The following is a 72,089-nucleotide window of genomic DNA, read 5'->3' as shown; positions in this document are numbered from 1 at the left end:
TCTGCCAGGCTACATGCTCAGATAAGGGTCTGGAGGCCTGGTATGCATTGGGAGGGGGGACCCCATGCCGTTTTACACAAAGTTGTCACTTAAATGATATATTACTCAAACATGCCATGGGTATATGTGAAATGACACCTCAAAATACATTCTGCTGCTTCTCCTGAGTACAGGGATACCACATGTGAGACCTTTTGGCAGTCTAGACCCCGAAAACCAATCACTGCCTTCAGGCTTTCTAAGGTCGTAAATTGTTTGTTTCACTCCTCACTACCTATCACAGTTTCAGAGGCCAGGCCATGAAATGTCAAGATAGCACAACCCCCCCGCCCAAAAAAAAATGACCCCCTTTTCTGAAAGTAGACACCCTAAGCTATTTGCTGAGAGGCATTTTGAGTATTTGCAGATCTCACTTTTTGTTACAAAGTTTTGAAAATTGAAAAAAGTAAAAGAAAATGTTTCCTTTTCTTAATTTTACAAAACAAATGAGAGCTGCAGAATACTCATCATGCCTCTTAGCAAATACCTTGGGGTGTCTACTTTCCGAAAAGGCGTAATTTAGGGGGGTTTTGTGCTATCTTGGCATTTCATGGCCTCCGAAACTGTGATAGGTAGTGAGGAGTGAAATCAACAATTTACGCCCTTAAAAAGCCTGAAGGCAGTGATTGTTTTTTTGGGATCCTGTATGCGGCTAGATTGCCAAAAAGTCTCACACATGTGGTATCCCCGTACTCAGAAGAAGCAGCAGAATGTATTCTGGGGTATCAGTTCACATATAGCCATGGCCTGTTTGAGCAATATATCACTTAGGTGACAACTTTGTGTAAAAAAAAAAAATAATAATAATCATTTTACCGAAACTTGTGGCAAAATATAAAATATTCCACGGACTCACCATGCCTCTCAGCAAATACCTTGGGGTGTCTACTTTCCAAAAAAAGGGTAATTTTGGGGGTGTTTGCACTGTCCTGGCATTTTATGCCCAATAATAGAAGCTTATGCCACACATCACCCCAGTGACGGTACAAGGTCATCCAGTGCCCAGGGCGAACATTTTAAATTGCGCCCCCCCAGGCCACGCATGACTAATCATCTTACCTACACCTGTTAGCCACACTTGATCATTATACCTACATATAGAGTGCAGAAGTCAGGATTGGATAAATTATAAAGTGCAAGGGTTGGGAGCAAAAAAAAGTGTGAGTGCAGGAGTCAGGAATGGGGCTGCAGAGAAGTGTCCTCTTCTTGCTCCGCCCCCTGTAGAGAAGCTCTTCCTGGGACAGCCCCGATGGAGCAGGTCATACTGAAAAACTATAGGCCAGGAGAAAGCATTCTTCTCCCTATTGTAAGGGGATGTGAGACCCATTGTAAAGAGGAGGTAGCCAATGGGTGAGGGTGCATTCTTAGCCCCATTTTTGGACTGGCAGTAGCAACAACAGAGGTTGCAGCATACATGGAGTGAAAGCCTGACTATTCTGTGAGTCTTCTTACTGGCAACCCAGCGCCCCCTCCCATACTCCGCCCAGGGTAGCCCCCCCTTCTGCCCCCCCCCCCCTCCCCCCCTGTACCGGCCCTGCATCACCCACTCTTCTAACCACTTGAAAACAAAGCTTTTCTGACACGTTTTGTTTACATGAAAAAAATGTTGTTGTTTTTTTTTTACTAGAAAATTACTTAGGACCCGCAAACATTAGATATATTTTTTAAAGCAGAGGCCTTACAAAACAAAATGGTGGGTGTTGCATTTTTTTTTTTTTTTTCGTCACACGGTATTTGCGCAGAGATTTTCCAAATGTAATTTTTTTGGAAAAAAAACACTTTTTTTTAATGCAATGCACAAATACGCTATTTATTGCCCAATTGTTTGGTAAAATATAAAAGATGATCTTATGCTGAGTACATAGATACCAAAAATGACATGCTTTAAAATTGCACATGCCCGTGCAGCGGCAACAAACTATGTACATTTTTAAAAGCCTTTAAAAGCCTTTACAGGTTACCCCTTTAGATTTACAGAGGAGGTCTACTGCAAGAATTACTGCCCTCGTTCTGACATTCGTGGCGATACCTCACATGCATGGGGCACTTGCTGTTTACATATAACACCAGACCGATACTTGCGTTCGCATTTGCAGGGACAGGGGTGCTTGAATTTTTTTTTATTATTATTTATTTTGCTTTTTTATTTTATTTTGACATCTTCCCTTTTTAATTTTTTATTTTTTTTATCCTTTTTATTGTAATCACAGGGAATTTAAATATCCCCTATGATAGCAATAAGTAGTGACAGGTACCCTTTTTAAAAAACATATTGTGGTCTATTAGACTCTAGATCTCTCCTCTGCCCTTAAAGCATCTGACCACACCAAAATTGGTGTGATAAGATGCTTTCCCAATATCCGAATAGCGCTGTTTATATTTGGCGAAACCAAAGTCATGAAATGCTCGTAACTTTCAATATCTTAGGCCATAGAGGTGATTGGAACCATTCGGGTCTCCAATCAGCTCTATTGTCAGCTGACAGAACCACTGGCTGCAGAGCCAGAGAGAACCGTGGAAGGCGGCGGGAGGGGGGGTCCCCTCCCGCTGGTTGGAAAAGCAGTCTAGCAACTATTTATCTGAAGCTGACCACTGTCTGTAAAAAAACAATACCAGAAAGTGTGTGGTATGCCCCCATTAAACCTCCCAAAATCCACAGACCTCTAATGATGGGCATACATGCAATGTTTTTTTTTTTCATTCAGCCCATGGACTCAACGACAAAAAAAAAAAAGAACAAAGTAGATCGTCCAATGCGGATGAAGAAATCTCTACCAAGAAAAGCGTTAAAAAATATATCCGCCCTCTGTGTCCACCCCATCCCCTATGCTCTTTTTTGGTGGTGGTGAAATCACATCCTATAGCACTACGTATATGCTGAGAGAAAATGGAGTTGCTGTCAGAATAAACAAATCAGTGCTGCAGCTGATGGGCATACTGTACCTGCAAACAAACAATGGTTAACAATAAAACACAGTAACAATAAAACATCATGATAGAATAGTATACAGTGCAGTAAAACAGTAGAATCATGGTATCTGCAAAGAAAACTATGGTTAACAATGAAAAACACAGCAACAATAAAACATGACGTTAGCATACAGTACAGTAGAATGGTGGTATCTGCAAAGAAAACTATGGTTAACAATGAAAAACAGTAACAATAAAACATGACAGTATAACAGTATATTCTAAAGTACAATAAAAGTAGAAAGAGTACAAAAGTAGAGTAAGAATAGAAAATATTTGGCTTATTTTTTAATTTTAATTTTTTTTTTTTTTTACTTTTTTTGTAACTTTTTTTGTAACTGTAAGAAAAGCTGTTTTAGGCTAGGGTCTCTCAAAATGTGAAAGCCAACATCTTTTGAGACCCTGTGTGAAAATGTGCCCTAAACTGTGCCGTGCTGTACCCTATACTAATACTCTACTAGTGTGTGGTAGCGACGGAAACAGTCCCCAATGCAGAGACCAGGTTGGCCAGGAAAAGAGGGACAAAAATAGCGGGTGTTACGCCTATATCTGCGTTTTCTGAAGATACAACATCTTCTTTGGGGTGCTCTTTGGGTAGGGTTACCAGGGAAGAGATCCAGAAAATGCCTCTCATGCAGCCAGCGCACTGCACCTGGATTGGGAATTTGGGCCACAGAACCTTCTGGATACAGAAGGGCCGTGATGATCTCTTTCTGGAATTTTAGGAAGGATCCACTTCTTCGTGGCGCTTTGTATAGCACATAAGCGTTCAGCAGAGCCAATTGGACTAAGTATACAGACACTTTTATTGTACCAGCATCTGGCCTCACAGGCAATTAAGTACGGCACCATCATCTGCTCATTGAAATCCACCCCTCCCAGGTTAAGGTTGTATTCGAGCACACAGAGGGACCTCTCAACAACACCAGTCGTCATTGCAATTTGGGCTGTCATATCTGGTGAATGGAGGACAGAGCGAAAACATTCCGTGTGTCCCTTCACTTCACAGAAAGCAATTTATTACACTTCAAGCAGGTTCTCTCCCCCCGTCTAAGTCGGGAATATACAAGCTGTTGGGGGAAGCCCCAGCAGTTAGATCACACAGTGCCATATGCGCCAATTCCAAAATCAAAAAGGTGACTAGAAAGAGGCACGCTTGTGTAATAAGTGTCCACATATAAATGGTACCCCTTTTCGAATAAGGGTGACACCAAGTCCCAAACAATCTTGCCACTGCTCCCCATGTAGTCTGGGCAGTTGGGGGGCCCACATTGCCATCTTTTCCCTCGTAAATCCAGGAAACTACATGTATAGATGTATAGCCTGTTGCCCTGTCACAGAGCTTATACATCTTGACCCCATATCTGGCACGCTTGCTAGGGGAAAAACTGTTTGAAAGCAAGACGGCCAGAAAATGTAATCAGGGACTCATCAATTCAGACAGCTTGTTGGGGTGCATACAAGGCTGCAAACTTCTGGTTGAAGTTAATTACGAGGGGCTGAATTTTGTGGAGCTGGTCACATCCGGGATCCCCCCAAGAATGACAGAGTTCACTGTCACTGAAGTGCATGAACCGCAATATTTGCTCGTATCTAGTCCTGGCCATGGCAGCAGAGAACACGGGCATATGGTGAATTGGGTCAGTGGACCATATGACCACAAATCACTCTTTTTAGTAATGCCCATGAGGAGGGATAGGCCCAGAAAGGTTTTAAATTTGAAAACAGTGATATGTTTCCATGTAAATTCTCTGGCAAGGGTCAAATTTGGATTTCCGGCGATAATTTGATTGGCATATAAATTGCTTTGGTCCATAGATCTGTACAGATCTTCTGTGAAAAACAGCTCATGATAAACCAAGGGGAGTAAAATCGCCTGTTTCCACCAAAATACCGGGTTGGCCAGTGAACGGGTGAAGTTTGCTCTGCAGAAGTGGTGGGCTCCCAATCAGGAAGGACACTATGGGCTCTAGGGGCCTGTCTTCGAATTATTGGACACTACTTGTGCTAGCCACTGCACCAGCTTGAACTGCACTTATGGGGCTTGCCACATCACCAAGTGTTACTGCAGTGCTGGTTTCACTATGACCAGGATCTACTAGGCCACTGGTGCTTGCCAGTTCATCAGAAGGTTGAGTAGCATTAGTACCAACACTCTGCTGCATATGAGAACCCTGCGGTTGCTGTACCTCAGCAATAGAAGAATGGGGTCGGGTATGCCTTACCTTAGCAGGTCTTACTCTGCTAACGATGCAGGTTAGTGTGCTGTGTATTTGAAGTAACAGTAATCAACTGATTCTGCACTTCTTGGGGGAGCTAAACGCAGGTGCTGGCAGGTGTTGGGACTGATCCTGCTAACGCTGCTTTTTGGGAACACTAAACTAAACTATTGGGGATGCTAGTATAGGTCTGATTAGATCAAAGATACTAATCTGTTCAGACATAATACTAGTAATGGAGATGTTTAGTTTGTGTGTGTGTGTGTGTGTGTGTGTGTGTGAGACTCTTCTCTTAAATTCTCTCCTTTCCCCACTGTGTTAAAATATGCACATAGTTTAGGCAATACATTTTTTTTAAACCTTTTATAGCATATAATGGAATATCCATCAGGGCCTGGGTTCTTCCCTAGGGCAATTGCCCACTCCACCTCTTTATATGTGATCGGGGCTTCTATGTCCTCTAGCTCCACCTTGGAAAGCCTTGGGAGATCAGGCTCCCACAAGTATTCCCTCATAGCCATATCTTCCTTTACACTTTCCCTACCGTCCTCCTTCTGTCTAACATTATAAAGCTGACTATAGTATGAGTGGAATGCCTGGGCGATTTCCCCATTCTTATTTTTAATTTTGGAGATATAAGATGCAATTTTTTTCTCTTACAGCTTTTGCTAGCCATTTCCCGGGTTTATTTCCTCATTGGTATTTTTCTTTCGTAACTATATGAAATGTGCTCTTTGTCACCTGCTCCATAAGCACCATCAGTTCCCCTCTTTTCCCAATTAGTTCTCGCTGCTCTGGGATACCCTTGAGTCTAGTCTTTTGTTCAAAGATGTATATTTCCCTAAGTAATTGGCACTTCCTCTTTCTTTTCCCTCTTCCTTTGTGTCCCAATGCCTATCAATATCTCCCTTATATAAGCATTATCTGTTTCCCTCAGAGAAGTCTGTGAAATCTCTGGTGTATCATTAATAGCAAAAAAAACTCTCAAGTTCCTTTTCCATCTTCACAATTCTCTTAGGATCCTGAATGAGCAAAACATTCAGTTTCCAAGCCCTTTCTCTAGGTATTGCTATTTTTAAATCTAACTGGGCCACCACTGGGGCATGGTCAGAGAGAGTAATAGGCTTAATGGTCACATCCTTAAGAGTGGTTAGCAGTTGATGCTCTATTAGAATGTAATAAATTCTTGAGTAGGAGCCATACACTAAGGAGTAGCAAGTATAATCTCTAACTTTTGGGTGTCTGACCCTCCAAGCATCCACCAACTGATATTCCCCCAATAGCTTTCCAATGTCGTTCTGCCATTGTACCGTGAGAGGAGAGAACCCTGTCGATGAATCCACACGTGGGTCCAATCCCATATTAAAGTCTCCCTCCTATTGGATAGAGAGAATTTATTTGATGGGAATGCAGTTTTGGAGACTATTACATAGGAATTGAGGTACTCCAAAGTACTAGGTATAGGGTACCTATAGCCAGCCTATTGGAAGGATAGAGTTTACCTGATAGACAGGCAGATTTGGAGACCATTAGATAGGAATATTATTGAGATCTCCATACTGGAAGATTGTTCTAGCGATTACAGTTATTTATTCATAGCCTATCAACAATCAGTGTGAAGAAATGGCACAGGCAAAGATAATTGTAGCAATGTATCCAGCAACCTCTGAAGATATAGCACCTCTTAGTTCTAGCTTTGCGCTTTGCAGTGAAAATGCCCCCCTTTTCTTTGGTTGCAGAGTGGGGTCGCTGCACAGGTTTTTTCTTTTTCTCTCTGATTAGGAAGCACAAGTGTAAAGCTGGCCATACATTATACAATTTTCATTTTCAATTCCTTTAGATTTACCTTCAACTATGTAGTGCAAGGGCCTGCCTGATTGTATATGTAGCACTGCCCCCTTGAGGACTGCTGGATAACACACTCCCGGGTCCCCCTGGGTTACCGTTAGCAACATTGGCATCCACAAAATAACACTTTACTTCTTTGGCTCAGTCAATGATCAGTCCAGGGGTATGCAGTTGTTTTTGGTGTTTTATTTTAAATAGGGATGGGAGAAGGGAATAGTGGGATACTCTAAATTGAACTATTCACAATTGATGAGGACTGCTATCCGGAGATGCAGCCAGGCTGCAGATTCACATTGCCACTAGATGAATTTAGGTCAAGTCTCTGTTCAGATTACTTATTTGCAATGTTCCCTCTAATTTTTTACTGTGCTGAGCAAATAAAAAAATTTCTGAGCGCAAACCTTTAGACTGAGCAATTTAATCAAAAATCATATATTGTCACAAAAAGTGCATGCTGCCATTAACTAATGGGCTATAGTTTGATAGAATATTAGTAAATCGTTTTAACTGTTCAACCAATTTTACAGTATATTATACTGTAAACTTGGTTGTGAACAGTTAATACGATTTACTAATATTCTATCAAACTATAGCCCATTAGTTAATGGCAACATGCTTTTTTTGTGACAATATATGATTTTTGATGAAATTGCTCAGTCTAAAGGTAATAGTAATAATAAATGTTCAATAGGGTATTTTTAAGCTGTGGTTACATTTTGGCACCAAGTTTGAAAAGTTTACACAGTAAAGTGAATACATTCCAAGCACAGTCCTGGTTTCCTGACAGATATAATGCATACTGTTCACAATTGTGGGGCTACAGTAACACATCCATCCATTATAGAGATGTGTTTGTTCTCAGTGCTGGCAAATTGGTCCTGACAGCATGAGCTACTGTGCACAGTGCAGCTCAGGAGAGAACTGGGCAGGGTAGAAGAGGGACATTTGAGGGACATGCAGGTGTTCAAGGTTAGTACAGGGGTTCCTTTAGTAGTTCAGGGTGGTGGGAGCCATTACCAAGGCAGACGCACCACCTTATGGTATGGGTATGGCACTAATAAAAGGTTTCCTTTTGAAAGCCAAATGCACATTTTCACAGTGTTACACCAGCACACAGTATGTTGCAGTTGTAATGAGATTCATTTTGAGTGGTAGCCAACAAAGCAACGCACCTCCAATGCACATATCTTGCAGTGCATCACAGCGCACATTAATACACCACCATGCAATGTGTCACAATGCATTTCCAAAAATGATGCATGCCCATTTTGTGAGACATTTAGCTGCTTTGCCACTGCCAGCCTATTGATCCCAAACTCCCTCAAAATGCCAGGTCATTGCGGACGGCCTTTCAGCAGTATAGAAGTGTTCTCCTGGCTGAGTGGATCTTCTGGTGTTTGACCAGCCGTGACTTGGCCCCCGCGAGCCCCCCCGTGCACTTACCTCACGGACGGTCATGGACCCGGTCACTTCAGTCCCCGGCTTCCCGCGTCTCCGTCCTCCCGAATCCCGGCGCCTCCTCCTCGGCCAATGGCATGAAGTTGGCCTTTCGGCCAATCAGGAGGCGGGAGGACCCGCTCCCTGATTGGTCAGGAGGAGGATCCGTGTGACAATGGCGAATTTTCATTCGCTATTGTCACACAATGGGCGTGCTCTCGGGGCGCACGCTCTGTTCCCCGGCCGCCACGTCCGTGCAGTCTAAATAGGTGCGCGGTCTAAATAGATGCTTGCGCGGGACCGTAATTTTCACTGCGCGTCCGCGCATGCGCGCACTTTAGGGGGAACATTGCTTATTTGGATAGATTATCTTCAGGATACCTGTCTAGTATCCCCTTTCACTCCACAGACTGACACCCATCCTCTGACTATCCTACACTGGGGTGGCCCCCCTCAGGTCAGGCCCCTAGACACGATCCCCTGTACTCACAATGCTGTTTGTTGAGGGTCTCCAGTGTCTCTACCCCTCTAGTCAATTGTACTGGACCTCTGGGTTCAGTTCCTTTCCTCTGGTCCCCAGGCCGACCGCCGGTGACTGTGTGGCACTGCTACAGAGGAGGAGGCAGCCACAACCCTCCCTCAGGGACCCTGCTCACCAGCCAAGGACCCTGCAGCACATGTGCTCCTGTCTTTTATACAGTATCCCATGATTCACCGAGACAGCCAGTCTGTACCAATCTCTGGGACTGTATCAAGGCCTTTGTATTCATTGGTCAGGTTTCCTCCCACTGTCCAACATGCCTCCCTATTGGACCAGTGTGGAAACATTATCTAGACTCAATGAATCACACACTGAGCACACTGAGCAGACCTAACTAACAGATCCTGCTCTCTGGTAGGCAGAAAGCAATATAGATTTCCCTGCTGTTTGATAGGCAGACAGAGCCAAAACTATACTCACACTCTAGCACCTACCTAGGAGGGTGCTACATATACAAATTGAAAGTGTTTAGGTTTTGACCTTGAATTATAGGATTTTGGTAAAAAGGAAAATTGTAAAATGTATGGCCAGCTTAAGTTTGCAAAGCAGAGCTCTTTTTTACCTGTGATAATTACTGACCATCAACACTTGTTCAATCTAACTCTCCCTTGAGGTAAAAAACACAGTTGTTTATATACAATTTATTACAAAATCCTTAATAAAGATTAAGGTGGTTGTAAAGTCAGGAGTTTTTTTTAAATCTTAATGCATTCTATGTATTAGACTAAAAGCCTTCTGTGTTCAGCAGCCCCCCTGAGCCCCTTTAATACTTACCTGAGCTCATCTCTATCAAGCGATGTCCACGAGTGCCTCAGCTATCCAGGACTCTCTCTCCAGATTGGCTGAGACACAGCAGCAGGCGCCATTGGCTCCTGCTGCTGTAAATCAAACTCAGTTAGCCAATCAGGAGATAGAGGGGAGCGGGGGGGCAGCTCTGTGTTTGAATTAAATAGACACACGGAGCAGCAGCTCAGCCTGGGTGCACCATAGCAATCTGCTTACTGTGGAGGCACTCAACAGGAGGGAGGGTCCAGGAGCTCCAGCCAGGGACCCAAGGAGAGGAGGATCTGGGATTTTCTGTGCAAGACCACTTCACTGAGGAGGTAAGTATAACATGTTTGTTATTTTAATAGAGAAAAAAAATGAGACTTTACAATCACTTTAAGTTTTAAACCAGTGGTGTTTGGTGTGTAGGGAAACGTACCCTTGTTAGTTCTAAAAAATTTACCAGCAAAGCAAATTACCACTTCTTGACACACTCAAGCTTGGTGTGAACAGCCAGATTTGCTGCTGACTTGCACAAATTGGTTCAATTATTCCTGGTCCTTATATCTTTCACTATATTTATGATAGATAGATGAAACCTTCCATTGTTGGGTGGTAGCAAACCTGAAGGTCTATACAAAACATTCTCTGGTTAAAGGGGCTGTTGGGAAAATGCCAGATCATGTCACCCCATTTACCCCAAGAGATGAAATCTTATTGAACAAAGAAGAAATTTCATTGTTTTCTTTTGTTTTTTTTTTTTTTGTCTTGCTAAATACCTAGAATAATGCAGTAAACGTTGATCAAAGCTACTGGAAAATTTTCACCTGGAAGTGGTTAAGTGAACCGAGAATGTGATCATGTATATTTTGTAATTTTGAGATGTAGTGATAACACCAACTGACCACAGACACATACATGATGTGTATTTATACTCTCCAGACCATTACACCTGAGTAAACTGAGTGCTTTAAAATTTCCCCTAAATCTGACTGATTGTCAGAAACAAATAATGGTTTGGTGGTTGCGGAAAATAATATAGAGACAATATTGGGGCTACTGCATTATCTGTAAAACTGTTGTTCAGAAGGTTCTTAAAGTGGAAATAAAGTCCTCAAATATCCACCTGTCCTCCATCTATGCAATGCCAGTAAGCTCCCTCAAAAGCCCCTGGTTGTACTGCTGCACTACAAGTACTCAACCCCCCCCCCCCCCCTCCTGCTCCACTGTCAATAGTGAGGCAGACAAGCAGGTGAAACAGCCTTTGTACCAGAAAGTATCAGAACATATATATATATATATATATATATATATATATACACTATCTCACAAAAGTGAGTACACCCCTCACATTTTTGTAAATATTTTATTATAACTTTTCATGTGACAACACTGAAGAAATGACACTTTGCTACAATGTAAAGTAGTGAGTGTACAGCTTGTATAACAGTGTAAATTTGCTGTCCCCTCAAAATAACTCAACACACAGCCATTATTGTCTAAACCGCTGGCAAAAAAAGTGAGTACACCCCTATATGAAAATGTCCAAATTCTCTCCCTGGTGTCATGTGACTCGTTCATGTTACAAGGTCGCAGGTGTGAATGGGGAGCAGGTGTGTTCAATTTGGTGTTATCGCTCTCACTCTCTCATACTGGTCACAGAAAGTTCAACATGGCACCTCATGGCAAAGAACTCTCTGAGGATCTGAAAAGAGAATTGTCACTTTACATAAAATGGCTAGGCTATAAGAAGATTTGCAAGACCATTAAACTGAGCTGCAGCATGGTGGCCAAGACCATACAGTGGTTTACCAGGACAGGTTCCACTCAGAACAGAATTGAAAGTAGGGGAAAAAGAGATTGGACTTTATAGGCACCAATATAAAATAGTATATTCTTTATTAGAAAATTTACAAAAAACACATACATAATAAACCACAAAAAAAGGGGACATATAAAAAGAGCAACATATCATATACGTTGATAATTGCAGTATGGCGGCAGGGCCTACAAATAGTAGTGCAAATCACATAGCCTTATCAGATATTGGTTATTATACAGTGTTCACAAGCGATACAAGGATGACCTGTGTTCATGAGGCGGCCCTGGAGATGGGATAGCCGTCTCCAAAGGGTCGTCTGTATATAGTAGACGCAGATGTTAGGTTGAATCCCAGCTGCTCTACATGTTTCGCTTAACCTATTAAGCTTCTTCTGGAGCATATGGTAAAGACAAACATCTGCATAAGGACAAAGCATTGACAATGAATATTCTTATGTAAAGACACAACGTTTACATTTTTAAAAAACACAAAACAAGACAAGTTATTATACAGTCATGGCTGAGTAGATCTAATAATCAGTCAGCACATAATTGCATTTTGAGGCTGCATGCCATACCCTTGTCACAGCAGAGGACCAAGAGAAAATGAGTAAAGAGAGTGAGAATAAGAGAGCCGGGTGGCAAGAAGAAGAGGGAAAGAAGGAAGGGGAGGAGTGAGCTGGGGAAAGAAAAGGAAAAGTAATGAAAAGGAAAAGAAGGAAAAGTAAGAAGAATAAAAGAGAGAGAGAAAAAGAAAGAGGGGTTGAAGAGAAAGGAGCCTGAGTGTTAAGGAGTGCTAGCCATGCCCGGAGACACAGAGCCAGACGTAGGGACCAAGGCTTGGTATTGTGGTAGACTGGGGTATATCTAAAAGGATGAGCAAAACAGCAACAATATACTGAACAAAGTACATACCTGAGAAAGATATTACAGGTGAGAGAACTTTATGATGAATCAAGTCATAAAGGCTAGAAAGAGTAATAACGAGGGGGATCGGTGCGCTGTAGTTGGAACAAGGAGCCAAGTAGAAACGTCCAAACTATCATAGGATATAGAGCTTGGAATAGCCTAAAATAAATGATGTAATAAGTATGATACACAATGATTGAGAATGAGTCAATTTGAAGGGAAAACTAGGGTGAGGGTAGTTGTCCAGCACTTCACCTCCGTGCAACTAGATGAATATAGTTTGAGAAAGACCCCAAGTTAATACAAGGATTAGTGTCACATATATTACTTAATGAGAGTGATGATGGTAGGTAAAAAGAGAAAAAATTCCGAGAGAGTATAGCAACATGCATCAGCAAGCTGTAGATGAAGGTTAGGGTGCCTAGAGTGAAAATAGGCATCCCCACTATGATGGGTGGCCACAAACACCAAGCTGTGATAAAACAGAAATGGAGGAGTTAATGGATAATACTCACATAAATATAAAGCAAAGTATTGGCTTATTACTATGGAGGGTATGGTCCCATAAAGAGATAATGTGTGGCGACCGAGTGGGGAGAAAAGCCCCGGCCCACAGACCCAAATCACGGACCAGTGAGGTAAAAAGCTCACATGCCAATAGACCTGTAAAGGTTAAGAATAGTAAGCACAATAGAGCGCCATGTAAGAGGATAGATAGTCCAAGAGATCATGTAAACTTACCAATACTATGTTAAGGCTGTGGATCCTGACACTACAGCGACCGTGTATACACCCCCCCGGATGGGGATACCGCCATGTTTTAGAGCGAATGCCGCGCTCTATTTAAAGGCAGTGGTCCCGGGTGATGAGTCATACATGTGACGTCATCAACCCCGGCCGGTATTTCCCGCGCATGCGCGGGCCACGGGCGTCACCATAGTGACCCAGCAAACAACTGGCCGCGTCATGACACGGGGGGGGAAAGCCCTTGTGGGTCAGCTGACCCACAACGCCTCCTCCTGTCCACGCCGGCGGGAACGCCCATTGGCAGTCAACCGCTGGGCGTGGTTACCTGGCCGTACGTCGGCTCCGAACAGTCAGCGGGGATGGTGTACACACACCCCCACACGCACGGCGCCTTCCTAGAAAAAATAGAGAGAGGATGCTGGGGTAGGGCAAAAAAGTGAAGATGGAAAAAGTATAACATAATAGAAAACGGGGGAAGAGAGGCAGAGATGAACCCCCGACAGAAAGAAGAGAAATAAGGAAAAGTCAATAATATATCTGACAAGTGCGCCGTTGGTATGACCTGGAAGAGACGGGGCACTTGCAAGTATCAATGAATCCTAACTAGTTAGATCTCGGGTACATATCACAAATAATAAATCAAAAGCCCACTTGACCATGTGTTGGACAGTAATGTCACAGACCCATGGGCATGATGCAGTCGATCCATACAAACATTCATAATAGCCACAATAAGATACATAATATTGGATATTTATACTGGATGTATCCAACAGTGATGTCTTAAACTTTGAACCAGTTAAACAAAAATGAAAAAAGGAACGGGGAGGGGTGGGAAAGGAGTGGGAGAAAGGGGGATGGGAGGAAAAAGGAAGGGAGGGAAAAAAGTCCTTTTTGATTTTTTATTTTTACTTGTCTGTCTGATTACACTATAATCTCTGAACCAGCCAGTACTAACCCGTTTTGTTAATCACTTTTTCTTACATTGTATGTTCTTTTTTTCTTTTCTAGGTACATCTCCTATCAGGTAGTACCCCAATTGTGGGGTCTGTCTAGCTTCTGGGACCACTGATCATCTTGCCACGTAGGTTTGTAACTAATGAGTCAAAACATGGAATTTGTAGGCAATTCGTGGACAGGATACATGGCGGAGATCCAACTAAGCTGCAATACCTCTGTCAGAAATGACATAGGATTGAATCAGTACATTAGTATTGCTAGGAGACTATTGAAACGCAAATCCAATCTCTATTGGCACATAGAGTTTTTTTTAAAATATATCAAAGAGGGGATCTGCCCATTGGGCCTTAGGATCCAACTTTTCCCCTCTTTTGATAATGCTTCTAACGTTTTCAAAACCCAGTGGGAGAATGCCCTCACTAGATGCAGTCTGGAGCTATGTCAACTTCTAGTTGCACAATATCAGTCGGACCTCTTGGCCCTCGATTCCGAACTGGCCACACTCTATACCAAGAATGAGGCTATCAAAACCCACGAATCCTATGCAAAAAAGTGGGACGAGGTGAAACAATATCTTACCAAATTAAACAAGGACATTGTCAACAAAAAGCAAACGAAATTTCTCAAATACCAACTTGCCTTCTCAGAAGGGTTCGCTTATCGCTGGCAGGGCCCGCCGCGCTCCCGTAGACCCCGTCACCCACATGGCCAAACTGATTCAACTCTAGCATCAGATCAGAGAGAGACTGAATGGGAATCAGACTCGTCATCAGTATCAAATACCTCACACCAATCAACACATTCTAATATCATCATGACACGCTCTAAAACTAGGGGTGGCCCACGTGCACGTACACCTCGTGGGGGCCACCATACCTCACACCCTAAGAGGGGACAGGATCCAGCTGCCAAATTAAACACGTCCTCTAATCCAAGGGACACACATACCCATACACAAGGTACATATTTGGGGAATGTGGCCCTACAGGCCTTGCAGATGATGCAACCTGGGTCAGCTACAACCCAAGTGAGACCATCTAACACCAACGGATTAGGACAGGGTGCTAATGTAGCGCCCAGCACCTTACCACCTATACAGGGTACATCAACATCTTTGGCACCCATATCCTCCAATGTAGGTACCAAACAGACCACTCTTGATACACATTTTAACCCTGCCCCATCACAGCCCACAAATTTTCCGTTGAGTCAAACCCTAACATTACCGACCTAAATTTGTCAATTATCAACTTGACTCCATATAAACTGTCAAGTGAGGAAGACGAAGTCCTAAAATTAGGCTTAACTTTTTGTCCCACAGCCCCCCTGGACAGATACGATGTCATCAAAGACTTATACCTGTTCTGCAGGAACTTGACGTATAGGTACATCTTTGATCCTTCTAACGTTAGGGCTAACCAAGAACGCCAAATCTCTGAAAGAGTAAAAAGTTTTACAATGAAGGAATTTCGCGCACTCCGTGATCTAATCCTCCTTTTGGAGGAGAATGATCAGGAGGGATGTAGTTCCTCAACTGATGGGACCTCCGCCAATGTACTGTCCACGACACAGCCTCCGCCATATATACCTAAAAGGAAATTCAAACCTAAATCTACCCAGTTTCCGGACCTTACTATTAACCCTAAGATCTGGGCATTCCTTAATGCATGCGTTAGCGAACTGAAACGCTGCCCCTTACCTTCCTCTCGCTCTAACCTCTCTTCAGAACAGAAACGCATCATTGATAGGCTACAAAACCATCCTGATCTGATCATCAAGGCATCAGATAAGGGTGGGAACATAGTCCTAATGACTAGGGAATACTACGAGAAAATGTGCATGGACATACTGAGCAATGAATCATGGTACAAGAAAATCCAGCCCTCGCAAACGGCCAAATTCAAGTCTGCTTACAAGGACTTGATTGGACAGGCTTTTCAATTGGGTCTCATTGACCAAGACACTTATAATTTTCTTAATACCCGCTTCCCTAGGGAGGGTACGTTTTATGCCTTACCCAAAACCCATAAAAATTTAATTTCTCCCCCTGGCCGTCCTATTATTTCCGGTATTGGCAATCTTACCGAAAATGCGAGCCGATTCATTGACTTTTTCCTAATGCCCCATGTACAGGCCCTCCCATCGTACATTAAGGATACCCTTGATTTTTTGAAAACTCTAGATGGTTTGGTTCTCCCTCCCGACGCCCTGCTCGTGACATTGGATGTGGAGGCTCTCTACTCCAGCATCCCTCACGAGCAGGGTGTTGGGATGGTTAAAACCTTCCTCCAGCAAAAAGATGACCGGACATGGCCGCTCAATGACTTCCTCCTTAAATTGTTATCCTTTATTCTTACCAATAACTGGTTTTCGTTTAATGGTTCCCACTACCTCCAGGTACAGGGCGTGGCAATGGGCACTTGTTGTGCCCCTGCCTACGCCAACCTGTACCTGGGGGGGGTGGGAACACCACATTTTTTCTGATGAAACTTTATCCCAATATATCCAATATGTTGAGATTTGGTTGAGATATATAGACGACGTATTTGTGGTGTGGACGGGCCCTCGTCAGCTTTTGACGGATTTTGTCCAACACCTAAACATTAACCATTTCAACCTACAATTTACGTTTTCTGTAGATGAACATGAAGTAAATTTCTTGGACTTGACGGTGAGGAAAGACTTGAACGGCCATGTCACCACGGATCTCTTCCGTAAAACCTCGGCAGGAAACACTATCCTGCATGCTACCAGTGCACACCCGCCAGCACTGATCCGCAGCATTCCATATGCTCAGTATATCAGATTACGGCGGAACTGTACATCACTTACAAACTACAAGAGACAGTCTGGTTTTTTGCGGATGTGTCTACTGAAGAGAGGTTACAGTAAAAGCACCCTTCGCAAGGCCTACAACTCGGCTCTGTCAAAGGATAGACACTCCCTTCTCTATGGTACCAAACCTACGACTTCAAACCATCCAGTTAAGTTTATTACAAAATTTTCTAGTCATCATGGCACATTACGTAATATCCTTACTAGACATTGGCACCTACTGCATGAAGACCCCACAGTGGGCAAACATGTTAATGCAGTGCCTCAGATCACCTATAGGCGGACAACCTCCTTGCGAGACCGCCTAACCCGTAGTTTCTACAGCCATAAGAAAACCATAGCCTCTGGGCCACGAGGCATTTACAAATGCCGCCACTGCGATATGTGCCCCTGGGTGGCCGAGGGTAACAGATTTACCGTACCTAATGGCGAAACTTTTGTTCCGACCTTCAGAGCCGACTGTGGCACTGAGGGGGTGGTCTATCTTATGTCCTGCAAATGTAATATGTTTTATGTGGGAAAGACCTTTCGTCAATTCCGACGACGGATAAATGACCACATCTACTACTCATCAGGTGGCAAGATGATCACCCCGGTAAGCAGGCACCTGGACTTGTACCATAGGTTCAATACCATGAATGTTAATTTTATTGTTTTGGAGGTTATACCCCGCGACCCCAGGGGCGGCGATTGGAATCAGCGTATCCTCCAGAGGGAATCCCTCTGGATTGAGCGTCTGAATGCCAACGTCCGCCCAGGGCTCAACGAGGCGCACTCCTATAAATGCTTTCTGTAAAGGATCAATAACGCTGTCAGTCCGTGCATGACTGGCAGCTGTATTTATTCCTTTTTTACATATGTTTTTCTCTTTTTTCCCTCCTTGGTCTTTTTCCCCCCCCCTTCTCCCCCCCTCTTTCCCCCCCCCCCTCTTTTTCTTCTCCCTCTTTCCCCTTTTCTTTTTTTTTTTTTTTCCCTCCCTTCCTTTTTCCTCCCATCCCCCTTTCTCCCACTCCTTTCCCACCCCTCCCCGTTCCTTTTTTCATTTTTGTTTAACTGGTTCAAAGTTTAAGACATCACTGTTGGATACATCCAGTATAAATATCCAATATTATGTATCTTATTGTGGCTATTATGAATGTTTGTATGGATCGACTGCATCATGCCCATGGGTCTGTGACATTACTGTCCAACACATGGTCAAGTGGGCTTTCGATTTATTATTTGTGATATGTACCTGAGATCTAACTAGTTAGGATTCATTGATACTTGCAAGTGCCCCGTCTCTTCCAGGTCATACCAACGGCGCACTTGTCAGATATATTATTGACTTTTCCTTATTTCTCTTCTTTCTGTCGGGGGTTCATCTCTGCCTCTCTTCCCCCGTTTTCTATTATGTTATACTTTTTCCATCTTCACTTTTTTGCCCTACCCCAGCATCCTCTCTCTATTTTTTCTAGGAAGGCGCCGTGCGTGTGGGGGTGTGTGTACACCATCCCCGCTGACTGTTCGGAGCCGACGTACGGCCGGGTAACCACGCCCAGCGGTTGACTGCCAATGGGCGTTCCCGCCGGCGTGGACAGGAGGAGGCGTTGTGGGTCAGCTGACCCACAAGGGCTTTCCCCCCCCGTGTCGTGACGCGGCCAGTTGTTTGCTGGGTCACTATGGTGACGCCCGTGGCCCGCGCATGCGCGGGAAATACCGGCCGGGGTTGATGACGTCACATGTATGACTCATCACCCGGGACCACTGCCTTTAAATAGAGCGCGGCATTCGCTCTAAAACATGGCGGTATCCCCATCCGGGGGGGTGTATACACGGTCGCTGTAGTGTCAGGATCCACAGCCTTAACATAGTATTGGTAAGTTTACATGATCTCTTGGACTATCTATCCTCTTACATGGCGCTCTATTGTGCTTACTATTCTTAACCTTTACAGGTCTATTGGCATGTGAGCTTTTTACCTCACTGGTCCGTGATTTGGGTCTGTGGGCCGGGGCTTTTCTCCCCACTCGGTCGCCACACATTATCTCTTTATGGGACCATACCCTCCATAGTAATAAGCCAATACTTTGCTTTATATTTATGTGAGTATTATCCATTAACTCCTCCATTTCTGTTTTATCACAGCTTGGTGTTTGTGGCCACCCATCATAGTGGGGATGCCTATTTTCACTCTAGGCACCCTAACCTTCATCTACAGCTTGCTGATGCATGTTGCTATACTCTCTCGGAATTTTTTCTCTTTTTACCTACCATCATCACTCTCATTAAGTAATATATGTGACACTAATCCTTGTATTAACTTGGGGTCTTTCTCAAACTATATTCATCTAGTTGCACGGAGGTGAAGTGCTGGACAACTACCCTCACCCTAGTTTTCCCTTCAAATTGACTCATTCTCAATCATTGTGTATCATACTTATTACATCATTTATTTTAGACTATTCCAAGCTCTATATCCTATGATAGTTTGGACGTTTCTACTTGGCTCCTTGTTCCAACTACAGCGCACCGATCCCCCTCGTTATTACTCTTTCTAGCCTTTATGGCCTGATTCATCATAAAGTTCTCTCACCTGTAATATCTTTCTCAGGTATGTACTTTGTTCAGTATATTGTTGCTGTTTTGCTCATCCTTTTAGATATACCCCAGTCTACCACAATACCAAGCCTTGGTCCCTACGTCTGGCTCTGTGTCTCCGGGCATGGCTAGCACTCCTTAACACTCAGGCTCCTTTCTCTTCAACCCCTCTTTCTTTTTCTCTCTCTCTTTTATTCTTCTTACTTTTCCTTCTTTTCCTTTTCATTACTTTTCCTTTTCTTTCCCCAGCTCACTCCTCCCCTTCCTTCTTTCCCTCTTCTTCTTGCCACCCGGCTCTCTTATTCTCACTCTCTTTACTCATTTTCTCTTGGTCCTCTGCTGTGACAAGGGTATGGCATGCAGCCTCAAAATGCAATTATGTGCTGACTGATTATTAGATCTACTCAGCCATGACTGTATAATAACTTGTCTTGTTTTGTGTTTTTTAAAAATGTAAACGTTGTGTCTTTACATAAGAATATTCATTGTCAATGCTTTGTCCTTATGCAGATGTTTGTCTTTACCATATGCTCCAGAAGAAGCTTAATAGGTTAAGCGAAACATGTAGAGCAGCTGGGATTCAACCTAACATCTGCGTCTACTATATACAGACGACCCTTTGGAGACGGCTATCCCATCTCCAGGGCCGCCTCATGAACACAGGTCATCCTTGTATCGCTTGTGAACACTGTATAATAACCAATATCTGATAAGGCTATGTGATTTGCACTACTTTTTGTAGGCCCTGCCGCCATACTGCAATTATCAACGTATATGACATGTTGCTCTTTTTATATGTCCCCTTTTTTTGTGGTTTATTATGTATGTGTTTTTTGTAAATTTTCTAATAAAGAATATACTATTTTATATTGGTGCCTATAAAGTCCAATCTCTTTTTCCCCTACTTTCAATTCTGTTAATTAGGATGTGGCACTTTTTAGCTACTTTTTCTTTGGTGCGCCTAGACATCCTGCGACCTAGGAGCGCACATATCTAATTATTCCACTCAGAACAGGCCTCACCTTGGTCGACCAAAGAAGTTGAATGCACGTGCTCAGCGTCATATCCAGAGGTTGTCTTGGGAAATAGATGTATGAGTGCCACCAGCATTGCTGCATAAGTTGAAGGGGTGGGGGGTCAGCCTGTCAGTGCTCAGACCATACGCCGCACTTTGCATCAAATTTGCATCAAATTGGTCTGCACGGCTGGCGTCCAAAAGAGAAAGCCTCTTCGAAAGATAATGAACAATAAAGCCCGCAAACAGTTTGCTGAAGAGAAGCAGACTAAGGACATGGATTACTGGAACTGTGTCCTGTGGTGTGATGAGACTAAGATAAACGTATTTGGTTCAGATGGTGTCGAGTGTGTGTGTGGCGGCAACCAGGTGAGGAATACAAAGACAATTGTGTCTTGCCTATAGTCAATCATGGTGGTGGGAGTGTCATGGTCTGGGGTTGCATGAGTGCTGCCAGCACTGTGGAGCTACAGTTCATTGAGGGAACCATGAATGCCAACATGTATTGTGACATACTTTCGGGTTTGAATTGAGCATGGGTATAAGGACTACCCGATCTGGAAAAAAGTAAGAAACGGTTCCTTGTGTCCGAGGACCCCAATCTCGGAGACCCTTTTGTTTTTCTTTTAATATTTAAAATGTTTTATTTATTTAGGATATAAAATTTTCATGTATATCACATACAGATTCCCAAATGAAAGAAAGGAATCAAAAAAGGAAAACACAAAAAGAGAAGAATGTCAAAAAGGGGAGTGATTGGCGCTGCCAGGAAAGTAGGTTAATGGGAAATCTGGGTTAGGCTCCTATAGTTCAAGACCAAGTTCAACACATGCAAATTCACATAGAATGTATGTGGGAATGAGAACTATATAAGTAATAGGATATAAAAACACAATGGGTGTGTAATATGTGTGTAAAATTAACACTATGTGCTGATACCAAATCAATAAATAAATAAATGTGTTCAATACCTAACCGGCTTATTGAGACTCAACATAAATATGCAAATATATGTAAATGTAGGTATAAAAATATAAAAGCATATAAAGATAGTATTAATAAATTATGGTGATATAGAGAGTTAGTGTGCAAAGGTGCTAAAAAATAAATATAGTGCACTAATCAAACTAAATAAGGTGCATTCCGAATAGTCATAACCATCTATTCAATAAAGTGCAACTGCATACTCATAAGCAATGAAAATAAATAAGTGGGTGAACTATGTGCATCCCACACTGGTGACAATATAAACACTAGTAAATAAATAAGTGCAGCAGTGCAAATAACTATATAAATTATGAAAGTGAGAACCATATAAATTCAAAGGCTCAAAAAGCAGGTTCTGTGTATTTTAAAATTGTCCAAAAATAGTGCAATCAGAGTTGGTACAGAAATCATAAAGTTCTATAGTCCATATAAGGATGGAGTAAGGTGCTCTTTTTTTCTATGAAGCCGGGAGTGCAGTGAGTGATTGGAAGATAGGGTGCTCCCCCTCTCCTGGGGTCCTGTGCTTACCGGATGTCCGTACCCCTACAGGGGTAAATGGCGGGTCGATAACAGGGATCGCTCCCATACACTGGCAATCTGGTTCCGTCTTATCCTTCCTATTACCACTCGTATCCACTCCTTGCTCCGGTACACATAGGGGTTAAAGCATCAGGGAGAGAGCTCCAGTACAATTCCCGGGTATATGAAAAAGGGGAAAAACAGAAGCCTCCGATAGTGCAGGATTGCCTTTAAAACTTTTATTTAGATTCCAAAAAAGACATGTACTCACATAAAATCAACATGCAGCGCATCCGTATGGCATAGGGTCCGCAACTACCTCGTTCGCGGTGCTCGCCTGGGATCAGCGTGCGTTCCTAGCCTCGGGATCGTTCAGACGGAAGTGATGTGGTCACGTTCTCGACGCGTTTCGTCACACTGACGTCATCTGGAGAAGCGTTGACCACGTCTATTCCGTCTGTTTAAGTATTAAGCGGTTACCAGGCAACTTAGTGGGGGAATGTGCAAATGTAAATTCTCCGACCAATCATCGCAAGGGGCCATGTAATGTCATCTATTGCTAGGCAAACATATTAACATTAAAAATAACATTAAAAATCTACTCGCTATTTGGCAAATAGAAAAAGAGGGGATATCTGAATATCATCTGTTGCTAGGCAGAATTGTATTACTGAAAAACAGGCTAATGGATGGTAAACAAAGAGACAGGAAACCTGTGTGCTCAAGTTCCGTCTCCCAATGCTCACTTACTCACATAAGTAGCATATTTGTTGGCGGCGTATATGTAATTAATCTCAAGGGGGATTCATATATAATATATGTCAATAAGGACTAGTCTATGCAAATACCGATAAAAAGAATTAATTAAAAACGGGGTTATTTTATATTACAAATAATAAAAATAATTGATCAGGCATTATGTAATATGGAATTCGGGGGGTATTTTGTATAATTATTTGGATGAGGTCCAGAGAAGGCATATTATATGTATAGTATAATGATGGAACTATTTAATCTGATACAATGTTATTATGTTAATTGGACTTTGCTTAATGGTCACCATAGGGGGATTAATTTAAGTCAGGGTAGTTCTATCTCAAAATAGGTTAAAAATTATTGTATAAAAATACTTAAAAAATCTTAAAAAATCATTCAATTAATGCTATCCAAGGAACAGATTTTTTATATAATCTATGTATAATCAGATAAACTTTGGCACCAGTGGACTGGTAAACTCTCAATACTATAATTAATGTGTTAATCACAATTACCAATACAGGAATAGTATATGAAAAATATATATATACATATATAAATACAAATAATAAAAATAAATTTAGATGAATAAAAACATAATAAATATAGCAGGCCTCTCTAGGTCAAGATCATGAAAGACACTAAGAAGTGAAAGTCAAATTATATGTGTAATATGTGCTAGAGGGCCCGAAAATGAAAATAAGTGGAAAAAATAGATGTGACCCTTATAGAACTAAAATTAAAGGTGAACAGTAGTGTATATACTAAAGACTAAAAATGTGCTTAAAAGATTAAATATAGAGGGTGTAAAATTATATAGATATTGTAAAAATTTAAATAAATAAAAATAGATAAAATTATGGCATAACTTGGTTGCAGTATAAAATTGGTAAAACCTGACATGGCAATTCAAACATAATTAGTTTAGTGGTTGGAAATGAAGCAATTCAGATCTATATCAAGGTTCAACCCTCCAGGTTGGAGTGATTCCAATTGGAAAATCCATTTCGTTTCGTTTTTAGAGATTTTTCTCGTTTTATTCTCTCCCCTCCAATGTGCTCTTATAGTATCGATGCCATAAAATAATAGTCCCTTGGGATTCTTATCGTGCATTTCCAGAAAATGTCTGGATAACCCATGTTTGGGGAAACCCTTTTTGATGTTTTTAATATGTTCTCTTATACGCACATATAGCGGTCTAGTGGTCCTCCCCACGTATTGTTTATGGCACGGGCACTCAATAACGTAAGTGACGTGAGTGCTGGAGCATGTAATCAGCTCATTAATTTTGAATTTCCGTTTATTGGCAAAGGATCTAAATTCCGTCATCTTTCTTGGTTGTGCTGTATTATTTTTGCACGCAAGGCATTTACGGCATCTTATAAACCCTTTTAGATCGGGAAAGATTTTTATTTGTTTGGGTGGGTCTATCACATTATGAACTAACCTATTCCTGAGTGCAGGTGCTTTCCGATAGATAAATTTCGGTTTGCTGGGTAGGATCTTAGCCAAAGTCCTATCTGATCTTAAAATCGGCCAATATTTTTTAAAAATAGTTTCCATTTGTTTATATTGATTATTAAAACCAGTGATAAAAGCAAGGTCAAAATCATTTCTATTGTTCTTGGGTTTCTCTATCAATAACTCCTCTCTTCTCATGTTCCTAACTTTATCCATGGTTATCTCAAGTATTTTCTTATCATATCCCTTTTCAATAAATTTCTCAGTGAGTGTTTTTGCTTGTGTGTTATATTCTTCAATCCTGCCACAATTTCTTCTTAACCGCATATATTGCCCCTTTGGTATATTCTGCTTCCACTTGGGGTGATGGCAGCTTGATGTAGGGATATACCCATTCTTGTCTGTTGGTTTAAAAAAAGTCCTTGTAGAAAGCATATCATTATCTTTAAAAAGTTGTAGGTCTAGAAAGTCAACTTGTCTTAGATCCTGGTTACTTGTAAATTTGATCCCATACTGATTGTTATTCAATGAAGGAGTCCAATGTATCTGATGGTCCACTCCATATCATAAAGATATCGTCTATGTATCTTCGGTAAAGACTCAAATGGGGCCTTTGCGTATTATGAATGAGTTCTTCTTCTAGTAGGTTCATAAATAAATTAGCTACGCTGGGGGCGTATCTAGCCCCCATTGCAACACCTTTCGTTTGGACGTAAAAATCACTTGAATGCCAGAAGTAGTTACTAGACATAGCCAGTTGTAATCCTTCCAAAATGTAATTTAACTGCGTTTGTTTCAGGTTGGAGTCCTCGTGTAATGCTCTCTTTACCCCTTTTAGTCCGTCCTTCTGCCTAATGCTCGTATACAGTGAATTAGCGTCCACTGTAACCAAAAAACTATGTTCCTCTACCTTTAAATTTTGTAGTTCCCTAATGAGTTGTGCACTGTCTTTTAGATACGATTTCCCTTTAGGTACCAGTGGTTGGAGGTATTGATCCAAATATTCCCCCAGTCTTGAAAAGAGTGAGTCTACCCCACTGATGATGGGTCTCCCTGGGGGTTTTTCCAGTCGCTTGTGAATCTTAGGAAGAAAATACATCACTGGTGTTTTTGAGGAGGATGGGATTAAGTATTTCGCTTCTTTCTCTGTTAGAATACCCAGATTCGTTCCTTTCTCAATGTATTTCCCTAATTTCTTCTTATACTCCTTAATGGGGTTTTTTCTCAACTTCTGATATGTATCTGGGGTCTGTATCAAATTCTGCATCTCTTCCTCATAATCCTCCTTGGTTAAAATTACCAAGCCCCCCCCTTTGTCGGCGGGGCGAATGACCACCTGTTTATTATCTTCCAGTTGTTTTATTGTTTTCTAGATTTATATATAGATAGTTTATCCTAAGCGCGGATCTTTCTTCTTTTCTTCAAAAAGAGAAGAATATACAATACAATGTAATTTTATAGTACTTTATCCCATTTACTTATTCCCTCCCTCCCCCCACATGACCCCTCTCCCCTTTTTCCTATACAGCTCCTCTTCCTGATTTTTTTAAATCTATGAATTCTTCCCACTTTTCCTTCATATTTTTTGGAGTCTCCTCTTGGGTATTGCTGATGTATTCCATATTAAAGATATGATTTATCCTGTTACACCATTCCTTTAATTTTGGGCTTTCTACTTCTCTCCACATTTTTGGGATTATCCCCTTCGCTGCATTTAGTAAGGTTGGAACCAAAGTTGTTTTATATTTTTTTAATGACGTTGTTATGTTATGAAATAGACATACCCATGGGTCATTTGGAATTGTTGTATCTGGGATTTCACTGGTGATTTGTCGAACCTTTGTCCAAAATTCTCTAACTTTTGGACAATCCCAAAACACGTGAAACATTGTTCCGGTATTTCCACAATTCCTCCAACATTTATCTGTTTTATCTGGTTGATATTTATTTATTACTTCTGGTGTGATATACCATCTTAACAGACATTTGTAATTTAATTCTGTTGTGCTAACATCTGTGGCTACAGACCCCACCATCTTTAATATAATATCTGATTCCTGTTTTGACAGTTGTGCCCCTAATTCTTTCTCCCATTTTACCATGAATGGAGGGGTCTCCAAACAGTGCCACTCTGTCAACATTCTATATATTTGTGATACTCCATGTTTTTGAGTGGAAGTATAACTTAATTTCTCAATAATATTAAGAGCTTTTTCTGATCTAATCGGTTGTGGTAATGATTTTACAAAATGGCTCAGTTGGAGATATCTACATTCATCCAATTTTATATTTTTATTATTTTGCTTTAAATTTTGAAATGTCTTAATACGACCTTTGTGAAGTATATCCTTTAATTGAGTGCTACCAATCCATTTTCCAAATTTCTCCTCATTCCCTGGTGGGAAATATTTTGTGCCATTTAGTGATATCATTTGTGAGTTGTATTCTAATTTCAATTGTTTATTAACCCTATCCCATATTTTGTAAACCACCTTTGTTAATTCATGTACACCTTGTGTTTCCCTATGTTTTGGTGGTATCCATATTGTTTTGTGTAAGTGAGTATTATTTTGTGCGCATTCTATTTCCACCCATCTTTTCCCCATTGCTTCTTTTGTCCAATCAATCATTCGTGTAATAATTACCGCCCTATAATACCTTTCTATATTCAGGGTGGCTAATCCCCCTTGTGTTTTACCTCTTGTGAGAATCTTATATTGTACCCTGGGTTTTTTCCGCTGCCATATATATTTTGTTAGTAAAGTTTTTGTTACCCTAAAAAAGGATGGAGGGATGTTTATTGGTAATAGAGAGAATTTGTACAAAATTTTGGGAAGTATAAACATCTTCTTGTTATATCTGTTTTTATTTCATTTAATAAAGGTATAAAATTAGCTTGATATAGTTTTCCGATTTGTGGTGTTATGTATATCCCTAAATATTTTAATTTGGTTTTTGCCTAAGTATAAGGGAAGTAGGCTTTTAGTGTCTGTTCTTCTTGAATGTTTAAACTGATATTAAGAAATTCAGATTTTATTGGATTTATTTTGAAGTTTGATAATTTTCCATACTCTTTTAATTTTTTTTGGATGTTTGGAAGTGTAATCATGGGATTCGTGATATAAAATAATAAGTCACATGCATATGCTGCTGCCTTATGTTCATCCTGATTCACCTTCACTTCACTTATATCTTTATTTTGTCTTATTTTTGCTAATAAAGGTTCTAGGGTTAATATGAACAATAGGGGGGACAGGGGGCATCCCTGTCTCGTCCCATTGCCCATCTCAAAGCCCTCTGACAATCCTCCATTTATTTTAATTTTTGCTGTCAGTTTGTTATATAGAGCCTCTATCCAGTGCCTCATTTTTAATCCAATCCCTAAATTTTTTATTGTCTCCTTCATGAAGTCCCAGTCCACCCTATCGAAGGCCTTTTCAGCATCGATCGACAATAGGAGGGAGGGGACTTCATGATTTTTAGTTTTTTGTAGGAGTAGCAGGGTTCGGACAGCATTATCTTTCCCTTCTCTGCCTGGCACAAATCCGGTTTGATCTGGGTGTATCCATAGTTCCAGTAAGCTCTTTAATCTTGTTGCCAGGATTTTTGCAAATAATTTTGTATCTACATTTAACAGAGCAATTGGTCTATAGCTGGAACATAGGGTTAAATCTTTCCCTTCTTTCGGTATTACCGTGATATGGGCCATCAGAGATTCCTCCAGAAGATCTTCCTTTCCAACTTGGTTCATATATTTTTGCATTTTTGGTACCAATATTTCTTTAAATATTTTATAATACTTTTTTGTGTATCCGTCTGGTCCCAGACTTTTTCTGTTTTGAACAGTTTTTAACACCTCTTTTATCTCACTTTCGGCAATTGGGGCATCTAGAAGTTCTAATTTATCCTCTGGTAATTTAGGTAAGTTTGCTTCCTTAATATATTTTTACATATTTTTTATTCTTTCCTGTCTTGTTTGTTGGGTTTCTTCTTTTCGAACGTTATATAGGGCGTTATAAAAGGTATGGAAGGCTTTAGCTATTTCTGTAGTTGAATCAGTTGTTTCATTTCTACTGTTTTTAACTTTTTCTATATAATTTTTTGATTTTTTCTTCATTAATAGTCTAGCTAAGAATCTTCCTGGTTTATTCCCAAATTTATATCTATATCTTGCTAATTTATTAAAGTGGCATCTAGTTTCTTCGTCTAATAGGTCTCTTAAATGATCTTTTTTCAATATAAGGTCTTTTTCAATTTCTTTTGTTAGATCTTTTTTATGCTTTTGTTCTATTTCATATATTTCCGTCATTAATTTATTAATTTGGTTAATCCTTTCCTTTTTTTTTTTTTTTTGAGGCAATAGATATTAATATTCCTCTAATATAGGCTTTATGTGTCTTCCAAATTGTCGCCGTTGATATTTCCGAGGTTTCATTCTCTTGGAAATATTGTTTCTAATTCCTTTTCTATTCTGTTTCCTACTTCTTCATCTTGGATTATGTCTTCATTTAACCTCCATGTTCCTATACTTTTTTGGTAAACTGATGTTTTTATTATTAAAGTTAATGGGGCATGGTCTGATAAGGTAATCGTACCTATTTCTGTACCCACCATGAATTCCAGCAATCGGTGGTCTATAAAGAAGTAATCCAGTCTTGAATACATCGAGTGAACTGAGGAGTAGTAGGTGTAGTATCTTTTTTTTATATAAAATTCTCCATGCATCTACTAATTGGAGCTGATGTAATTTTTTCTTAATTTTTCTAAGTTTTTGCTCTCCCACAGTCCTTACACTCGTTGTACTATCAAGACTTGGATCCATGCATTAATTCATGTCTCCCGCCATTACTAGATAACCTTTTTTAAAAAGTTCCAGGTCATATAAAATCCTTCCTAAGAACTCACTTGGTTTTTTATTTGGGTTATAAATATTAGCTAATGTTAAATCCATCCCCCTTATGTGTCCTTTAAGGAAGATATATCGACCAGATGGATCAGCTCTTGTCTCCTTTAGGGAGAATTCTACATTTTTGGCTATTCCTATTGCTACCCCCCTTGCACGGTCGACTGAGGTATCTCCATAGTACCATGTTGGAAAATATTTAGAGTATAATTTTACATTTGAATGTAGAGAGATGTGTGTTTCCTGTAAGAAAACTATATTTGCTGCTTCTCTTCTTAATTCTTCCAGGATTTTATATCTTTTTATTGGGGAATTTAATCCTCTTACATTATAAGTTACTATTTTTAGCTGTTCCCCCTCCATATTTCAACCTTTCCATTCGGTCCCGCTCCAATCTGTAAACAGGGGAGCAGGATCGATTGAAATTTTTCCAAAAACATCATGCAGAGGTTAGAAAACAAAACTTCCTTTAAATTTTTTCTTCTTTTTTGATAAAGGGGAGAGTCCCTTTCCCACTCCCGACTCCCTCCAACCTCCCTCCCACCCCCTATTTCCTTCCCCCTCTGGCCTCCCCCTCCTTCCTATCTCCCCTGTCTCACTAAGTTGTTTGTTCGATCTTTCGTTGATCTTAGGGTATCTAGCTGTCTCCTTGGGCTATTTGCCCTTGTACCCATTTCTATTGGGGTGATGCTCTGTTGAACTAGCATGTTTTAGCCCCTTCCTAAATCGGAGGGTATGTCGGGGTTCCTGGGGGGCTGTCATTAAATTCCTTACATATCTTATCCTCCCTCCCATCCCACCCCCTTGCCCTCCTCCTCCCCCCCCCCGCCTCCACCCTTTTTTACTCTGTGATCATATGACCCCCCCCCCCCCATCCCACCCAGAGAAAAAAAAAGGGGGGGTGATAGTTTGGGAACAGAGAGTCCATTCCTTTCATCTTATTCTAATCCATTTTACAATTTCTGTTTCCATTTCTCTTGTTCTTTACTGCTAATCTCCATTGCTGATCTTCTGTTTGTGGATTTTTCCCTATCTCTTCTTCATCATCTTCTTCGTACCATCCTGGCAAATTTGGTTCTTGTATGTCTAGTTTTTTACAAAAATCATGAGTTTCTTCTGGAAAAGTAAGTTTTGCAGTCCGTCCATCTTTCTTTCCTATAAGGCAAGCTGGAAAGCCCCAATTATATCTGATTCCCTGTTTTTGTAGCTCTTCAATTAATGGTTTTAAAGTTCTTCTTCTCCTCAATGTTTCCGGAGCTAGGTCTGTAAAGATCTGTATCTTGTTGTTTTCTGTGTTGATTAGTGCTTTATTTTTCTTTAAATTCTCCCAGATTTGTGCTTTGTCCGTGTAGTTTTGGAATCTGACTATTACATCTCTGGGGTGTTCTGCTGAAACTCCTATTGGTTTTTTGATATGATGGGCTCTTTTAATTAGCAATTGGTCATCTTCACCTCTCCCTAGAACAGGGTTGAGGATTTTTTGGATCTTTTCTCCTAGATTTTCTTCTTGTGGTGTATCAGTTAATCCTCAGATTCTCAGATTTTTCCGTATGTGCCTGTTCTCTTGATCCTCTAGCTTGTATGCTAGACCTCTGGAATTTTTCTTAACTTCCTTTATTTCTTTTCTCAGTCCATTTATTATATTTGTTTGGTTATCTTGCTTTTTCTCTAGCTCTTCTTCTCGTCCTAGGGCATGTCCCAGATCCATATGGATTTTAGCCAGCTCAATTTTCAGTGATCTTTCTAAATCTGCAAACATAGCTCACATATCACCTTTTGTGGGTGCTTGTTCTTGTATGTTTTCTTGTTCTTCCTGTTCTTCATGTGTTTCATGTTCTATCCTTAAACTCGGTTCTAGATTTGCTATGTTTATGAGTGAGTTATTAAATTCAGTTCTTTCCTTTTTCTCCTTTGTCTCACTTTGTTTCTTTCTTGTTCCTGATTGCTTTTCCTGGGATACTTTTTCTGTGGGGTTCTCGTGAGTCATATATTTCCTGATTGTGCTGGGACTTGAACTCACCCTTGGTGATTTAGCCATAGCTCCTCCTCTCGCTGTTTTACCTCTCATTATGGGGAAAGGAAAGGACAACGACACACAACGGTGTTTTTAATACCGGTTAATTATGCGGTTTATCAATGGATTTATGGCCTTGCTTTAAAGGGTTTATATACTGAAATTCCAGTAGACAGATTTGATTTTCAATTTCAAGTTTCTGACTGCTTAAAGGGTATAAAATCATCTAGTTCATATGACGTATAACGTATAACATGTGACGTATAACATATGAAATATAAGTTTCCTTTATATGGAAGGGATGCTTCACAAATAAACTTATGTGTTCAGTTTTAAAGCGTACAAAATATCATATGTTTATAATTGAGCCTGGTTATGGTTGTCTTATTTAGTAGATCTTCATTTTACCCTTTTCTCCATCTTTACCTCCCCTGCCTCTTCTCCTTCTCTGCTTCTCTTCAGGGGGTTTGTGCAATTCCAGCTATTGCTTCGTAAAGGTAAAGATAATAATTATTCTAACCAGTTCAGACACCTTTATTCACACATATGCTCTTCTTATAAATATTTGTGCAGGTCCTTTGCTCCTGCACCCGCTAACTTAGCCTTTTTTTTTTTTTTTTTTTAACACAGTTTGTTTTGTTATATTTTTGTCCTTAATGGAAAGTTCTCTGGAAGTTCATTTAATGACAGTAGAGATAATAGAGAAGGGGGGTAACACCCCTATGACTCACGATTTTAAGCAGAGTGTCCCCTCTTTCAAACTTTCTGTTCGTCTATGGGCTGTTTACTTTCTTGTCCTCCTCAGCTTCTGACCCTCAGATAGAGAGGCTTTTCAATGGGCGGGATGGATGAGATGATGAGGGACCTCTCTCTCCCTTTCTGCGGCTCCTCGCGCTTCTCGGCTCTCACAGGGCTCTTACAAGCTTCTCCCTCGAGACCCGCTCCTGTCTTCCCACCTCGAGCGGCGTTGGCCGGCAGAGCGGCGTCTGTTCGGAGCGGCATCTGTTGTGTGTCGATCCGGTTGCGTGATAGTGGTAGTGGGGGGGGAGAGGTGCTTCCAGATGGTGGAGCGGAGCGGCGATCAGCTGATGGAGGCGGCAGGCGGGGAGTAGGCGGAGGGGGGTTGGGGAGGTTCACCGCTCACAGTGCCTGGGTCCCTTGCTTGTCCTCGGACGGATTTCGGGCAGGAATCGGACACTCCTGGGATCGGGTCGGGGGCGGGAGCGGGAGCGGAGAGTGTGTTTCATTCCCTCATGCTGAAGACAGCCTTCTCCCCATTCAGCCTACATGCACGTCGTCAGGCTCCTCCCCCTCATGTGAGCCATCTCTCGGAGACCCTTTTGGCAGAAGTGATAGCCACCAAGAAGGCCGTCTTGATGGTGAGATCCTTGATGGAGGTGGAGAAATCTGAGAAGGCATTAAGGACGAGAGGAAGGACCCATTTTGGAAACCTTGGTTTCCTCTGTGGTCTGAGTCTGACTGCTCCATTGAAAAGTTGTCGAATGAGTGGATGTTTGGCCCAAGAGACACCGGTGAAAGCAGACAAGGCCGACACTTGGACTCTGAGAGTGCCTACTGAGAGGGCCAGGTCCAGACCCGACTGAAAAAACTTCAAGACCTCCTGTATCCCGGGATCTGAAAATGACCTTCCTTCTGAATATGTGAACTCCATGAATCTGGCCCAGACCAGGCGGTAAACTCTATTTGTGCTCGATCTTCCGGAGCTCAACAAGGTGGGGATGGTCCCCGGAGGGGGCATCCAAGGGTTTCCAGCCTCTCCCTCTCAAAAACCAGACCATCAACCGGAGCAGTGCAGGGCAGGGGTGTAACATCACTCCCTGTGAAAGAAGGTCCGGCCTGAGGGGGAGAGGGATCTGGTTATGATAGCTGCAGGAGTAGCGGGAACCATGGCCTTTTCGGCCAGCACAGAGCTACCATGACAACCTCCACGTCCTCCGCTTTGAGTCTTTGCAGAAATCTGAGGATGATGGGAATTGGAGGAAAAGCATATGCCCTGTCGAACTCCCACTTGTCGGTCAGAGCATCTGTTTCACAGGCTTGGTGCCCCGTGTGTGGTATCTCTCCAATTTGTGGCTGCAGGAAAAGGTGAACAGGTCAACCTCGGGAGAAACCCCCAGTGACAGGATCCAACCGAATGTCAACGCATGGAGGGACCAATCATTGTGGTTCAGCTGTACCCTGGAGAGGAAATCCGCTTGGACGTTCTGAGACCTGGGAATATAGACCGCTGATATGTCGGCCAGATGAGCCTGGGCCCATGTTATGATAGGGTCCAATTCCGCAGACTCTGAATCCTGCCTTGCCTCTTCACATAAGACACTGCCATGGTATTGTCCATCCTGAGTAGCACGGACTTTCCCTATAAGGCTCGTTTAGCCATTACGGATGAAAGCATAGCCCTGGACTGGAGACGAAGGACATCGATGGAGGCTTCCCTCAAGAAAACAGATGGTGGTGAATAATGGGGAGTACTCGGGTTGGGCGGGTGTGGAAAGTGGGGTCCCCCAAGGTTCTGTCCTGGGGCCAATCCTGTTTAATTTATTCATAAATGATCTAGAGGAGGGGATATTGAGTACAATCTCAGTATTTGCGGATGATACTAAACTAAGCATGCCAATACCTTCTATGCAGGATGTGGAAACCTTACAAGTGGATCTGAACAAAATAATGGGGTAGGCAACTACATGGCAGATGAGGTTTAATGTTGAAAAATGTAAAGTAATGCACTTGGGCATCAGAAACACGAAAGCAAGCTACTCACTGGGGGGGGGGGACCTCTGGGTGAGTCTAGGATGGAAAAGGACCTGGGGGTACTGGTAGAGAACAGGCTTAGCAGTGGCATGCAATGGCAAGCCGCTGCAAGCAAAGTCAACAGAATACTGGCATGTATAAAAAAGGGGATTCACTCCAGAAATAAAGAGATTATTCTCCCACTCTACAAAACTCTGGTCTGGCCACATCTGGAGTATGCTGTCCAGTTCTGGGCACCAGTCCTCGGGAAGGATGTGCTGGAACTGGAGAGAGTCCAGTGAGGGGCAACAAAAATAATTAGGGGAATGGAGGGCATCGGCTATGAGGTAAGATTTCAAGCACTGAACTTATTCTCTCTGAAGAAGAGACAAATGAGGGGGGATATGATATCAATGTACAAATACTGTACTGGCGACCCTAGCATAAGGAACAAACTTTTCAGAGAAAGGGAATACAATAAGACATGTGGCCACTCAATAAAACAAGAGGAAAAACTCTTTAACCTTAAAATACGTAAGGGGTTCTTCACTGTCAGAGCAGTAAGGATGTGAAATTCTCGTCGTATGAGCAGGGAGCATCGATAGTTTCAAAAAACTATTAGATGGGCACCTTAAAGACCACAACATACAGGGGTATACAATGTACGGATAACAGCAAACACACACACATCATAGGTTGAACTGGATGGCCTGATGTCTTTTTTCAACCTCACAAACTATGTAACTATGTATGATACCAGTTTAAATTCCTGAATGGGAGAGTTTTCAACTACCTCATCCGAGATGCCCCCGAGCTTGGATTTATTGTCGGACACCCAGGCTTCCATGGCCTTGGACATAGCCACCAGTGCCAAGATAGGTTTACAGGCTGCGCCCGCCGTAACGTAAGTCCTCTTAAGGTCCAGGTCTTTTTTTCTGTCAAAGGAGCCTTTAAAGGAAATGGCATCATCCAGGGGCAGGGTGACGTGTTTCGCCAGCCTTGTAACTGCAGAATCCACTAAGGGGTCCGACTCCAGGTGTTTCACATCCTCTGGTTTGAATGGGTAAAGCTTTGCCAGCTTTGAGAAAAGGGAAAGACTTGCTATCCCCCTTGCTCCACTCATCAATGATAACAACCCCTAGTTTCCATAAGAAACGGGAAGTTGGGGCGCTCCTTTCCCAGGTGTTTGAAGAACTTACTTTGTTTCACTTGGGGTGTCACGGGATCTTCCCACTTCAGGGCCTCTTTAATCGATTTGATTAGAGGTGAAACTAGGGCAAAGTCGAAGCCCCCTACTGCCCCATTTTCTTCAAATTCACTCTCTGATGATCTCCAGGAAGCAAAGCTTGGTTGAGAGGGCCCCTGATCTTCATGGGCCTCAGTGGGTGAGCCCCATATCCCCAACAGGCTCTCTGGGCCGTGCGGCTACTGTGGCGGTGGGTGCGGTGTCTAGAGGAGGAACTAGAGTGTCTCCTCTGAAGCCTGATCCCTGACGGAGACTCATGGCGTCTAGATCTGGAAGATGACTCTCTTCGCGGCAGGGTCCCTATCCTGATGTGTACCAGACCTAGAAGAGCTAAGGGGAGAAAGAGAAAAGTTGGGGAGAAACAGGATTTAGCCATGAACAAGGAGCCAGCCCCCCCCCCCCCCCGACTGCACCAGCACCCACCTATTGTGAGAGGGCTGGCCACAGGAGGGCGGTGACGTAGGATCCATGCGCAGGCAAATGGCAGACTGGGGAAGGAAGGGTAACAGAGGATCAGCCAAGGTGAGCACCCCTCCCCCCATGCCACTCCCTCTAACCCTACCCGCCACTCTTCACAATTAACCCACATACCTGGGTAGGAAAAGCAGCAAGCTCGGGGAAGCTGTCGCAATGCCCACAGGACTCCCCAAGAGCACTGAAGCTGACAGGTGTTTTAAATCCCCCGCCAGAGTGACATTATCGCTTGACACGGTCGCGAACGTGACCGCGCATGCGCGAACCAGGCCTCGATTCCAATCGCGGCAACCATACATGCACGAAATCAAGCCTCAGTTTCGCCCACGGTTTCGCGCATGCGCCCCAGCAATTCTGAGTGGCAGGGGAGGAGGAAGTAAGCGCCTGGAACGCAGGAAGCGTACAAGCCGCCATAAGGGCCAAAACCACTAGCGCCAGGGAAAAGAAACAAAATAATACACACAGAACACAGAGAGCTGCCATGGAGCAATGCCATACTTCAGACCCTGCCAGGACTTACGCCGGCCGTGTCCTGAAAACTGCGCAGAGCCAGGGGATTGAAATGCCACTCACCCACCAATGGCTGGGCCCCGGGCAGCACAGACACTGCAAGCCCACTTGAAGCAAGCAGGACGCCATTCTTCATGCAGGTAATCCATAGGGTCCTTGGAGGAGGACAAAAAAGGAACACGGTCAGTACAGTAAATGTCTTTTTAGGAGAAGACGTATGTTACTGGCAGAACTACAAATGAAAACAAAGGAAAATTAGCATAAACTAATTCTAAAGCTTTAGATTTTTTTAAATAAAAAAACATGTTATACTTGTTACTTGTATGCAATAGTTTTCCACAGAGCAGTCCCAAACCTTTTCTGGAGTCCACCCAACCCTCCCCAACTGGCGGTCCTTGCTCCACTTCCCTTCCCCTTGCTGTGACGGTACTCGTATGGATTCAATCCTGAGCTTGGACATGTGCATCTACTGACAAACACAGTGCAGCTTGGCCCCTCCCCCAGCTCCCTCCCCACAGGAAATGATGGGCAGCAACAGGAGTCAATGGCTCCCACTGCTGTTGAGGCTCCTGTGAGAGATGGGAGAGAAGAGCAGCACTGCTGCAGATGGGCAGAGCACTGGATCGAGTTCAGGTTTGGATAAGCTTTTAAGGGGGGGGGGGTGGAGCAGCAGCTGATCACAGAAGGTTTTTTACCCTAATGCAGAGAATAAATTAGGGTTAAAAAACCTCCTGCCTTTGCAACCACTTTAAAAAAGGGGGGAAAAAAATTCAGCACTCTACCTAAAGATTGTAAATTGCATAAAGAGCTCATGAGTACCTCATGATGGGACCTCTAGTCACAATGGACGTCTGATACACCTTTTTTCTATGGTGAGCGGTGCCTTCTCCCCTACCTCAAAAATCTAGAATATATCTACCTAATCAACTTCATGTCTCTGTTCATTGTTTGGTTGATTCAGCGTATCATGCATATATATATATATATATATATATATATATATATATATATATATATATATATATATATATATATATATGTGTGTATTCTTTACATACTCATCCTTTATTGTTATATCCTCTAGAATAGCTGTAACTACTACCCTCCTGAAGAAGCAGTCAATGATCTGGGAAACATGCTGGGAACTGTCAATAACCTATCATGGAAGGCTGTATGTTGTTACACCCTTTAAATGTGTGTATTTATATCTACATTTCTTACTGTCTGTCAAGAAATCAATTGCCTGAGCGGCTCTATTTGTTGTATATGTATTTTGAATGAAATGCTGAATAGAGACACCCGTGTCAATGATTTTAATTGAAATTTATTTAATAAAAATATTTTTATATACTTTGCATACATTTACATATTTAAGGTACCTAGAAAATCCTGCTTTGTTCTTTCTGTGGGAAGATATGATAATTGGGGAATCAATCTCCTCATTTTCTCATCTAAACACTTGTAAGCTGACAGCATTTACCATTTTTATTCTTGAGTTTTGAGACACTTTATCTATCTCTCCAAAGGTGTGATAAATTAAAAAATACATATGTTAGGAATTATGCAGATTTATTAAAAATTATTGATAACTAAACAAAAATTATACCTTTCCCGAAACCATTGAACATTTTTTTCAAATTAAAAAAAATAAAATTATATTTATTATAACAAACTTTTCTTTTAAAATAACTATGGATTTTTGTTTTCTAATGTCTGTAGAGGTAAATGGTAACAATACAAACTCCTATACAGTTTAGTATAATGGAATATAATTATTTATTACTTTATTGCAAACTGCTACCTAACATGGCCTTCCTCCAAACGACAGACATAATGTATAATTACCTATTATCAATCCGATATGTTGAAAATAAAAGATCAGATATGCTGAGAAGAAGGATTCGTTAATGTAACAGGGCAACAAAACCTCTTCTAAACCCTTCCAATGTAACTAAAGGTAAATGATGACAATGATTTAAATTAAATATTACTTAGCATTTTTCCTAAAGCGCTTTTCTTTTTGGTCATCTTAGATGATGTGCTGGAAATTTTTTTTCTTTTCAAAATTAGTGATAAGCAGGACTTAGATTTTATATTTCTTAAATGGCGTTTTAAAGACTGCTGCGCAAATACCGTGTGACAAAAAATTTAGCAATGACCGACATTTTATTCTTTGCTAAAAAAATATATATGTTTGGGGGTTCTAAGTAGTTTTCTAGGAAAAAATACTGGTTTTAACTTGTAAACAAAAAGTGTCCGAAATAGGGCTGGGGCTTAAGTGGTTAAATATTAGGAAAAACATTTTTGGCAAACTTTTCTGATTTTAGTCAAATACAAATGGTGTCAAGAAGGAATGTGAGTGTAAGGTTGTTTTTAGATTGTAAGGGTACAATATGCTTTAAATAATGCCTGGGGGTAAAAGAGGCCCATTTTAACTATCCTGGACCTGTTCATCAGACTGCTCTCATTTAGTTTATTATTATGTTTTTTCTTTCACAAGTGATTACAAAAACCTAAATAATAAAAATGAAAGCAACAGTACACATAAACATAAAACAAATAAAAAGAAAACAATTTAAAACAGTTAATTACCCTAACTACACTCCCAAAATGAAAATAATTTCACCTACGGTAAATCACTCCACTCATCCCTAATCCCTATTCATAAATAGTGTGTATGCAATGACACATTAAACACATACAAGTTTCCCCAGTAACCCTTCATTTTTTATATATATGAATCTATTTTTCAACATTGTCCAATAAATGTAAGATATTATTATTATACAGGATTTATATAGTGCCGACAGTTTGCTCAGTGCTTTACAACAAAAGGGCTGACAGTACAATTACAAAACAGTTTAATACAGTAGTAATCAGAGAGATAAAAAATATATATATATATATATATATATATATATATATATGCAAAACCAAGAGTTAAAAAATGTATGACCAAAGAGTCAGTCTCATATAATAACTCACCCCGCGCACAATAATCTAATGAAAGATAAGTGGCAACAAATAATAAAATATAAAAGACGCACAGTCTCAAAGCAGCTGCTATACACAAAGAAATGTTAGGAAAGATGTTGAGGATATTAAACCAAGTAAAATAAACTGAACACTAGCAGCGCTACAATACACAGGTCTATTGTATAAAACAATGTCCTTAAAGACTCATATTGTTTGTGTGTATACAGTCCATGCAGTGATAAACTGGCACAATCCGTCCACCAGGGCAGGGGAGTGAGGGGTCCTGTCTACTCTCCCAAAATTCAAGCCCACTCCGGTGCTCCCCCCCTTAGATTGAACACTCACCAGAAACTGGTGAATATAGAGCCTTCAATGAGGTCCACCAATCAGCGGGTATATAGATCACTGCTGGGCTGCTCCTTACTCCAACTTTTCCTCAGTTCAAGAAATCATGTAATCGAACAAAGTGGGGGCAACAATAGTGTAATTCCGTAACACTTTATTAAGATCACACACAATGCAAACCCCTCTCCCCTCCAAATGGCTACTTACAAGAGGGCATTGGAGTGCAGGCATAAAGCTCAAAATATGTACACCTGATGACCATTCCAAACCATTCCTGTAGCAGAAGTCAGAAGAAGGAGTCAGAAGAAGTCAAGTGGACGAAACGTCAGAGCCGATGTGTGCGGTCGCTATACCTTCCACACTGGATATCATCCGTTATTCCTATTTGCTACAGGAATGGTTTGGAATGGTCATCAGGTGTACATATTTTGAGCTTTATGCCTGCACTCCAATGCCCTCTTGTAAGTAGCCATTTGGAGGGGAGAGGGGTTTGCATTGTGTGTGATCTTAATAAAGTGTTACGGAATTACACTATTGTTGCCCCCACTTTGTTCGATTACATGATTTCTTGAACTGAGGAAAAGTTGGAGTAAGGAGCAGCCCAGCAGTGATCTATATACCCGCTGATTGGTGGACCTCATTGAAGGCTCTATATTCACCAGTTTCTGGTGAGTGTTCAATCTAAGGGGGGGAGCACCGGAGTGGGCTTGAATTTTGGGAGAGTAGACAGGACCCCTCACTCCCCTGCCCTGGTGGACAGATTGTGCCAGTTTATCACTGCATGGACTGTATACACACAAACAATATGAGTCTTTAAGGACATTGTTTTATACAATAGACCTGTGTATTGTAGCACTGCTAGTGTTCAGTTTATTTTACTTGGTTTAATATCCTCAACATCTTTCCTAATATATATATATATATTTGCAGATTTTATTAGCCAGCTAGAAAAAAAATCTGTATTCAAACAGTCATTTGGGTTAAGTGGAATTTCCGTTTTTTTTATTTTTTTATGTTAATTAGATCTTAAACAAACATTGATTATCTGGGTTGGAAAATGTGTATTAAATAAACCACATAGCCTTTAACATAATAAAACATTGTGTTAAAATAAAAATGTATACATTGTAGCCAAATATTAAAAAAAAAAAAAAAAAACTTTTGTAACATTGAATATTCCATACAGAAATGATCTTTTAATACCATCCTTTCAACCTTTTTACTGAGATAGCATGCGGTGTCATCGTGTTACAGAATTTTAGCTTTTGGGAGATAGAAAGGCATATATTTAATAAATAAACAAATATGGCATTCACCAAACATAAGCAGGTGGTTAATCGTTCTCAGTTAAACACATACACAAGTAAAATTCACCTGCAGCGAATGTGTGGTGAATGCAGCGATGTATAGTAACGAAGTAGAACTACTTAAGTACTGTACTTAAGTACCGAAATGCGGTATCTGTACTTTCCTAGAGTAGAATTTTTTTCTCCTACTTCTACTTTTGCTTCACTACATTTTTTCGATGATTTCGATACTTCTACTCAAGTATTTTTTTTTGTGCTGCATAGTTACTCGTTACTTTTAAAAAAATTACCACTGCCAGAACAGTAGATGGCAGGTTGCATAAAGCTCAAAAAAATGTGTATAATGTCATTTGTAAATCAGCGCATACGAAAATAAAGGCTGTGTATAATAAAAGCTGCTATACCAAATCTTTCCAATAAAAAGAAAATATGAAACAAACAAATAAATGGTGCTACAGCGCTTAAAGTGCATCAAGAAACTACTAACAAACACAGGTTAATCATTTGAATAAATCATTTGAAATAATAAAAACAATATGATGTTCAAACTTTTGACTTCTTTCTTTAATAACTACATAACACAGTACTTGTACTTCTACTTTCAGTACTTGAGTAGAATTTTTTTTTCAAAACTACTGGTACTTTTTACTTTTAGTACTTAAGTAGCAAATTTTTTGAAAAAACTACTTGCAATACTTAAGTAAAAAAAATGTTGAATACTTTAGTACTTCTACTTAAGTAACTTTTTCTGCGAGCACTTCCACTTCTACTCAAGTCACTTTTTGATTGAGCACTTGTACTTTTACTCAAGTAGAAATTTCGAGTACTTTATACAAGTCTGGGTGAATGTCACATTTACTGCTTTAAAAATGTACTCCTCACTGTCCTCAGTGGATCATCCATTAAATGTGTTTAGCAACTTAACAAAAATGATGGTTGCTAATGAAAAAAAGAGATTGCAAAAAAATATTTTCTCAATTTTCCAATCCAAATAAATGTAAATATATAAAATACCCAGGACACTCAATTCAGGCAAGTGCAGTGCCCTTGTAGAATATATGCACATTTTATTTTTATTTTTCATACTAAACAACCCTTTAATAGGAGAAGACACCTTAGATTCTTCCTTACCAGTTACTAGAATGAGATGAAGGAAGCCAAGCAGAAGATATTGGTAGAAAGGTACAACGATCTTCATGTTTCTGGTCATCGGAGGGGAATAGCTATTCTCTGGTGATTTTTCTATTAAAAGTACAAACCCTGCCCCGTCTTATTTTCTACACTTAGTGTGGTTAAAGTGACAAATTCGTCTTCTTGTAAAGTATGTAAAAACTGACACATCTTCCAAAAATAAAATTCTATTATATTCTCAGTAATACCACCTTGCAACTAAAACATTCAGAGAGAGGACACATTTTTTTGAATCAATTGTTGCACAGTGAGTGGAAAGGTTTCTTTTAGGAGCTTTCTGTAATTTAAACCCTGTTCACTCAGAGCTATGAATGTCCTTGATTTCATTGCAGATATCAAGCCTGGATTGGGACAAAAAATAGGGCCAGGCATTTTAGACAGCCTATACTAAGGGCAGACTGACAACTCATGGGGCCCCCAGGCAATAGGAGACGAAGGGGCCCCCTGTGTCCTACCCACACCCAAGCCACACCCACACAAAGCCCCACCTACATATAGCAGCTAAGCTGCATAGAGGGGGCATTTAAATATCAACTGCAGCATAGCCTGCTGGAAGTTTGTGGCTTTTTTTCATAGAAGCTGCTGGGCACTTTTGGGTTTAAAGATGCAGCCATCTTTACAATGCAACCAGGGGAGTTTTATGAAAGCAGTGGTCTTGAGGGCAAGATCATAAGTTATGCTCTAAAGTTAGAGAAAGAAGAGTGCCGCAGTAAATATTAGGTGCTGTTTTTGGGGGCTTTAGGTAGCGCCTGTTGGTTACATAGTACGATAAAGATGCCCGATAAATGTGGAGTTGCCTTGTGTGGTTGTTCGGCTCTAACTCAACTTCTTCCTAAAAGGGTTGCCAACCCCCTACAACATTTTTTTTTTACATTGAGAAAATATGGAAATTCTACTGACAGAATGCATTTTTTTACTGAGAACCTGAAATATCCTAATAAAAACTAAGAGAGGAATGGGTGAGTGAAGGGATAGAGGCAGAAGGGGGGGGGTAGAAATAGGAGGGAGAGAGAGCTGGGGAGATGGGAAAGTAGGAGCAGGAGAAGGAGAGAGATGGAGAGAGAAAGGGAGGTGAGGAGGATGAGAGAAAAGTGGAGTGAAAGAGAGGAGAGGGGTAAAGAGAGGAGGGCGAGAGAGAGAGAGAGGGGAAAGAGGAGAGAGAGAGAGGGGGGATGGGGTGAGAGAGAGAGAGGAGGGGTAGTAAGAGAGGGAGGGAGAGAGAGAGGAAGGTGAGAGAGAAAGGGAGTGAAAAATAGAGAGAAGGATGGGTAGAGAGAGAGGGGGGAGAGAAAGGAGGGAGAGAGGGTGGGTGATCAGTATGTCTGCTAATCACAATTATAGCCTGTCCCACCATTGTATGAAGTAGAGTGCAACCTCCACCCACACCCACAAAGGTCTCCTGTCAGTGTTGTCTCTCCCCAGTCCATGTACAGTCAGGTCCATAAATATTGGGACATCAACACAATTCTAATCTTTTTGGCTCTATACACCACCACAATGTATTTGAAATGAAACAAACAAGACGTGCTTTAACTTCAGACTTTCAACTTTAATTTGAGGGTATTTGAGGGTATTTACATCCAAATCACGTGAAAGGTGTAGGTATTACAACAGTTTGTATATGTGCCTCCCACTTTTTAAGGGACCAAAAGTAATGGGACAATTGGCTGCTCAGCTGTTCCATGGCCAGGTGTGTGTTATTCCCTCATCATCCCACTTACAAGGAGCAGATAATAGGTCCAGAGTTCATTTCAAGTGTGCTATTTGCATTTGGAATCTGTTGCTGTCAACTCTCAATATGATATCCAAAGAGCTGTCAACATCAGTGAAGCAAGCCATCATTAGGCTGAAAAAAACAAAACAAACCCTTTATAAAGATAGTTATAGTGGTATAGCCTCGCGCTTATGGTATAGTGCAAAAAAATATATAAATAAATAAATCTACAGAAAGTGACTGTGCATTAATTAGCTGCTTGCTGCAGATTAAAGTGCTAGTGCCTTTATAACATGATACACCAAATATTGCAGTGCTGCTAATAAATAAATAAATAAGCATATACATAAATACAACATTAATATTCCTGTGTGTTTGTTGTGCAAACTGTGCAAAAAATTGTGCAAAACTATATATTGTGCAAAATCTCGCAAAATGACACAATAAATAATCAATCAATATTCATAAATAGGGTTGAGCGGACACCTAGATGTCCGTGTTCGACGGGTTCGGCCGAACTTTAAAAAAAAGTCCGGGTCCGTGTCCCGGACTTTTACCGAACTTTTCCCGGACACCGAACCCCATTGAAGTCAATGGGGACCCGAACTTTAAGGCACTAAAATGGCTCTAAAACACCAAAGGAAAGGGCTAGAGTGCTGCAAATGGCAGCAAAACGTAATTAAGAGCATGGCAAGTGCTCTGCAAACAAATGTGGATAGGGAAATAACTTAAAACAACAAAAAAAAACAGAAAAATAAAACAATGTTCTTCTTCATCTCTGAAGGACGAGGCCCATATGGAGTAGGAGGGAGGTTGAGGTGGTGGTGGATGTGGCGGTGACATAGGCGTGCGCACAGGGTGTGCTGGGTGTGCCTGGGCACACCCTAATCACCTAGGGCACATAGCATTGCCAGTGAGGAGATGGGAAAGATCTCCCTGGGACCTGCTCTGCTCTATTTCTCCTTGCCTACAGGTACATGGCCCCGATACATTACTCTCCCTGCTGGCAAACACATGCATGTGTATTTCAACTTTGGGGTGCACACCTTAATGCAATAGGCTGCGCACACCTATGGGCGGTGTAGGTGGAAGCGGCGGTGGAGGAGGACCAGGGCCGGATTAACAGCATCATGGGCTTGGTGCTGAGGATTTTGAAGGGCCTTAAGGGCCGTGCCTTGCCATGCACCCAGAGGAGGAAGGGTGCAGCCATGCATGCCTAATTCAACATGGGATGCTGTCTCTGAAGCCCATAAACACATCCATGCATCGCCAACTGTCCCTCCTTGTCCGGCCTTCACGCTGTGTGGGGAGGTTCTGAGGGTGCTGCCTGGGGAAGCGAGCATAGAAGCCAGACTTCTGTGTTTACAAGTGACAGAAGAGCGGTAACAGTGAATATGGCCAACCCGGGGCCTATATAAAAGGTAGGGGCCTGGAGCTGCAGCTCCAATAGCCCCTACATTAATCTGGCCCTGAGGAGGAGGACGAGGTAGCCAACACTGCTTCTTTTCAAAAATTTTAAATGAGGGTACACCCCAAAAGAGTGAGAAAGAGCAAAAATGGAACAATGGGTGGGTAAGGTCGGTATCCATTGCTATTCTGCATAAGGTACGGAAAAGTCCCGTGGGATCCATGCCTGGTTCATTTTAATGAATGTGAGCTTGTCCACATTGTCTCTGGACAGGCGGCTGCGCTTGTCTGTTATAACGCCCCCAGCCGTGCTAAATACCCGTTCAGATAATACACTGGCTGCAGGGCACGCCAGCACCTCCAAGGAGTAAAGGGCAAGCTCAGGCCATGTGCCCAATTTGGAGACCCAGAAGTTGAAGGGGGCAGACCCGTCATTCACTACATGTAGGCGTGTGCACACATACTGCTCCACCATGTTGGTAAAATGCTGCCTCCTGCTAAGACGTTCCATCTGAGCTGCTGGTGCTGCTGTTTGTTGTGGCGTGCTGACAAAGCTTTTCCACATTTCGGCCATGCTAACCCTGCCTTCTGAGGTGCTGGCGGTGCCCTGGTTGCGTTGGCGACCTCCTCCTCCTCCTCCTCTGCCTTGTGCTTCCACTGTGGCCCCGCTGTCAGATGGGAATGCCAGCAGCATGGCGTCTACCAGCGTGCGCTTGTACTCGCGCATCTTGCGATCGCGCTCCAGTGAGTGAATTAAGGACGGTACGTTGTCCTTGTAACGGGGATCCAGCAGCGTGGCCACCCAGTAATCAGCACAAGTTAGAATGTGGGCAACTCGGCGGTCGTTGTGGAGACACTGCAGCATGTAATCGCTCATGTGTGCCAGGCTGCCCAGAGGCGACGAAAGGCTGTCCTCTGTGGGAGGTGTATCGTCCGTGTCCTCTGTATCCCCCCAGCCACGCACCAGTGATGGCCATGAGCTGGCCTGGGTGCCAACCTGCTGTGAACATGGTTCCATCTCCTCCTCCAGCTCCTCCTCCTCCTCATCCTCCTCATCCTCCAGAACTGTGCCCCTGCTGGACAATTGCGTCCCTGGCGTTTGCGTGTGCAGGAACCCACCCTCGGAGCCCCTTGCGAATGACTGCCCTGAAAGCCTTGGAAATGTTACCTCTTCATCCTCCTCCTCCTCCTCATCCTGTGCCACATCCTCTTCCATCATCGCCCGAATTGTTTTTTCAAGGAGGCATAGAAGTGGGATAGTTAAGCTGAGAACGGCGTCATTGCCACTGGCCATGTTGGTGGAGTACTCAAAACAGCGCAACAAGGCACACAGGTCTCGCATGGAGGCCCAGTTAAATTAAATAGCGGAATAGAAAATATGATCCAAAAAAAGTGTATGTATATCACACGTACACAACCACACTGGGCCCCAATTACTATTGTTTGTACCCCTAAAAGGCTAGATGAGGAGTAGGGGGAGTATGGAACAGGCAGCACCCTCAAACCTTCAGAAGTATGAGATGAACCCCAACAACTTGGAAAGGTGGATCTCTCTCACACGTACCAACACAGACTATCCCCCAATTTAACTGATCCCCAAAGGTTTTTGATTAAATAGCGGAATAGAAAATATGATCCAAAAAAAGTGTATGTATATCACACGTACACAACCACACTAGGCCCCAATTACTATTGTTTGTACCCCTAAAAGGCTAGATGAGGAGTAGGGGGGGTATGGAACAGGCAGCACCCTCAAACCTTCAGAAGTATGAGATGAACCCCAACAACTTGGAAAGGTGGATCTCTCTCACACGTACCAACACAGACTATCCCCCAATTTAACTGATCCCCAAAGGTTTTTGATTAAATAGCGGAATAGAAAATATGATCCAAAAAAAGTGTATGTATATCACACGTACACAACCACACTAGGCCCCAATTACTATTGTTTGTACCCCTAAAAGGCTAGATGAGGAGTAGGGGGGGTATGGAACAGGCAGCACCCTCAAACCTTCAGAAGTATGAGATGAACCCCAACAACTTGGAAAGGTGGATCTCTCTCACACGTACCAACACAGACTATCCCCCAATTTAACTGATCCCCAAAGGTTTTTGATTAAATAGCGGAATAGAAAATATGATCCAAAAAAAGTGTATGTATATCACACGTACACAACCACACTGGGCCCCAATTACTATTGTTTGTACCCCTAAAAGGCTAGATGAGGAGTAGGGGGAGTATGGAACAGGCAGCACCCTAAAACCTTCAGAAGTATGAGATGAACCCCAACAACTTGGAAAGGTGGATCTCTCTCACACGTACCAACACAGACTATCCCCCAATTTAACTGATCCCCAAAGGTTTTTGATTAAATAGCGGAATAGAAAATATGATCCAAAAAAAGTGTATGTATATCACACGTACACAACCACACTAGGCCCCAATTACTATTGTTTGTACCCCTAAAAGGCTAGGAGTAGGGGGGGTATGGAACAGGCAGCACCCTCAAACCTTCAGAAGTATGAGATGAACCCCAACAACTTGGAAAGGTGGATCTCTCTCACACGTACCAACACAGACTATCCCCCAATTTAACTGATCCCCAAAGGTTTTTGATTAAATAGCGGAATAGAAAATATGATCCAAAAAAAGTGTATGTATATCACACGTACACAACCACACTAGGCCCCAATTACTATTGTTTGTACCCCTAAAAGGCTAGGAGTAGGGGGAGTATGGAACAGGCAGCACCCTCAAACCTTCAGAAGTATGAGATGAACCCCAACAACTTGGAAAGGTAGATCTCTCTCACACGTACCAACACAGACTATCCCCCAATTTAACTGATCCCCAAAGGTTTTTGATTAAATAGCGGAATAGAAAATATGATCCAAAAAAAGTGTATGTATATCACACGTACACAACCACACTAGGCCCCAATTACTATTGTTTGTACCCCTAAAAGGCTAGGAGTAGGGGGGGTATGGAACAGGCAGCACCCTCAAACCTTCAGAAGTATGAGATGAACCCCAACAACTTGGAAAGGTGGATCTCTCTCACACGTACCAACACAGACTATCCCCCAATTTAACTGATCCCCAAAGGTTTTTGATTAAATAGCGGAATAGAAAATATGATCCAAAAAAAGTGTATGTATATCACACGTACACAACCACACTAGGCCCCAATTACTATTGTTTGTACCCCTAAAAGGCTAGGAGTAGGGGGAGTATGGAACAGGCAGCACCCTCAAACCTTCAGAAGTATGAGATGAACCCCAACAACTTGGAAAGGTGGATCTCTCTCACACGTACCAACACAGACTATCCCCCAATTTAACTGATCCCCAAAGGTTTTTGATTAAATAGCGGAATAGAAAATATGATCCAAAAAAAGTGTATGTATATCACACGTACACAACCACACTAGGCCCCAATTACTATTGTTTGTACCCCTAAAAGGCTAGATGAGGAGTAGGGGGGGTATGGAACAGGCAGCACCCTCAAACCTTCAGAAGTATGAGATGAACCCCAACAACTTGGAAAGGTGGATCTCTCTCACACGTACCAACACAGACTATCCCCCAATTTAACTGATCCCCAAAGGTTTTTGATTAAATAGCGGAATAGAAAATATGATCCAAAAAAAGTGTATGTATATCACACGTACACAACCACACTGGGCCCCAATTACTATTGTTTGTACCCCTAAAAGGCTAGATGAGGAGTAGGGGGAGTATGGAACAGGCAGCACCCTCAAACCTTCAGAAGTATGAGATGAACCCCAACAACTTGGAAAGGTGGATCTCTCTCACACATACCAACACAGACTATCCCCCAATTTAACTGATCCCCAAAGGTTTTTGATTAAATAGCGGAATAGAAAATATGATCCAAAAAAAGTGTATGTATATCACACGTACACAACCACACTAGGCCCCAATTACTATTGTTTGTACCCCTAAAAGGCTAGGAGTAGGGGGGGTATGGAACAGGCAGCACCCTCAAACCTTCAGAAGTATGAGATGAACCCCAACAACTTGGAAAGGTGGATCTCTCTCACACGTACCAACACAGACTATCCCCCAATTTAACTGATCCCCAAAGGTTTTTGATTAAATAGCGGAATAGAAAATATGATCCAAAAAAAGTGTATGTATATCACACGTACACAACCACACTAGGCCCCAATTACTATTGTTTGTACCCCTAAAAGGCTAGGAGTAGGGGGAGTATGGAACAGGCAGCACCCTCAAACCTTCAGAAGTATGAGATGAACCCCAACAACTTGGAAAGGTGGATCTCTCTCACACGTACCAACACAGACTATCCCCCAATTTAACTGATCCCCAAAGGTTTTTGATTAAATAGCGGAATAGAAAATATGATCCAAAAAAAGTGTATGTATATCACACGTACACAACCACACTAGGCCCCAATTACTATTGTTTGTACCCCTAAAAGGCTAGATGAGGAGTAGGGGGAGTATGGAACAGGCAGCACCCTCAAACCTTCAGAAGTATGAGATGAACCATAACAACTTGGAAAGGTGGATCTCTCTCACACGTACCAACACAGACTATCCCCCAATTTAACTGATCCCCAAAGGTTTTTGATTAAATAGCGGAATAGAAAATATGATCCAAAAAAAGTGTATGTATATCACACGTACACAACCACACTAGGCCCCAATTACTATTGTTTGTACCCCTAAAAGGCTAGATGAGGAGTAGGGGGGGTATGGAACAGGCAGCACCCTCAAATCTTCAGAAGTATGAGATGAACCCCAAAAACTTGGAAAGGTGGATCTCTCTCACACGTACCAACACAGACTATCCCCCAATTTAACTGATCCCCAAAGGTTTTTGATTAAATAGCGGAATAGAAAATATGATCCAAAAAAAGTGTATGTATATCACACGTACACAACCACACTAGGCCCCAATTACTATTGTTTGTACCCCTAAAAGGCTAGATGAGGAGTAGGGGGGGTATGGAACAGGCAGCACCCTCAAACCTTCAGAAGTATGAGATGAACCCCAACAACTTGGAAAGGTGGATCTCTCTCACACGTACCAACACAGACTATCCCCCAATTTAACTGATCCCCAAAGGTTTTTGATTAAATAGCGGAATAGAAAATATGATCCAAAAAAAGTGTATGTATATCACACGTACACAACCACACTAGGCCCCAATTACTATTGTTTGTACCCCTAAAAGGCTAGATGAGGAGTAGGGGGGGTATGGAACAGGCAGCACCCTCAAACCTTCAGAAGTATGAGATGAACCCCAACAACTTGGAAAGGTGGATCTCTCTCACACGTACCAACACAGACTATCCCCCAATTTAACTGATCCCCAAAGGTTTTTGATTAAATAGCGGAATAGAAAATATGATCCAAAAAAAGTGTATGTATATCACACGTACACAACCACACTAGGCCCCAATTACTATTGTTTGTACCCCTAAAAGGCTAGATGAGGAGTAGGGGGGGTATGGAACAGGCAGCACCCTCAAACCTTCAGAAGTATGAGATGAACCCCAACAACTTGGAAAGGTGGATCTCTCTCACACGTACCAACACAGACTATCCCCCAATTTAACTGATCCCCAAAGGTTTTTGATTAAATAGCGGAATAGAAAATATGATCCAAAAAAAGTGTATGTATATCACACGTACACAACCACACTAGGCCCCAATTACTATTGTTTGTACCCCTAAAAGGCTAGGAGTAGGGGGAGTATGGAACAGGCAGCACCCTCAAACCTTCAGAAGTATGAGATGAACCCCAACAACTTGGAAAGGTGGATCTCTCTCACACGTACCAACACAGACTATCCCCCAATTTAACTGATCCCCAAAGGTTTTTGATTAAATAGCGGAATAGAAAATATGATCCAAAAAAAGTGTATGTATATCACACGTACACAACCACACTAGGCCCCAATTACTATTGTTTGTACCCCTAAAAGGCTAGATGAGGAGTAGGGGGAGTATGGAACAGGCAGCACCCTCAAATCTTCAGAAGTATGAGATTGTGTTCACTGTACCCCACAAAGATTGAGTTCACTGCACCCCACAATGATTGTGTTCACTGCACCCCACAAAGATTGTGTTCACTGCACCTCACAAAGATTGTGTTCACTGTACCCCCCAAAGATTGTGTTCACTGCACCCCACAAAGATTCTGTTCACTGTACCCCACAAAGATTGTGTTCACTGCACCCTAAAAGGATGTTGTTCACTGCACCCCACAAAGATTGTGTTCACTGCACCCTAAAAGGATGTTGTTCACTGCACCCCAAAAAGATTGTGTTCACTGTACCCCCCCAAAGATTGTGTTCACTGCACCCCACAAAGATTGTGTTCACTGCACCCCAAAAAGATTGTGTTCACTGTACCCCCCAAAGATTGTGTTCACTGCACCCCAAAAAGATTGTGTTCACTGTACCCCCCAAAGATTGTGTTCACTGCACCCCACAAAGATTCTGTTCACTGTACCCCACAAAGATTGTGTTCACTGCACCCCAAAAAGATTGTGTTCACTGTACCCCCCCAAAGATTGTGTTCACTGCACCCCACAAAGATTCTGTTCACTGCACCCCACAAAGGATTTTGTTCACTGCACGCCAAAAAGATTGTGTTCACTGCACCCCAAAAAGGATTTTGATCACTGCACCCCAAAAAGGATGTTGTTCACTGCACCCCAAAAATGATTTTGTTCACTCCACCCCAAAAAGATTGTGTTCACTGCACCCCACAAAGATTGTGTTCACTGCACCCCAAAAAGATTGTGTTCACTGTACCCCCCAAAGATTGTGTTCACTGCACCCCACAAAGATTCTGTTCACTGTACCCCACAAAGATTGTGTTCACTGCACCCCAAAAAGATTGTGTTCACTGCACCCCAAAAAGGATGTTGTTCACTGCACCCCAAAAAGGATGTTGTTCACTCCACCCCAAAAAGATTGTGTTCACTGCACCCCACAAAGATTGTGTTCACTGCACCCCAAAAAGATTGTGTTCACTGCACCCCAAAAATGATTTTGTTCACTGCACCCCAAAAAGGATTTTGTTCACTGCACCCCAAAAAGGATGTTGTTCACTCCACCCCAAAAAGATTGTGTTCACTGCACCCCAAAAAGATTGTGTTCACTGCACCCCACAAAGGATTTTGTTCACTGCACCCCAAAAAGATTGTGTTCACTGCACCCCAAAAAGGATGTTGTTCACTGCACCCCAAAAAGGATTTTGTTCACTGCACCCCAAAAAGATTGTGTTCACTGCACCCCACAAAGGATTTTGTTCACTGCACCCCACAAAGATTGTGTTCACTGCACACCAAAAAGGATTGTGTTCACTGCACCCCAAAAAGATTTTGTTCACTGCACCCCAAAAAGATTGTGTTCACTGCAGCCCAAAAAGATTGTGTTCACTGCAGCCCAAAAAGATTGTGTTCACTGCAGCCCAAAAAGATTGTGTTCACTGCAGCCCAAAAAGATTGTGTTCACTGCAGCTCACACACAGAAAAATGGATGTGGATCACTGACACCTGCCTATCTCCAATCCCACACCACACAGCAATATCGATTGTAGTTTGTAGAACACAGTTTCCCTAAAATTCAGCAGACTCTGTCCCTAACAGGATTGAGAAGAGATCGTAGATCAGGATTGAGTGCAGATTCACCCCACCCCCCACACAGCAATATCGATTGTAGTTTGTAGAAGACACTGACCCTATAATTCAGCAGACTCTATCCCTAAAATGCCTACAACTCGCCCTGCCTAAACACTCCGACCTGTCCCTCAATTCTATCCGGACACAAATGGTTTTTTCCTGCCTATCTTTCCCTAATCAGCAGCCAGCACGTTGATGTGTGCTCTGTCCCTGATATAAGCAGCATAATGACGCCGCTGCGGCTGCCTCGAACTTATAAAGACTTGGTCACATGCTTCAGACGGCCAATCACAGCTACTAAGACATTTGCAGGCATGGCTGGGATGGCTTAAGGCACACCAGTTAAACGATTGTTGATTGGCTGTTGAAAGCCCGCCATGAAAAGAGCGCCAAAGCATGCAAAACCCGGAAATAAAACGACCGAACACGGATTTTTACCCGAACATACAGTAAAGTGTCCGTGTCCGTGTTCGGGTACAAAAAATCCAATTATTCGGTACGAACACGAATAATACAGTCCGTGTTCGCTCAACACTATTCATAAATTCAAGAAATCACAAATCATGTATAAAAAAGTCCATATACTGTCTATCAAATGCAAAACCAAACAAAGTGCTTCTGTGCTTATCCTTATCCTTTATAAAGATAGCAAAAACATTAGGTGTGGCCAAATCAACTATTTGGAACATCCTTAAAAAAGAAAGAACGCACCAGTGAGCTCAGCAACACCAAAAGACCCGGAAGACCACGGAAAACAACTATGGTGGATGACCGAAGAATTCTTTCCCTGGTGAAGAAAACACCCTTCACAACAGTTAACAAGATCAAGAACACTCTCCAGGAGGTAGGTGTATGTGTGTCAAAGTCAACAATCAAGAGAAGACTTCACTAGAGTGAATACAGAGAGTTCACCACAAGATGTAAACCATTTGTAAGCCTCAAAAACAGGAAGGCCAGATTAGAGTTTGCCAAACAACATCTAAAAAAGCCTTCACAGTTCTGGAACAACATCCTATGGACAGATGAGACCAAGATCAACTTGTACCAGAGTGATGGGAAGAGAAGAGTATGGAGAAGGAAAGTAACTGTTCGTGATCCAAAGCATACCACCTCATCAGTGAAGCTTGGTGGTGGTAGTGTCATGGCGTGGGCATGTATGGCTGCCAATGGAACTGGTTCTTTTGTATTTATTGATGATGTGACTGCTGACAAAAGCAGCAGGATGAATTCTGAAGTGTTTTGGGCAATATTATCTGCTCATATTCAGCCAAATGCTTCAGAACTCATGGGATGGCGCTTCACAGTGCAGATGGACAATGACCCGAAGGATACTGCAAAAGCAACCAAAGAGTTTTTTTAAGGGAAAGAAGTGGAATGTTATGCAATGGCCAAGTCAATCACCTAACCTGAATCCGACTGAGCATGCATTTCATTTGCTGAAGACAAAACTGAAGGGAAAATGTCCCAAGAACAAGCAGGAACTGAAGACAGTTGCAGTAGAGGCCTGGCAGAGCATCACCAGGGATATAACCCAGCATCTGGTGATGTCTATGCATTCCAGACTTCAGGCTGTAATTGACTGCAAAGGATTTGCAACCAAGTATTAAAAAGTGAAAGTTTGATTTATGATTGTTAATCTGTCCCATTTCTTTTGGTCCCTTAAAAAGTGGGAGGCACATATACAAACTGTTGTAATTCCTACACCGTTCACGTGATTTGGATGTAAATACCCTCAAATTAAAGCTGAAAGTCTGCAGTTAATATTTATGGACCTGACTGTAGAAGGCAGATTGTCACACTGTCAGTTTTCAGCTGCTCTCTGGTACATCCCCTTCCCTTCCTCCCACCATTACAGCCAGTAACTCTTACTAGTCCAGGAAGTTTCCTCCTCCTCCCCAGGCTCTCTCAGTCCCTCTCTCTCCTTTCAGGACCGGAAAAAGGCCCAGTAGACACCATCTATCCCATGGTTGAACTCATTCTGCCATGTTTACCCAGGAGCCTATTATAGGTTCCCCTACTGGCCCCGGCCCTTGGGAACTCAGCCCGAGTGCCTTAATGGTCGGTTCGCACCAGGGGGTGGGCCTTTCAGCTGTCACCATGCAACTGCGACTGGCGCTAATTGGGGATAGCTCGGCAGGATATGAAGCCTGGCAGCCCCCTCGACAAATGTCCAGTGTGCCCTATGGCCAGTCAAAGCCTGGCAGCTACCATTTATTAAAGCACCCTAATTTTACCCACTCTCCTTTCACCCTCTGGAGTTCTTTATAAGAACAATCAGCAGGCCCTGATAGCGTTAGCACCAGGGTGTTTAAGGCATCTGCAGACCAGCTGGAGGGTGTCCATCAATAGGTCTTTAACCCGAGCCTAAATCCTTTTGTTGTGGAAGACATATTTCCTTGTTCCTGGGCTGAAAAAAAACATGTCTTTGTGGCTCCGAGGATCACAGACCAGTGGTTTTGACCTCCCACTTCATGAAGACCTTGGAGAGACTTGTTATACATCAGTTATGGCCCATGGATAGTAAATATTTGAACCCTTTGCAGTTTGCTACCAGCCTAAACTGGGAGTTGAGGATGCTAAGATATTCCTGCTAAATTGCATGTATGCACACCTGGATAAACCAGCGAGCACTGTGAGGGTCATGTCTTTTTACTTCTCCAGTGCTTTTGATACTATCAGACCGGCTCTCCTCGGAGGAATGCTAGCAGTTATACAGGTTGATGTTTCCCTTGTGTTATGGATTGGCTGGACAACCACAGTATGTGCGCTTTCAAGACTGTGTCAGATAGGGTGGTAAGCAATATTGGGGTTCCACAGCGGACACTTATCTCTTCCTTCTTCTTTACTGTCTATACCACTGATTTCAGTCACCAGACAGAGTCTTGCCAGATCCCTTCTGATGTGTCCAAGATAAGTCAGAAGAGGAATCTGTGTGTAGCTGGTCACATGACTAGTAAAAAAAAAAACACAAATTACCTCTTTATCCCCTGAAGGTTTACCCCCTTAAGAAAGGGTGGCTTAATGACCAGGCCATTTTTTACAATATGGTACTGCGTTACTTTAACTGAAAATTGCTTGGTCGTGGGATGCTGTGCACAAATAAAATTGATGTCCTTTTTTTCCCACAAACAGAGGTTTCTTGTTGTGGTGTTTGGTTTGATCACCCCTTATTTTTTGCACTATAAACAAAAAAGAGCGACAATTTAAAAAAAAAAACAATATATTTTTACTTTATGCTATAAAACATACCCAACAAAAAAATGTAAAAAATCGAATGTATTCATCAATTTAGGCCAATATGTATTCTGTTACATGTTTTTGGTTAAAAAAAATCCCAATAAGCGTATATTGATTGGTTCACACAAAAGTTATAGCGTCTACAAACTTTGGGATATATTTATGGATTTTTTTATTTTTTTTATTGTTTTTACTAGTAATGGCTGCGATCAGCGGTTTTTAGTGGGACTGTGACATTGCGGTGGAGAAATCTGACACTAAGTGACATTTTTTGGGGACCAATGACACCAATACAGTGATCAGTGCTAAAAAAACGCACTGTCATTGTACTGACACTGGCAGGGAAGGGGTTAACATCAAGGGGATCAAAGGGTTAAATGTGCTCCTAGGGAGTGCTTTCTAATTGTGTGGAGGATGCTTTGACTGGGAGAAGACAGAGATCCATGCTTAGCAGAAACACAAGATCTCCATCTTCCTCTCTGACAGAACGGCGGTTTGCCTTGTTTACATAGGCAGACTGCCGCTCTGCCTCTCCTAAGAACAATTGCTGGGTGCCAGCGAACATCGGGTTTACTGGACCCTCTGATTGGTTCCTGTTGTGTCCAATCACAGTAAAAGTGGGTCGCTGGCGGCACTCTCGCCCCAGACCCATTGCACGAAATCACGTACAGGTATGTGATTTCTCACAGAAGGGCCACCCTGCCGCAGTATATCTGTGTGGGGCAATCCGGAATAGGTTAAATAAAAATGAAGGAAAAACATGTTTAAAATGTTGCATTAAACATATATATGTGTAGCACTGACCCCTAGGGGACTGCTGGATATAACACTTTCTGGATTCCCCTGGGTTAGCCGTAGCAACAGCTTGCAGAAACGTATCACTTTAAGTACTTGGCTCAGTCAATGATCAGTCCAGGATATGTTGTTTTGTAGTTTTATTTAGAAATGGGATAGGAGAAGAGAAGAGTGGGATACTCCAACTAGTAACTATTCACAATGCTGAGGACATCTGACTTGAGGATGCGGCAAGGCCGATGCTTCACTCTGCCACTGGAATGAAGGTAGTTTAAGTGTTTCTAATTGTAATTATCTTCAGGGTCCTAACTTGGCACCCCCCTTTCTCTCTCCCAGTGTAGCTGACACCCATCCACTGACTCTCATACTCTGAAGTGGTCCCTTCCTGGGCAGACCCTTGGCAAGTTCCTCTGTACTCAAGGGCAATGTTTTTCCAGAGTCACCAACGCTCCCAGCTCCACAAGTCAGCTTCTCTTGGACCTCCGAATTCAGCCCCACTTTCTGGCTCACCATGCCGACTGCCTGTGACCTGACCACCATCCACTGCTGCAGAAGAGGAGACAGCCATCACCCTCCTTCTGGGACCTGGCTTCCCGCCCAAAGACCCCTTGCCTCATGTGCCCCTGGCTTTTATACCCTATCCCATAATGCATCACTCTCTGTGCCAAACCCATGGGATAGTATCAAAGCCTGTGTGTCATTGGCTGGGTTTCCTTCACTGTACAATGTGCCTCCCCATTGGACACAGTGTGGATACTCCCTCAGACCAAATGTATCACACACTGAGCACATGGAGCAGGCCTAACTATGAATCATGCTCCCCTGATAGGCAGGGGGCATCTATGTTTTGCCTGCTGCTCTCCTGATAAACAGGCAGAGCCAAAACCCCTCTCCTACCTAGCACCTATCTAGGAAGGTGCTACATATGGTTTTTAAAATATGTTTTGATTGTTCATGGTGTACTTTTCTTCCTCGTGAAAGCATACAACACTGATCTGCTAGCTGCTATCTCCTTCAATATTACACTGAGTGAGACAATGCAGCTTTTACTACGAGGGGGCGGAGGTACACATTTTAGTCAATGCAGGCTGTAGGAGAGGGTAAAAGCAGTAGGAAAAGATAGGGGCAGGGCAGGAAGAGAGGAGTGGAGATGGGCGGGGCAGGAGGAGAGGAGTGGAGAGGTGTGGGGCAGGAGGAGAGGAGAGGAGTGGAGAGGGGCGAGGCAGGAGGAGAGGAGTGGAGAGGGGTGGGGCAGGAGGAGAGGAGTGGAGAGCTGCAGAGCAGGAGGAGAGGGGTGGGTAAGAGGAGAGGTGTGGAGAGGGGTGGTGTAGAAAGAGAGAGGGGCGAGGCAGGAGGAGAGGAGTCAAGAGGGGCGGGGCTGGGAGTGGAGGAGATCGTATTATCTCTGCTTACTATGGAACTGACAGGGAGAGGGAGAAGGGGGAGAAAGAGAGATGCACAGAGGAGAGTTACAATGATGGAGGCACGTATTCTGACCATGCTTTCTTGGCTCAGCAGCCATGATAAAGGTGGTCATCTCTGGGGGGAAGTCAGGATCAGGTAGAATCAACCAAGTACTGTAGGAGATACAAAGGGGCGATTAAAAAAGCAAAAGCACTATGCTATAGCTTGGACATATATATACATACTGTATATATATATATATATATATATATATATATAACTTTGTGGTATACACTGCACTATCTGATCTCAACAAACTGTATACAGCAAAAATCTCTCTCCCTGCCAGAAAAGTATCATTAACTATACTACAGTATCTGTTAAACTCACTACACTCTCCCTAAAGGAATTCCACTTATAAATCACCTGCTGGCCAAGGGATTTGAACCCACAACCTCTCAATTGCAAGCACTGGTATTCTACCACCTACGCCACCATCAAGCTTGCTTAGGCTGAACACGCTCTCCCTGCCTAACTAACTAACGTCCTAAGTTTAGTCTAAGCAGTTTTGACGGTGGCATAAGTGGTAGAATACCAGGCTTGCAATTGAGAGGTTGTGGGTTCAATTACCATGGCCAGCCGGTGATTTATACGTGGAATTCCTTCAGGGAGAGTGCATTGAGTTTAACAGCTGCCCCTGAGCAATAATCCAGGAACTCAAAATTTTCCCACGAAGAAGCCCATTTATTCACCATTCGGCGAACGGGTTTGTTCGAGTCGAACTTAGGTTAGACTCAAATACGAAGTCCATCCCTATTCATGTGTGTAAAGGCAGGCATCCCAATATTTTTGACAATATAGAGAAGGCGTGAATGGGCCCCTAGGCTTGATTCACACTTTTCCATGAGCTTTTACATCCGTCATCAGCAATCGTGTGTTTTTATGTGCTACCATGTCATCATGTCATCAATAGGCCCAAATGTCACTTAATGACCCCTAATGGCATATTTATGCCTTGGGATGTAACATGCAATGGACATGTACTGTCCATGTACAGTATAGTATGCACTCAATACTTGGTCGGGGCTCCTTTTGCATAAATTACTGCATCAATGTGACATGGCATGGTGGCAATTAACCTGTGGCACTGCTGAGGTGTTATGGAAGCCCAGGTTGCTTCAATAGCGGCCTTTAGCGTGTCTGCATTGTTGGGTCTGGTGTCTATCATCTTCCTCTTGGCAATAACCCACAGATTCTCTATGAGGTTTAGTTTAGGCAATTTTGCTGGGCAATCAAACACAGTGATACCATAATCATTAAGGTGACATGCACACAGGACATTCAAAAAGTATTTCTGGAGGTCAGATTGCTGACAGGAAACTGCTGCTCTAAAAACGTGCTTTCAAAAGCATTTTTAAATTGCAGTTATGTGCGTTTTCAAGCGTTTTTCAGCATCAGCATTTATGGCCATTTTTGTAAAATTACACCAGCTTACATTTAGCTATGCAATGTGAAGAATGCTGAACACTGATTAAAGTGCATTTATGAGTGTTTATCAACATTTATGTGTGTTTTTCACCTCATCATTCAGCGTTTTTGTGGTCAGAAGAACTGCTCTTGAACACGATTGTAGGGTGTTCGGACAACAGTCCATAAACTCCCCCTGCTGATAAACTTAAAAAAACTTCCATGTATGCATTGACACATAGGATAAAATAGAGGGGAGTTTAAAGGCAGTTAAAAAAAACACCCAAACTCACAAAAATGTTAATTTATCAACAGCAGTGTGCATAAGGCCTTAACCAGGTATTGGTACTTTTGGCAGTGTGGGCAGGGGCCAAGTCAGCATCTCCATAAAGACGGTCAGCAGAGGGAAGCAAGAAGTGCTCTAGAATTTCCTGGTAGAGGGCTGCGCTGACTTTGGACTTGATAAAACAGTGGACCAACACCAGCAGATGACATGGCTCCCCAAATCCTCACTGACTGTGGAAACTTCACACTGGACCTCATGCAACTCTCCACTTTTCCTCCAGACCTCATGTAACTCCCCACTCTTCCGCCAGACTCTGGAACCTTGATTTCTAAATAAAATGCAAAATTGACTTTGGCCTACTGTCTCCTTAGCCCAGGTAAGACACTTCTGACATTGTCTCTGGTTCAGGAGTGGCTTAACACAAGGAATGTGACAGTTGTAGCCCATGTCCTGGATGCCTCTGTGTGTGGTGGCTCTTGAAGCACTAAAACCAGCCATAGTTCCCTCCTTGTGAATCTCACCCAAATTCTTGAATGGCCTTTGCTTCACAATCCTCTCAAGGCCTGTTGCCTGTGCACCTTTTTCTACCACACTTTTTCTTTTCACTCAACTATCCATTAATATCCCTGGATACAGAATAGGAAATTTTGTCTAGAAATAGAGCCCAAAGGCACCACATCCCAATTGGAGAAATAGGAAAAAATCTTAACCAACCATATACAAAGTCTCTCTATTCCCCAAGTGTTAGGTAAAACTTAGTATATGTAAATGATGTTATAAATACTCAAACTGGTAAAAGTTCAGCACTAGTCACATCCAGCAGCGCTCAATATGTGATAACATATAAAGATCATATAGTCCTCATAAATGAGTAAAATAGTCGCCAAACTCAATCAATGTTCATAACATAGCCAGATAATCCATATGTTAGTGATCCCCGGTGCCTGATGTATGTAATCCGGTATTCACCTTCACCACACCATACGTGACCCCTTAAGGATGGGCACTCACCGGAAACATTATGGTAATACGCCTGTAAGCATTGGTTGCTTGGACCCTTGACACTCCGGGATACCCCTGCCAGTATCAGGATGACCTCCACATATACGTGTACCAATTAGGGACCTTTCCTTTTCAATCTGCAGCTGTTGGAATTTTCTGAAAATGCAATATGGCTACCTGGAGCTGTTCTGTACACAGAATGTATACTGACCACACCCCAGAAACATCATTTCCTGCTTGTGTGATTGGCTCACCAATTTTCAAAGAAGTCTGCACTAAGATACAAGTCAGATTTCTGGCATCCCCTTTATTTTGCAGTATTCAGTGCTGTCACATGACTTCAATTCCTCTTCCTGCTGAGTCCAAGAGCAGAAAGTCTTTCTGCTCTTGGACTCAGCAGGAAGAGGAATTGAAGTCATGTGACAGCACTGAATACTGCAAAATAAAGGGGATGCCAGAAATCTGACTTGTATCTTAGTGCAGACTTCTTTGAAAATTGGTGAGCCAATCACACAAGCAGGAAATGATGTTTCTGGGGTGTGGTCAGTATACATTCTGTGTACAGAACAGCTCCCGGTAGCCATATTGCATTTTCAGAAAATTCCAACAGCTGCAGATTGAAAAGGAAAGGTCCCTAATTGGTACACGTATGTGGAGGTCATCCTGATGCTGGCAGAGGTATCCTGGAGTGTCAAGGGTCCAAGCAACCAATGCTTACAGGCATATTACCATAATGTTTCTGGTGAGTGCCCATCCTTAAGGGGTCACGTATGGTGTGGTGAAGGTGAATACCGGATTACATACATCAGGCACCAGGGATCACTAACATATGGATTATCTGGCTATGTTATGAACATTGATTGAGTTTGGCGACTATTTTACTCATTTATGAGGACTATATGATCTTTATATGTTATCACATATTGAGCGCTGCTGGATGTGACTAGTGCTGAACTTTTACCAGTTTGAGTATTTATTACATCATTTACAGATTGTTTTTTATCACAGCAGCTGCGATAAGCAAATTTTATGAGGTTTTAAACGGTTTATATTTATTACTGTGTGGTTTATCCCTTGCAATAAGAAGCGCTGGGCGAGTGTTTGGAATTTTTTCTCTCTTTTTCAACCACTTTTTTACATTTAAAACTTAGTATATGTATATATATTTTTCCTTTAGGACTCAAAAACAAACTGCAGCAGGCACAGGGATATCCCTGCTGCAGTTTGTTTTTGAGTCCTAAAGGAAAAGTATACAGTGGGTACAGAAAGTATTCAGACCCCCTTAAATTTTTCACTCTTTGTTATATTGCAGCCATTTGCTAAAATCATTTAAGTTCATTCTTCTTCCTCATGAATGTACACATAGCACCCCATACTGACAGAAAAACACAGAATTGTTGACATTGTTGCAGATTTATTAAAAAAGAAAAACTGAAATATCACATGGTCCTAAGTATTCAGACCCTTTTCTGTGACACTCATATATTTAACTCAGGTGCTTTCCATTTCTTCTGATCATCCTTGAGATGGTTTTACACCTTCATTTGAGTCCAGCTGTGTTTGATTATACTGATTGGACTTGATTAGGAAAGCCACACACCTGTCTATATAAGACCTTCCAGATCACAATGCATGTCAGAGCAAATGAGAATCATGAGGTCAAAGGAACTGCCTGAAGAGCTCAGAGACAGAATTGTGGCAAGGCACAGATCTGGCCAAGGTTACAAAAAGATTTCTGCTGCACTTAAGGTTCCTAAGAGCACAGTGGCCTCCATAAACCTCAAATGGAAGACGTTTGGGACGACCAGAACCCTTCCTAGAGCTGGCCGTCCGGCCAAACTGAGCTATCGGGGGAGAAGAGCCTTGGTGAGAGAGGTAAAGAAGAACCCAAAGATCACTGTGGCTGAGCTCCAGAGATGCAGTCAGGAGATGGGAGAAAGTCAACCATCACTGCAGCCCTCCACCAGTCGGGGCTTTATGGCAGAGTGGCCCGACGGAAGCCTCTCCTCAGTGTAAGACACATGAAAGCCCGCATGGAGTTTGCTAAAAAACACCTGAAGGACTCCAAGATGGTGAGAAATAAGATTCTCTGGTCTGATGAGACCCAAATAGAACTTTTTGGCCTTAATTCTAAGCGGTATGTGTGGAGAAAACCAGGCACCGCTCATCACCTGTCCAATACAGTCCCAACAGTGAAGCATGTTGGTGGCAGCATCATGCTGTGGGGGTGTTTTTCAGCTGCAGGGACAGGACGACGGGTTGCAATCGAGGGAAAGATGAATGCGGCCAAGAACAGGGATATCCTGGACAAAAACCTTCTCCAGAGTGCTCTGGACCTCAGACTGGGCCGAAGGTTTACCTTCCAACAAGACAATGACCCTAAGCACACAGCTAAAATAACGAAGGAGTGGCTTCACAACAACTCCGTGACTGTTCTTGAATGGCCCAGCCAGAGCCCTGACTTAAACCCAATTGAGCATCTCTGGTGAGACCTAAAAATGGCTGTCCACCAACGTTTACCATCCAACCTGACAGAACTGGAGAGGATCTGCAAGGAGGAATGGCAGAGGATCCCCAAATCCAGGTGTGAAAGACTTGTTGCATCTTTCCCAAAACGACTCCTGGCTGTATTAGATCAAAAGGGGGATCCTACTAAATACTGAGCAAAGGGTCTGAATACTTAGGACCATGTGATATTTCAGTTTTTCTTTTTTAATAAATCTGCAACAATGTCAACAATTCTGTGTTTTTCTGTCAGTATGGGGTGCTATGTGTACATTCATGAGGAAGAAGAATGAACTTAAATGATTTTAGCAAATGGCTGCAATATAACAAAGAGTGAAAAATTTAAGGGGGTCTGAATACTTTCCGTACCCACTGTATATACATATACTAAGTTTTACCTAACACTTAGGGAATGGAGAATGGAGAGACTTTGTATATCTGCCCAAATCGTTTGATCTAAAGTTCGGACATTTTGTCTCTGCATTTCTGCAGGAATGCTTTCCTGAGAGCTGCTCGAGCCTTAATTAGTTGATCTATTTACCCTATGTGTGCGCCCTTTGATCTGTGCTATAACCAACTTAATGTATGATACTGTATTGAAAGCAAATCCTCTTTTTTGGTTTCATCATTGAAGTAGCTCAGAAAGAATCCCCTGAAGAAACCGTTCCGGTGACACATGTCGGGATTGCTACTCCGTGATATCAGTATATTTGCTGCCTCTGAACTAAGTGTATATGCAGCGTACAAATTGATTTTAACAATATATGTGCAATATATGTCTTTCTTTTTTCTTTTTGTGTTATTTTAAATGTAATAATAAAATTTGTATTTTTCTAAAAAAAAATTATTTTTGTTTTTTTGGCACCTGAAAAATCCCCAACCCAATTTTCTCCTCCTCCATAATTTATGGTTGGTTGAGATTTTTTCCTATTTATCCCTGGATACAGCACTCTGTGAACAGCCAGCTTCTTTAGCAATGACATTTTGTGACTTACCCTCCTCGTCGAGGGTGTCAATGACTGTCTTCTGGACAACTGTCAAGTCAGCAGTCTTCCCCATGATTGTGCAACCTACTGAAACAGACCATCTAAAAGCTCAGGAAACCTTTGTTGGTATTTTGAGGTATTATCTGATTGGAGTATGACACTATGGGGTTCATTTACTATAGCGACTAGTCAACAATTGTCTAAAATCTGTGGAACATTGGTAGATTTAGTGGGAAAAGGGATTTACTATAGCGCGTGGGTAAAAATGGTGGGAAAGTGAATTTACTAACCGTCACAGAAATTAGCGACCGTCTAAATCAGTTCCCGTGATAGGAGCAGGGGAATTGCACTTGGAAATAATGTTTAGAGTATGATCTCATAGATTAAATGGTTCCTAAACATGTGGTATATTGCTTGTAGATTGCTTGTAGATGATCTGCTTTTAAACTTTTTCACAAAATAATTAAAAAAATAGAAATATGAGTGAAAGTCTAAGAAGAGAAAAATTCTCTCTTTTTCTACTACTCTGTACTAGCACAAGTGCACATGCCCAGACAATAAAATAGTAAAAATCCTTCCCTCATTCAGTTTTGACCGTGTGCTATAGTAAATTCCGAAATACGCGATTGCCAATAAATGCGTTTGCATCCGTGAAATTGTGCAAACTATCTTATATTTTTCTATATAAATGCAAGTTTCAACCATTGATTCTCATTGTACAACTGTTATTTCCACAAAAACATACATTTTAATTTTGAGATGAACTGTTTAATTCCTACAATAAATTCTCCTTGCTGGGTTTTTATTTTGCTTCTTATTCCTTTTTCAAAGGCTAATAATGTGTAATGTTTTCAAGTTTTTGGAACATATATTATTCTCTTTCTCTGTACAAGATAGATAACTAGATAGATAGACAGACAGACAGACAGTCAGACAGACAGACAGATAGACAGATAGACAGACAGACAGATAGATTCTCTGCAATATATACAATTGTGTATATACTGCCATGTGCATTGTGTATGCCCAGGGACTTTACCATTTAGGATATACCTCTTGTTACACTGAGCATGCTCAGCTACTTTGCCATTTGTGATATATATCTTGTTACACTGAGCATGCTCAGCCACTTTGCCATTTGAGCCATATCTCTGGTTACACTGAGCATGCTCAGAGACTTAGCTGTTTGACATCTGATAAGTAAATGGTAGCTAATGCACTCGTTGCTCTCCATCTCACATAAATCTAAACCAAAACTTCCACAGCTGTCTTCACAAACCACACACAATACCATTGCTGATGCAAATGTAAAATTAGTGACAATTTTCTGTGTTGTTTAGTATTTCCAAATGATCATCATTTTCACCACAAAAATGTAATATGTGTACCAACATCATTAATCAAAATCAAAATGTCATTACCAAAATTCAGAGGGTAACACCACTATTCTACACTCACACACCAGTAAACACCAAATATCACAGAATAAATCAAGAAACCTAACCCCTGACTGATGCAATTCCACCACCTATATGCATAAAGAAATGTAGTATTTAGGTATAGGAGGGTTCCACCACCATTGCAAATCTTGCCATATGGTTTCCATGGGGAAGGACAAGATGCAGCCTTGTGAATTTCACACCAGCACCAATTGCAGCCTCTTACCAAGCGAAAAGCCCCCAAACTAGAGATGGTCCTATAGCAGCATGCTGACAGTAATCGGCCATAACGAGCCTTGGAACCAGATGGCATATCACAGAAACAGGTTGGTCAATGGCACTAAGGATTTCCAGGGTACATCTCCATTGATTAACTTTTTGCACCCCAGGGACTTAGGGCTGTTTAACACCACAGAGATGCTGTCCATGCTTGTGGCAGCACAGTGGATAACTGGTTAGCCCTCCTGCCTAGTAGCACTGCGGTAGTAACATGCCTCTATCTGGTTAGAGGTTTGTATGTTCTTCCTCTGTTGTGGTGTTATAATTTCTGTTTCACACGGTATTATATTTCTGACAGGTTTCACATAATGGAAACAAAGAAATAACATTATAAATAAGTAGAGTGTGGGTTTTTACACCAAATCTATAACAGATTTTTTTTTTTGGTCATATATAGATTTGTAAGTATGGTGTGATCCTGCATCTATATTTAAATCTTTGATGCTGATGGGAATGTGCTTTTCAACAATTTATTTATTAGTCCCACCATATGCCAATATCGTGCTCAAGCCTACCACTACGTCAAAGTACCCCATTGTCAGTGGGTCCTACACTATCCATAAAAAGAAGGATGAATCCAGCCTCTCTAAACCATTGCAGATACTTACTCCTTACTGGGAGAGATATGCAACTGCACTATAAAGGGACTCCTCCTATATCTGCTTGCTAGTGGACACTGATAAGAGTACAGGTGTGGGAGGGTGGTGTGCTCAACCCCAGAAGTCTGGTCAGACCGAATACATAACAAACAAACAAAGAGCTGGGGTGGGGGCCACACCCTGAACATGCATTTCTAAAGTTGGTGGAGCTATGAACCAACAACGTACAACTTGAATTTGTTTATGTTTGTTAGCACTGATCATCACTGATCAGCACTGATCATGGCCAGAGACTTGGACATTTAATATTTTCCATTATAAACTGCACAGATACATACAGTATCTCGCACGAGTGAGTACACCTCTCACATTTTTGTAAATATTTTATTATATCTTTTCATGTGACAACACTGAAGAAATGACACTTTGCTACAATGTAAAGTAGTGAGTGTACAGCTTGTATAACAGTGTAAATTTGCTGTCCCCTCAAAATAACTCAACACACAGCCATTATTGTCTAAACCTCTGGCAACAAAAGTGAGTACACCCCTAAGTGAAAATATCCAAATTGGGCCCAAAGTGTCAATATTTTGTGTGGCCACCATTTTTTTCCAGCACTGCCTTAACCCTCTTGGGCATAGAGTTCCCCAGAGCTTAACAAATTGCCACCGGAGTCCTCTTCCACTCCTCCATGACGACATCACAGGGCTGGTAGATGTTAGAGACCTTGCGCTCCTCCACCGTCCGTTTGAGGATGCCCCGCAGATGCTCAATAGGGTTTAGGTCTGGAGACATGCTTGGCCAGTCCATCACCTTTAACCTCAGCTTCTTTAGCAAGGCAGTGGTCATCTTGGAGGTGTGTTTGGGTTGTTATCATGTTGGAATACTGCCCTGCGGCCCAGTCTCCAAAGGGAGAGGATCATGCTCTGCTTCAGTATGTCACAGTACATGTTGGTATACATGGTTCCCTCAATGAACTGTAGCTCTCCAGTGCTGGCAGCACTCATGGCAGCCCCAGACCATGACACACCCACTACCATGCTTGACTGTAGGCAAGACACACTTGTCTTTGTACTCCTCGCCTGGTTGCCACCACACACGCTTGACACCATCTGAACCAAATAAGTTTATCTTGGTCTCATCAGACCACAGAATATGGTTCCAGTAATCCATGTCCTTAGTCTGTTTGCGGGCTTTCTTTAAAAGAGGCTTCCTTCTGGGATGACAGCCATGCAGACCAATTTGATGCAGTGTGCGGCATATGATCTGAGCACTGACAGGTTGACCCCACAACCCTTAACCTCTGCAGCAATGCTGGACACACTCATACGTCTATTTCCCAAAGACAACCTCTAGATATGATGCTGAGCACGAGCACTCAACTTCTTTGGTCGACCATGGCAAGGCCTGTTCTGAGTGGAACCTGCCCTGTTAAACCGCTGTATGGTCTTGATCACCATGCTGCAGCTCAGTTTCAGGATCTTGGCAATCTTTTTATAACCTAGGCCATCTTTATGTAGAGGAACAATTCTTTTTTCAGATTCTCAGAGAGTTCTTTGCCATGAGGTGCCTTGCTGAACTTCCTGTGACCAGTATGAGAGAGTGAGAGCTTTAACGCCAAATGTTACACACCTGCTCCCCATTCACACCTGAGACCTTGTAACACAAAGAAGTCACATGACACCGGGCAGGAAAATGGCTAAATGGGCCCAATTTTTACATTTCCACTTAGGGGTGTATTCACTTTTGTTGCCAGCGATTTGGACATTAATGGCTGTGTGTTGAGTTAGTTTGAGGGGGGCAACAAATTTACACTGTAATACAAGCTGTACACTCACTACTTTACATTGTAGCAAAGTGTAATTTCTTCAGTGTTGTCACATGAAAAGATATAATAAAATATTTACAAAAATGTGAGGGGTGTACTCACTTTTATGAGATACTGTATGCTTATATAGCTGATGCATTCTTTCATTTGGCAAGAGTGTGTGTTCCTAATTGACAGGTGTGAACATTTGAGGCATAGATGAAGAGCCAGAATCACTTACACCGGTGGACGTGTCCTTTAGGCCCCTTTCATACTTGTGGACCGTTCAGATCCATCTGTCAGTTTTTCAGGTGGATCTGAACGGATGCCCCATGCATCTCTATGGGGTAGCAGATGTCAGCGGAGACCTGTCCGCTGACATTTGGTCCGATCCTGTCCATCAAATCCGGACGGATGGAAACCCTACGGATGAGAACGGACAGGTGATCCATTCTCATGCAATTCCCCCATAGAGGACAGCGGAGATCTAAAACCTCCATCTCCGCACACAGAGCGGAGACGGAGCTGTCATCTGCCTGCTCAGCGGGGATCGGCGGATCGATCCCTGCTGAGAAAAATTGAGTCCGCCGATGGAGCAGACAGGTGTGAAAGGGGCCTTACTGGTTGGGTGTAGGTGTGCTAACAATCCAACATATGCTATATAAAAGACAGCAGTAGTGGGGTTTGCTTTGCCTGAGAAGAGGCCAGATTATCTGTGGACGGGCTGTGGTTTGATGACTGCTGTTTCTGTTTGCTGTAATTATTTTGCATTTTGGCCTTCAAAAGTGGATTTTTGTGGGCATTGGTTCAAAATTGTTACATAGTTACATAGTTACATAGTTAGTGAGGTTAAAAAAAGACATCAGTCCATCCAGTTCAACCTATGATGTGTGTGTGTGTTTGCTGTTAACCGTACATTGTATATCCCTGTATGTTGTGGTCTTTAAGGTGCCCATCTAATAGTTTTTTTAAACTATCAATGCTCCCTGCTGATACCACTGTTTGCGGAAGAGAATTCCACATCCTTACTGCTCTCACAGTGAAGAACCCCCTGCGTATTTTAAGGTTAAACCGTCTTTCCACTAGTTTTAGTGAGTGGCCTTGTGTCTTATTGTATTTCCTTTCTCTGAATAGGTTTTTCCATATGCTAGGGTTGCCAGTACAATATTTGTACATTGATATCATATCCCCCCTCAATCGTCTCTTCTCCAGAGAGAATAAGTTCAGTGCTTGTAGTCTTTCCTCATAGCTGATGTCCTCCATTCCCCTAATTATTTTTGTTGCCCTTCTCTGGACTTTCTCCAGTTCCAGCACATCCTTCCTGAGGACCGGTGCCCAGAACTGGACAGCATACTCCAGATGTGGCCGGACCAGAGTCTTGTAGAGTGGTAGAATAATCTCTTTATTTCTGGAGTGAATCCCCTTTTTTATATATCCCAGTATTCTGTTGGCTTTGCTTGCAGCGGCTTGGCATTGCATGCCACTGCCAAGCCTGTTGTCTAACAGTACCCCCAGGTCCTTTTCCATCCTAGACTCACCCAGAGGTTTCCCCCCCCCCCCCCCAGTGAGTAGCTTGCTTTCTGGTTTCTGGCACCCAGATGCATTACTTTACATTTTTCAACATTAAACCTCATCTGCCATGTAGTTGCCCACCCAATAATTTTGTTCAGGTCCGCTTGTAAGGTTTCCACATCCTGCCCAGAAGATATTGGCCTGCTTAGTTTAGTATCATCTGCAAATACTGAGATTTTACTCGATATCCCCTCCTCTAGATCATTTATGAATAAATTAAACAGGATTGGCCCCAGGACAGAACCCTGGGGGGCCCCGCTTTCCACACCCGCCCAATCTGAGTACTCCCCATTAATCACCACCCTTTGCAACCTCCCCTGGAGCCAGTTCTATATCCAGGTACTCACCTTATGGCCCATACCTACCTTCCTTAGTTTGAACAGTAAGCGTTTGTGGGGAACGGTGTCAAAGGCCTTTGTGTTTGTCTGTCCAGTCTGACCATGCATTTCTTGTTTGTGAGCATCAGCTGGCCTTTCTCTTGTAATTGTTACTTACAAATCTCACGTGTTAGACTTACAACTTCTAATGTTGATCTAGTTTCCTAACCTGTTTTTATAAAAATTATGCTTCCTGAAAACCCTAATTAGAAGTGTGTGTGCATGTGTGTGTGTGTTTGTGTGTGTGAATTGGAGGGGAGGGTGTGGTTTGCTATTGCGCTGCCTTTTATTTTGTCATATTTTATATCTTGCCTGTTTTGTTTGTTTAATCTTGTACTTAAACTTTTGATGGGGTGTAGGGTGGTAAGAGTTGTTATACACTCAAATGCTTGACATGGTTAAGGCTAGCCTTATTTTGGTTCCTGCTGTACACTATGAAATTTAAAGTGTGTCCAATTTAAGTTTTTCTTCTTTCTACCTCATCCTGGTGATGTTCACAAGTCACCCCATCAAAAGTTCACTATTCACAGAAAATACCACAGATGAGTCATCTCTGGTAGGGTTGAGCGGACACCTAGATGTCCGTGTTCGACGGGTTCGGCCGAACTTTAAAAAAAAGTCCGGGTCCGTGTCCCGGACTTTTACCGAACTTTTCCCGGACACCGAACCCCATTGAAGTCAATGGGGACCCGAACTTTAAGGCACTAAAATGGCTCTAAAACACCAAAGGAAAGGGCTAGAGTGCTGCAAATGGCAGCAAAACGTAATTAAGAGCATGGCAAGTGCTCTGCAAACAAATGTGGATAGGGAAATAACTTAAAACAACAAAAAAAAACCCAGAAAAATAAAACAATGTTCTTCTTCATCTCTGAAGAACGAGGCCCATATGGAGTAGTAGGGAGGTTGAGGTGGTGGTGGATGTGGCGGTGACATAGGCATGCGCACAGGGTGTGTCGGGTGTGCCTGGGCACACCCTAATCACCTAGGGCACATAGCATTGCCAGTGAGGAGATGGGAAAGATCTCCCTCGGACCTGCTCTGCTCTATTTCTCTTTGCCTACAGGTACATGGCCCCGATACATTACTCTCCCTGCTGGGAAACACATGCATGTGTATTTCAACTTTGGGGTGCACACCTTAATGCAATAGGCTGCGCACACCTATGGGTGGTGTAGGTGGAAGCGGCGGTGGAGGAGGACCAGGGCCGGATTAAGAGCATCATGGGCTTGGTGCTGAGGATTTTGAAGGGCCTTAAGGGCCGTGCCTTGCCATGCACCCAGAGGAGGAAGGGTGCAGCCATGCATGCCTAATTCAACATGGGATGCTGTCTCTGAAGCCCATAAACACATCCATGCATCGGCAACTGTCCCTCCTTGTCCGGCCTTCGCGCTGTGTGGGGAGGTT

Source organism: Pelophylax lessonae (genome assembly GCF_965119305.1).
Source record: "Pelophylax lessonae genome assembly, chromosome: 7".
Lineage (NCBI taxonomy): Eukaryota > Metazoa > Chordata > Amphibia > Anura > Ranidae > Pelophylax > Pelophylax lessonae.
Note: the sequence above shows the minus strand (reverse complement) of the source record.